This window comes from Mya arenaria, chromosome 9, assembly GCF_026914265.1.
Source record: "Mya arenaria isolate MELC-2E11 chromosome 9, ASM2691426v1".
NCBI classification, from domain to species: Eukaryota; Metazoa; Mollusca; class Bivalvia; order Myida; family Myidae; genus Mya; species Mya arenaria.
Genome location: NC_069130.1, coordinates 54,737,977 through 54,810,065, shown reverse-complemented (window position 1 = coordinate 54,810,065; position 72,089 = coordinate 54,737,977). Strand labels below are relative to the sequence as shown.

The 72,089-nt window shown below is 32.8% G+C and overlaps 3 protein-coding genes and 1 long non-coding RNA gene across 5 annotated transcripts in view; 3 read left to right on the top strand and 1 right to left on the bottom strand.

Annotated features, from left to right (window-relative positions):
• LOC128246192 (serine protease 42-like) overlaps positions 1–1,424 on the top strand; it is an 8,942-nt gene extending 7,518 nt beyond the window's left edge. The window contains exon 6 of the mRNA XM_052964381.1: positions 1,263–1,424. Within this exon, the coding sequence (XP_052820341.1) occupies positions 1,263–1,424 (162 nt within the window). The remainder of the gene's footprint in view (positions 1–1,262) is intronic.
• A 17,114-nt stretch (positions 1,425–18,538) lies between these two features.
• Positions 18,539–24,045, top strand: LOC128203274 (neuroglobin-like). 2 transcript variants are annotated; one of them, XM_052904611.1, is made up of 3 exons: positions 18,539–18,899; positions 20,357–20,582; positions 21,111–24,045. In XM_052904611.1, exons 1-3 carry the CDS (start codon positions 18,688–18,690, stop codon positions 21,243–21,245), a joined length of 573 nt encoding a protein of 190 aa, XP_052760571.1. In that variant the 5' UTR covers positions 18,539–18,687; the 3' UTR covers positions 21,246–24,045. The 2 variants fall into 2 exon arrangements, with proteins under 2 accessions (XP_052760571.1, XP_052760570.1); XM_052904610.1 differs by having other exon boundaries at positions 18,539–18,908.
• Positions 24,046–30,280: 6,235 nt separating this feature from the next.
• LOC128246191 (uncharacterized) lies at positions 30,281–32,208 on the top strand. Its single transcript, XM_052964380.1, has 3 exons — positions 30,281–30,435; positions 30,665–30,801; positions 32,144–32,208. The coding sequence occupies exons 1-3, from the start codon at positions 30,281–30,283 to the stop codon at positions 32,206–32,208; spliced, it is 357 nt and encodes a 118-aa protein (XP_052820340.1).
• Positions 32,209–33,722: 1,514 nt separating this feature from the next.
• LOC128203457 (uncharacterized) lies at positions 33,723–36,340 on the bottom strand. The gene is made up of 3 exons (XR_008255948.1): positions 36,239–36,340; positions 34,710–34,774; positions 33,723–34,483 (listed from the first exon to the last, which is right to left on the bottom strand). It is a non-coding gene; the product is annotated as an uncharacterized LOC128203457 (long non-coding RNA).
• Between the last annotated feature and the right edge of the window lie 35,749 nt (positions 36,341–72,089).

Sequence of the window (72,089 nt, the reverse complement as noted above, 5' to 3'; positions counted from 1 at the left end):
CCGTTAATCAATATCTCATTTAAGTTTGTATTTTGTCTAATACACATGCAATACACGTAAAGTGTAAGAAGATTCGAGACAATTGGACAACCTTTTCTTCTTTTATTTTCTTCCGAAAGATCAGTTCCCCAGAGTTTTTTTGTTTTTTTTTTGAGATGTATTATGCTTCCTAAACGCTATTAAGCTAGATACGTTTTGAGTTTAAACTTATTTGTTTTACAACGATTTGGAAACACATTGTTTCAACATTTTATCAATCACTTACTTTACGATATTACGCGAGAGTATACTATTGTGTTGTTGGGAAAACCGAAGTACCTGCAGCAGATCCACTTGTCCGGTGATTCAATTACTTTAAGAAGATATGCTGATGTAAGCATTAATAAAAAATGGCAGTGTTTGATACGTTAAAATAGTCCTGTACTTAAAATATAAACGAACAACAGTTGAAAACAAAGTTACTATTGAATATGCAAGGGAACCGTCGACTGCCAAATATTAATAATGTTTGCTCTTACCTTTGCTCCATTTCTGACATGGACGTGAGGTGAAAGACTGTGTACATTTATTAACCAGTAAGAGTAAATAAGACATTCAAATTTCTCAAAGAATTTTCGATTGGAGTTTGATTGGAAACTGATGTTATTAAGATGTATCAACAGAAGAGAGCATCAGTAATATTAAGGAACACAATTTGATATGAACGGCATTTCTAAGTTTTAATTAGATGTTGAAAATATTTTGATATGTATGTTAACATAGCTTTGGGTGTGGTAATTATTTTAATGGTGCAAAACGAATATCATTAACAAAACGAAAAGGCTCTTTTTCTGATGTGAACATTATGTTAACAGTAAAGCATAAGGCTATGAGACTCTTAATTCAAGACTCGATATGTTTTTGTACTATTATACATACAGGAAGTACAAATTTAACATATGCTCAGATTTACATATACACAAGAACGGCATAGGGTAAAACAAATGGAAATAGTTATAACAAAAGACGCATTATTCTTTAAAAAAATGGTCAGTTATAAAATATATAAACCATTTACGTAGAGCACCGAAGATGAACGATACTAGCTGAAAGCTGCGTTGTACCTCACCATTGTTTATTTAGTCCATATAATGTCGCTCTGAAATGCTAACTAGTATTGTATTTGCATGTATTTTTACTAGAGTTAACTCTGAATAAAGGTAAAAGTATAACACGATTTACTATTTATTTCACCTGTATTGATATACGTTGTCTAATTTCAGGGTGACTCTGGTGGTCCGTTGGTGTGTTTCCTAAATGACCAGCCGGTACAGATGGGTGTGGTATCATGGAGCGGTAGAAATTGTGCTAAATTTGGCTTTGGGGCGTACGTCAGGCCGCGATCCTACACTAATTGGATAATGAACAAAATTGCAACCCTTTAGAAGCATACGAACCAGCTATGAAAAATGTTTCCCTAAAATGAGACGAAGACAAATTCTATGAACCAATGCTATAACAAATATAACACGTATCTAATGAATGTGGCTTATACGTATGCTATGTACCCTTCATTAAAAGCAGAAGCAATGTATTGAAAAGTTATGTTGTATTTCCTTAAGTGTGTTACTGTCCTTCAAACTTCGTAACAGAAAAAAATTCACAAAGTAATATTACGATCATCGATACGTATTCGTCAATGCTATTTTAAACAAATATTGGACAATTACTCGAAATAATTCCAACAGTACATTTTATATCATTATTTTAAATCCTTTTTTTCTTAGTTAATTCCATAATTGCATATCCTATCAATTTGCCCGCACAATAATTTACTTTGTTACATTACAAACAACACGTACGAAGATCATGCCTTCGACAAAAATGACACAAAGCGAGAAATCACATTTTATTTTTCAACAATGTGACATTTGATTTTTTTCTGTTACACTAACATTAAGACAACTGTCCCGTTTAAAACATAAAAGATCATATGCAAAGACATGTTTCTCAATCGTTATATAACTAACTAGTAAATGATAAAGACTATTTATTGTCAAACGATGGTACATATATTTCTATACATAGTCCGATTTTAATGAAGAACTTGGCCAAAATGATAATGATTTCAATCGTGATACTATCACTGTACGCGAATGCGATTAATTATTATAACATACTTTCCATAGGAAAACAGACACGTGCATCAGTGACATATTCTGTGGGTTTTTTTTACTTAATTAGTTGAAAAAATGATGAATATTCTAAGTTAACAACACCCTAGCTTATGATAAACCAAATTTTACCGAGTATGCTAGTATGCAATGTAAACAATTAAAGATTTTGGGGTGCCTTATTGTCTCTATAATACCACTCGGCTCTTGAATTCTAGCAAAAAAACGGAATTGGAAAATGTATTCAGGTCATGAGCAATATATATTAACAGCATTAAAGAGCATTTTAACTCATTATCTATGAGACAGTTTTAAAAGTATTCATACATAAATTGAGAACACTAAATAAATGATCTCCTAAATTTAAAAACAGTCAAAATAACCACTTTAAAAAAAAGACGCCATGTATTGTCAGTGTTCCGTTCATGACAAAACATAAATATATGATCTTATCTTATTTATGTGCTGTTGTGAAAAAATTATTCCCAGAATGCATTATTGGGAGTATGCAATGTCGTTCAGTATGCCCGCTTCTTCGTCATCGTCTTGTGTATATTTTGTTGGTATTTTGCAAAGTCGTCCTTTTTAACATAGGAGGCTTACTCGAAAGATGGTAATACCAAATCCGATCATGATCAACTTTCCACTCTTATGTTTTTGAAGTTGAATTGATTTCCTTTGATAAAGGTCGCTGAACATGAAGTTCTACTTTATCTACTTTCAACACAATGTATAATGTATCCCTAAGTCTTATCTGGAACAATTTATAATACACATATAGTCGTTACGTTCAACCGATTTTATTTTTCTTATAACTAGTACCCTTACTACAAAGGTAAGTCTACCAATGGTATCGCCTTTATGTGGTCTTGTAGGTCGTAAAAATGTATTAATAAATATATAACCTACAAATCGATAATTCCACTACAGAATGTACAAATAAAATTTGGGCGAGTTCTCACCAGATAACACGATATAGGGCTATGTGGAAGCTCCTGTCCAATACAAGAGATAAGAAGACTGTGGAGCTCTAGGCTTAATATGCTTGCAAAGAGTGTTGTTTAACAGTGCTTTAGCCCGCTGTAAAATTTCAGGATATCCCTCTTGTAAATAATGTATTTTTATAACTGATCAGACGTTTTGAATTAAATCAGCTTTCATTATTATTTGATCAGAAATAAAACTTGAACCACTTAGTGGCAGTTTTAAGTATTTCAAATCCTTAAACAAAATCAACATAAACAATCGGCTTATAAAAAAGGTGCTCGACAAGTAATAGTATTAACCCAAAATTTACTTATCTATTCCTTAAATCACAATTATCCCGTGAGATTGTCTTAACAATAAGTATGTACTTTATAATAATAAGTAACGATAGTTATAAGTAAGCCCGTCCCTGCATTTTTATGAAAAAACTTTCGACGAGTCTTTCATACATACATGAACCTAAAACCAACTTTATCTAAAAGTACGTGTCAGGTTTTCGAGTTTCATTATGTATTTTTCGAAACACCTGTTCGTCTGTACTTTTAATGCGGTAAAGCCAATCAGGCCATTATTTGAGGTTTTTCAACTGAGCCTGGATTCAAAATAGCATTGTATGCATCCAGTGGTGCATTCATTCACATATTTACATACATTTCAACTTCTCACAGACATATTTTTATCGTATTTTGCCACTTTAGAAGCTCGAAGTAATGCAGATGAAAACAGGCTAATTGTTGCACCCAGGAAATGGCATGTTTGGTTAATCGGACAAGATAAAAGCATTTTATTGTGATAATATGCCAGACATAGTGAAAAAATCCGATCTTGCCACAATTGACACTCTTGAAGCAAAGTAGTTTGACCACCTTAGGTTATACACTATTTTTTTTTATTTCAATATACATTTTAATGCATACAGACAACACATCTGATTGGAAAAATGCTATTTCTAGGGTTTCATGACTATGGCAAACATACTAGTCCCTGAAATTCAATCCAAACTCAATTTATTTAAGCAATAAAACAGTTTTTTCTCACTGTAAAGTTTAGCACCGCTTATGTTTCAAGTAATCAATGTTGCATCAGGCCCGAAGGCAGCCAAGTAAGGCAAAAACGTAGTTATTTTCTATAGCATTTCAATACTAGTTATGTATCTTCTTCACTGATTCGGAGGCTGTAGGCTACTAAACCCGGTGGTTATGATTTGATTTTATATGAACCAGAAACATGCTATGATATACTCATTTCGTCTCAGATGTGTACAATTCATTATGATTTATTTTAGTACCTTGATGAACCAGTTACTCATTCCCGTTATAGAACTCACACATTGTTCTGTAGCGAAACCCCGAACGCATGCCTTTGACCTTCAAATAGGCTTCTAGGACACTGAAACGAAACATAGAACTATTTAAAAGAGAAATATCGGAAGTTATATTTTTACTCTTAAATCGTTTCCATTGAAACATGAACTTGTTGCTCCGTATATTTGTTTATGACTTGTATGTCGGTCAAAAGCATAAACTACCCACCTGTGCAAAGTGAATGGAAATAAACACAGTATGGTGATTTAGTAAGATTGACATTATATTCATTTCAAATTATTTGGAAGTCAATTATTCCCCTTTTCGTTAAAAGACAGTTTCATTTTCGTTCTATGATGTCTCCTAATTTGGTAAAGCATGTTATTTACTAAGTATCCCCGAATAAACATAACTCCCGCTGCCATTTAAAGACGAAATTGCATAAGGAGCAGTGATTGAACTATAAAAGCTGAGTCAGCACACCTGCGTGGATGTTAAAAACGGACTAATGTGTGCTAGCATGACTGTCATTGTAATCATTACTTAAATCATAAGGATGACAGCTCCTTCCCCATTTGGTTCAATTCCGGTCAATCCCATTGTATTTGTTACGGTTTAGACATAGCAATTAAAACCGACATATGATTGTTAAATCAAAGCTTTCGCGAGACATCACATACGACAAAAACATCAATTAACCGAAATCGGTTAACAGGGAAATAGGAAATCTTGGATTGATTAGCATTATATGTACAGTGTGGTTCTGTAAAATAAAGCTGATTGAAAGTCCACTTTTTATGTTTGAAATTCGTAAAGATTACCAGAAAATTAGATATGTTTCACCGTTATAGGACATATAAGTATAAGCTGATGTAAGCGTTATTGTCGAATAAAGAAACAAACATCACAAAGTGAAAAACAATTAATTAATATCGTATTGTGTGGACTATGTTGACATAGTGTAAACAATGTTGACAGATCAATTTGTTAATGCACAATTTCACGCTCGAGTTCAATTCTCCTAAATTTGGGATATAAATCAAGTTCCACCGGAGAAACATATAAATCGCTGCTATATCTAAACCAGATTGCCTACGCATTTATCGATCTAAATTTTGAAAGTTATATGGATATTTTTTGTTGAAAACTTTATTTGATTTATGTATATGTATCCTTTGGATAACCTTTTAATCATTGGTAAATTTAACTCTCCTGACATGGCACGCAAATGCCTGTTTAGTGTATATAATCTGTTTTGTTGTACGTTGTAGCGAAACAGTAGGGTTAACATTACAACCCATCAAGCATGAATCGCAACACAAAACTGCATTTAAAAGCAAACAGGTCGGTAAGTGCAATTATGATGCCTCAGTTATGACGAACACCCAGTGCGAGAACATATCGAAATAATGAGAATCCACTTCAGGTGTTTATCATAACAACATCAATATTTTGATGGAGGCAGTTAGTCGACTTACAGAATTTACTGTTTTTGCACCTTCGGTTTAGTGTATGTAACCTGTTAGTTTACATGAAACAAAATATATCTTAGTAATGCTCAAGCATTACAATTGGAATCAACAGCCGCCTTTCAGTCCATAGAGTTCATTTTCCTAATAACATCTTCATTTCATGAAATGCCTATTTTGTGTTATATTCAAAAATAGGGAAATGTTCATTATCTAATTACCCGAAGCGTTGAATTCTTTCATAGTCAACATCCTGTTTAAAGGAATTATCTGCAAAACTTATATATAACCAGGATTGTATGTTGTCTCAGATGATTGCCCAGTGGAGTTCTCGGATTTCCTTGTTAAGTGAACTATTAAGGATATGATTCAGACAGAAGAAAACAAAAGTGTACGTGATTCGATCTCCTGTAAATTTACCCTTGATCGGTTAAAAACACAGCTGTAAATTGAACTCAAAGCAACATACATTGAACAATGTTCAAGAGCACTGTGGTAACATCATCAAACTAGTGTCACATAATTACTATGCATTTCTTCATTGGCTCACCAGTTAATATGTTCCAATTTACTCTCTCCTTCATATTTATCTGTATTGTTTTTAAATACAAAAAATGAGAGATTGCATTTATTGCATTTATTGTCCAGACATTGGTAGCATGAATTCCTTTTAATGATCATTGAAAGAGTTAAACCTGGAGTCTGTAAGTTTGATACTATAGCAATGCTTATTGGAACACTTTGTAAATTTCCATTTACACGTACTAACTTTAATAGCTTCAGAAATGAACATTACAACAAAACGCATGTATATTAATTACGCATCAGTTGCAAAATAATACACACTTGATTATCGTGTCTTCACTACTATGAATAACAGCAACAATTATATTTCATCGGGTACTACGTCATAAATCCATCCACTACCAAATATGGAGATTTGATAAACATGATGATAATGATGAATCAACCTTAATTGCCCCAAAAGTGAAAGAGTTTTCATGATCATAGGTTATTTATTTCTTACACACATTTCGTTATTCGTTACAGTCATATCTGCACTGTTAACTGTGCAGTTTAAGCTGCTTACGGACATAACAGCCATAAAGAGTATCCTGAAAACAAGTGCAGATATATATTTACACTATACAAGTGCGGCCTACATTTCGCGACATCACTCTTTTAACGTATATTTGATTCAGTATTATTTTCGTTGTATACTATTTGAGGTACATAACGGAAACAGGTTGCTGGTTCTTAGAGGGACTAAATGTTTAATAGAAAATGTTTCAGTCAAAATAAAATGTCTTAAGTAAACGAGTAACAGCAACAGTCAAGATTATACAATACCTTTTTTAAACTATTAAACTTAATTAATATTGCTGTCAATATATACGGACAACATAAGAAAACATACCAAAGATACCAAATATCTTGAATTTTGGTTTCAGTAGCAAATCGTGTCTGAATCAATGACAAAAATTGAGAAAACTTGTATTACACTGAAAGACTTGATAAATATCCCAATCATCAAGTATCGTTTTTGATTGAACACTATGATGAACATCCATACAATGACTTTCCCATTGTATTATCACGACGTTTTTACGAACCAATCTAGTATAATGGCAATACAATATTTTATTGCGAAATCCCGCCTGTACTTGATATGACATTTTATGATAGATAAAAAGGCCTAGTAGGTGAAGTCATGCAATTATTACCGGGCTTATTTCACGTCTAAAATTCAAGGCGCATAAGGTACAATATAATTAAACATAACTTTTCTCAAGGTTATTTGAAGTGTATTTTATTTTTCATGCAATCTGTGTATGTTGTCTTGTGACGTTTAGTTTAATGGAATGGCAAAGATTTGAAAATAAAATTGGAATTTTGATAACATCCGTATGATTGTTTTATAAACATTTACTTTACATTAAATTTATGCATTGTAAAGTTCTTGTTATAAACATCTTCACGAATGTGTTCATTAATTAATCGTCATTTCGGTTTTCATGATGACCGATTTCGGGCTGTTATTTCACAATGCTGCAAACCGCTATGTGTATAACGCCTGACACCAAAAAGCAATACTCTAAACTGAATCGCGATTTCTGAACTTAAAATGTACCGGTAAACTAATCACTGTAAAATTACATAGTTTGAAAATTGAAATCGTATGTTGACGTTGCAAAACGTTCTGTGTCTAACACTTTACACCAAATCTGAATGCGCTTAAACTTCGATTTCGAAACTAATCACGAGCTTGCCACTTCTAGCTCCAACTTATAACAGAAAAAATATATTTCCCTTTCTTTGAAGTTGTTAATTTAACTAAAGTAAATCATGATTAGTTAAAGCGTTATGATATTAATCAAGAAAACCGGGACCGATATAACTTCCTTATAAAAACTTTAGAAAGATCACGAAGATCTTGAGGCATTATTATTACAAATTGCAGAATCATTTGAAATGTTTTCAGTAGCATATTGTTTATGCCATTTCTCACCAAAAGGCACAATTGTTCATATTTATAGAATTATTCAAGACGTCATTTGCGTCTTGCCATGATACAAGAAAATAAAAGATGCAATGGACTCTCTTTTCACTGAAGATACATTCAAGTTGCCTTTGAAAATAAAACTCAATCAATTTAATGGTAGAACTGAAACCCATCGCGCGAGTATAATAAACAAACAAATAAGAAAAGGCTTGTTTTGAGGAACTAATGTTTAAGGCATAACATACATTTAACGAGAGACACACACGTCCTGATACAATATATTCTGATGCATGACTTCTTAAATATATGTTTCTATAAACCGAGAGAAGAGCGATAGTTAATAGTAATGTCACACGCCATAATGTAAGGCATGAAAGTATCGGTGTAATAATTTCATGAGGAACACGTACTAGGATTGTAGTCTAAATTTCAAAGTCTTATCAAGTTAAGGCGTCATCACCCAATACACATATTTTCATGACAAAATACAATATCGTTGCATAAATACTTCGCGGGAATACATTGGGCGGGTCTTGTTAATTGATGTCTAAAATTAGTTTAAATTAAAGATGATATTATAACAAACGAAGTGTTGCAGTTCAATACACGTTTTTCAACTTTCACGTTTATCGCTTATTCAGAATCAATTTGTTAAAGTAAGCCTTTCATCATTATTAGAAATAATTGCTATTGGTAAAGTTAAATATTGATATACAGTTGCTATGGTATGCTCAATACTTAACAGCATGAGAATTGTCATTGGATTCAAACATGTAACATGTATCAATTGAGATACATGTCGCGAATTCACGTTTAAAATCAAGAAACCGTGCTACGTATTAATAACTCAATTCAGTGAACACACTCGTATGTTTGAAAGTATAACCATGTTCTATATTTTTTTATCTTATTTTGATATAAAGGTTTGTTTTGTATATGAGATTATCCATTTTCATCGTCACCGTCATATTTTGCTCTGGCTTAAGATACTCCGACTTTGATGTTGTTTCCGTTTTTGTCGGAAACATAAAAGTTTGTTTATTGACTGTCGCTGGAAATAAGACATTTGGAAATGATTTTAGCTGTTCATATATTATATCAAGTAAAATAATATTACCTATCTTGACGGACTAAAATTCTGACTTTAGAAGCTAAAATGATTTGGGTGGTAAATTCAACTGCACTCAAGTGAATCTCCATTAGCTTCTTCAACGACAAAACACAATTTTGAACAAGCCAAAATACTAAACGAACGGGTATGCAAATAAACTACCAAAAAAACGTGAATCTCTAGACCAACATACTCTTGCAAGAGCGCTGTTTAACAAAGCTACAGTAACTTGCTCAACCCGCTGTAATATCTCCGGAAATCCCCCTTGGAAATATTGTATTTTTTATAACTGATCAAACGTTTTGAATTAAATCAGCTTTTATTATTATTTCATCAGAAAGGAGGCTTCAACCCATTAGTGGCAATTCTAGGTATTTCAAATCTTAAAAAAATAATCAGCAAAATCAGTTGGCTTATAAAAAATGGTGCTCAACAAGTAATAATGTTCATTTACATTTCATTTATTTATCCCAGAAATTGCATTTATCCTGTTGGATTGTCTTAACAATAAATATGTTTCCTTTTTCTCATAATGTAACAAGAGTTATAAGTAATGCCGTCCCTGCATTTTTATCAAAAAACAAATTCGATGCGTTTTTTATACATAAATGCACCTAAAACGACTCTGTCTCTTAGAATGTGTCAGGTTTTTGTGTTTAAGTATATTTTTCCAAGCACCTATGCGTCTGTAGTTTTAAGGCAGTTAGGCCCATAGGGCCATTATATGAGGCTTTTTAACTGAACTGGAATTAGAAAGGGTATATCAAGCATCGAATGTGAACACATTTCAAGTTCTCGCAGACATAGTTCCACCTTATTGTGACACTTTGGATGCTCGAAGAAATGCAGACGACTCAATTTTGTTTTACTAAATTGGCAAAAGTTGTTAATTCCTGAAAATGGCATATTTTGTGTATCCGGACAAAATAAAAGCTTGCTATAGTGATAAAATACCAGACGCAGTAAATTACAATTCCTTTTTTGCCAAAATTGAGACTCTTGAAACAAAGCTGATTGGTCCCTTTCGGCAATACACTACTTTTTATGACCGTTTACATTTCAATGCAAACACACAACACTTCAGATTGAGAAAATGCAAATTCTAAAGTTTCTAGGCTAATGCCTTGAAATCCAGTTCAAACCAAATTCATTTAAACAATAAAAAAGTTTTCTCTCACTTTAAAGTTAAGCGCCGTTAATATTTCAAGAAATCCATGTTGCATCAGGCCGGAAGGCAGCCAAATTTAGCTAAAAAGCAGTTAATCTCTAGATGAGATATTTATGACTTATTTTACTCACTGATTGCAGGTCTTGGAGTGCATTTAAAGCATAACGATTATAAAGTATGTGCGTCACACATAATTAAACAAACTATCATTATTTCCCTTTTCGTTAAAGGACAATTTCATTTACGTACAGTATTATCTCCTACTTTGGTAATGGATGTTATTGATCAAGCTTCTCCGAAGAAACATATATCTCGCTGTCATTTATAGACAACATTGCGTTAGCAGCAGTCATTCAACTATTATAGCTATATAAGTAGGTCTGCATGCATGTTATAAACAGACTTAGGTGTGCTAGCATGACTAACATAATAATCATTATATAGATCATGAGGATGACAACTCCTTCCCTATTTGGTGCAATTCCGGTCAATCCCACAGTATTGGTTACGATTTAGACATGGCAATTAAAACTGACATAGGATTGTTATATAAAAGCTTTCCCGAAACATCACGAACGACAAAAACATCAGAGTCAATCAACCGAAATCGGTTAACAGGGCAATAGGAAAGATAAGAGGGATTAGCTTTATACGTCCAATGTGGTTCTGTAAAAATGAAGCTGATTAAAAATCCATTCTTTATGTTTGAAATTCGTTATGATTGTCAAAAAATTGGATATGTTTCACTGTGATACGACATAAGTATAAGCTGATGTAAGCGTTATTGTATTGATTGTGTAAACTATGTTGACAGAGTGTAAACAATGTTGACAGACACATTTGTAAATGCAACCTTTCACGCTTAATTTCAATTCTCCTAATTCTGTAATGGATGTATCAATCAAGTTCCACCGGAGAAACATGCTATATATAGACCACCTTGCGTATACATTTATCGAGCTATACTTGGAAAATTATATGGACATTTCTTCGGTTGAAAACTTTATTTATATATATATTTATTTTTATATATCCTTTTAATAACATTCTAGATTTATGTTGGCAAATTCAGCTCTCCTGACATCATAGCAACTATCAAATGCCTGTTCAATCAATTTATATAATCTCTTTTGGTATACGTTGTAACGAAATAATACGGTTGAAATAACCACCCAGCAAGCATGAATCGCAACAAAAATATAAACAAACAGGACGACGTAAAAAAAAAATCTTGAAATTCCTTTCTGGTATGTTGCAGTAGTATTTGTGATGTGCGGTAGATATTTAACATTGGATAATACAAATCAATTTTAGAAAATCGTATAAGTGTTGGAACATGTCATTTTGTTTCAAAAAAGAAGATATTCACCAACACGAATAAAAATCAGCAACGGAATAAAACATGTGAATGTTCTTATTATTACATTATCATTATGAGAACTTAAAAAAAAAAAGTATAAATAGTGTTCAGTTTAATGTAAGTTAAAATTATAACTGAGAAATACCATTATTTCTATTTCATTATATTGTGTACGATAAATGTATTAACAGTTGATATATAAAAGGAAGCATGTGTCATATGTAAACATTAATCGTTTAACTATTTTAGTCAAACGGCAAATAACTACAGGTGTTTATGAAAACATATCGGTAACGTTACCAAAGCAAGTTGTAGTAAATTTATTTACGATGATATATTTAGGAGCACAAACAACAGGGACAGTATGAAACCAGCACTGAAACTGTTTAATAACTGAATTTAGAGTGCCAAACATTAACTGCCAACTGAGACTGTTCAATAACGGTATTAAGAGTGCGTCATATTCAATGCCAACTGAGATTGTCTAATAACTTTAAGATTGAACTCCTAAAAATAATGCCTTGTCACTAATCCTTGTTTTAAGATAATACTAGAACAAACTATTATTCATTGATCAAAGGATATGATTGAAATATTGATATACACTAATCAGATTAGTACGACCATTAAGTTTCACTATGTCTGATATTCGACACCGAAGAGCAAGAATCACACTTACGATCCTTAAAGGATTAAGAAACGATGACTGGCATAGTTATTATAAGCAGCAAAACAATTAGACTAAATAACAGTTGACATAAGACTGAGACGTTAAGTTCCATGTTGGTTATACTTGCAAACAAGAGAATTGTAAAGTGTACTTATGAAGTTGATGAACAAAGGGAAGAGTTCTATTTAATAGAATTCCACGCGCAATAGTATACACTTCGTCATGACAGTAGATCCTTAGCATACATTCGTTTATAATTCATCGCGGTAATGAAATTGATAGCGATTTTTAAATGCTATCCGTTATTTGTGAACGGAAAAATACTATTCGTATTACACCTTTCAACTATCTATTTACAATTATTCCGTACGCACGTTTGTACATGTTCTAATGCGTTTTGTCATGCTAGTTCACGACATGATATTATATGTTTATTATAAATATGATGGATTATCCAAATAACGTAATCATTTTCGTTTTTACGTATGCATTTATTATTTCATTAAACAAACTTTATGTACGTATTTGCCATTCCTACACATCACCATGAGGTTTCATTTCAAGCAAAGTCATATAGTTTTTGTCAGGAAAACAATTCATTATATCAAACTATGTGCGTTTGAAAATACATTGAAAATAAAGCTTTTTTGCGAACTTGATCCACTTTTTATAAGGTTATTAACACAATATTGAACAAATATTTTGAAAGACAACGAAAACTTTTGCAATAGATAATCATTACCATCATCAACCACGGTACTTTCTTCCGTTACACTTCATACATACCATGGGACAAATGACTGGCAAAATATCGTTTTAATGAATATGCATGAGGCAGGAGAAACAACTTTTCTTCCAATGAATTAGCATGTTACACTCGAGTATTTGTTATTAACCTAATATTGTCATTAGCGTCCGTGGCCGTGTGGTCTTGACTGACTTCTTCCAACTATAGTTATAGTGAGAAAGCGGACTCGGTTCAACACCGGAAAACGACAGATTTATTTCCACCATAAGGCATCTGATACTTTGCGTAACCAATGGAACTGCCTTATTAGTTATTCATGAATACGAGATTGTCCTAGCCAAATTGCCCACGGTACACAGCGAAGCATAGCGTAGTGTGTATCAGGGGTATCCGACGATGACTCTTTATTATCAAGATATAGAACGATCCTTAATTATGAGAAAGTGCAATAATTATGCCTCAGGTATGACAAACACCCAGGGCGAGAGAAACTTGTAATAATGAAAATCTACCTCAGGTGTTCATCAAAAAAAACCATCGATATTTTGATGGAAGTTGTTAAACGAATCATAAAAAAGTCTGCTTTTGCACGAACGATGAATCTGTACATCATCCTTGGGTTAAGTGTCAGTAACCTGTTAGTTTACAGGAAACAAAATATTAAGTAAATATCGTATTGATGCTCAAGCATTACAACGGGAATCAACAGCCGCATATTGCTCCTCAGAGTTCATTTTCCCAATAATATCTTTATTCCATGAAAGTTCCTATTTAGTGTTTAAACTAAGGATTGAAAATCGGACCAAAGTCATAATCGATCATCGAAAATAACAAGACGAGCCGTTTCGATCAATCATCGATTATATAATCGAAACGGAACAAGTGAATATATTACAAATATATCAAAAACTATATTGGTTTACACATACATGTCTTTAAATGAATAAACATATTTCAATCAGTTATGTTTTATATGCTGTTTTGTTATACATTCAAGGTTACATTTGATAATTTAGTAAAATGATTTTAGGGGATGACTTAATTCTAAAATAATTGAGAATAAATTGTCGTATAACCCCGTATAAGACCGTACCGTTTCCCGTTTTAAAGAAAATCAGTACATACACGACACGGTGACTTCCCTTTGCCGTTCATTAGCGATTATCGATAATGGAATATGAAATCGATCATCGCCGACCTTGGACACAAATAATCGTTATTTGACAATACTCGATCATCGTTTTATCCCTAGTTAAACCGCATTTGGCGAACACGTTTTTGGCTGACTCGGAGTGTATTGGCATGTGACTTCATTTTCTTCAAATATTTTACATTTTCAAAACATTTAGTAGGAAAGATTAGCTAATACATGTCGCTTTTATTTTTAATAATGTTTTCCTTATTTGTTCCCAGTTTTAGTACAATGCTTTTTATTATGATACTCTATGATCACACAGTTTTATACCTTTTATATTATAAGGCAGACTGTGTGGGATGTTTATAGTATCAAACAATGACTGAATCGTTTCTCTGAAAAGTTTTTGTATAAGGTGCCCTGAATTGTATCCCTCCGTCTGCAGATATAGTTGGGATCTCTAATCATTGAAGTACTTGGGGTTTACCTATACGTTTATTATTATTTGTTTTATTGATAAGTTTCCTCAATTTAATGCATGATACAAGAAAATAAAAGGCGCAATGGAATCTCTTTTCACTGAATTTGCCTTTGAAAATGAAGCTCGATCAATTTAATGGCAGATCTGAAACACATCACGCGATTATAAGAGACAAACAAATAAGAAAAGGCTTGGTTTGAGGAACTAGATTCAAGGCATAACCTACATTTCAGGAGAGACACACAACGTCATAAAACAATATATTCAGATAGAATGAATTCTAAAATATAGGTTTCAATAAACCGAGAGAAGAGCTAGAGTTAATAGCAATCATTATGTATTATGTTTCCTAACACGCCATGATCTAAGACATGGTGTACGTGAAATGATTGCATGAAAACAGCTACTAGGAGTGTAGGTCATAAATCGTATCAAGTTAAGACGTCATCTCCCAATATACTTATATTCATGACACCGTACAATATCGTTGCATAAATACTCTGCGGGAATACAGTGGGCGGGACTTGTTAATTGATTTCTTAAAGTTTGAGTTTAAATCAAAGACGATATCATAACAAACCAAGTGTTCAATACACATTTTCAACTTTCACGTTTTCGCTTATCCAGAATTGATTTGTTAAGGTAAGCTTTTCATCGTTAAGAGAAATTATTGCTTCTGAAAAAGTTAAATATTGATATGCAGTTGATATGGTGTGCTCTATGCTTAACAAAACGATAAATGTCACTGGATTTAAACATGTAACATTTATATTATGATATATATTGTAATACCTCTAACTCCCTTTGATGAGGTTCAAATATTTTTCAAAAAAGTACGAGCTCACAACCTCGCCTGGCTAACAGGCTTCAAGTGAACAAAACACAGTATCAATTAAGATATATGTCGCGAAATACACGTTTAAAATCAAGATACCGTGCTACATATTAAAAACTCAATTTAATGAATATTCTCGTATGTTTAGAAGTATAACCATGTTCTATATTTTAACTAACATTTTTATAAAGGTTTGTTTTGTACATGAGATTATCCATTTTATTGATACCGGCATATTTTGCTCTTGCTTAAGATACTCTTACTATAATTTTGTTTCCGTTATTGTCGGAATCATTATTTTTTCTTTGAAACAATTGTATTCTTCTATATAATTCAAAAAGTAAGATACGTTAACTTTACATTCTGATTTTGGTTGTAAATCTCATGATTCAACTGCACTCATGTGGATATCCTCCATTAGCTTCTTCAACAACAAAACACAATTTTGAACAAGACAAAATACTCAATAACAGGTACGCGAATGAACTATTAAAAATCGTAAAACCTTTCATTCTGAAGAACGATTTACAGTAAAACCATACTATTATAAATTATTACAGACGATTTTTTTTCTCCGATATTCCAAGGAAAATGATGCTCTGTGTTTGTTTGTTGAAGTTTCTTTAGAATGTTAGACTTCATATCAATTTCAAAAGCAAAATATCAAATGTGAGCAGCAAATACATTATGTTAATTTGGCAAAAAATATTCGGGATGGCCGAATATTGACCTCTTAAGCTAATAACTGGTTGTAACTGCTATCATAGTTTCAAATAAAAACAATAACTAATTTCGCATTTCTCCGTAAATGTGACATTTGACAGACATGGCAATTTTGCTTGAGCAGAAATGTAACAGTAAGCGGAACTGGAAAGGGATGAAATGCTAATGTTACACAAATATTAAATGCCAAATGTACTCTTTAAACCACTCAAGTAATTTGTCAAATTGCATTCCTTGTAAACAAGAACCCCACGTATAATCCACAGGGTTTTCTTAAATCAGATTGCATAATGTAAAGACATGAACAGGATAGATATAGAAACAAGTGTCCAAGTTACCTTGCAATACGAACCAGATGAACCCTTTGCAACTAAAATCGAAAAATGATCTGGGAATAGTCACACGATGACGACAGATTGTTTGTTAGTAAAATTATTGGACAATTATATAGTAATTACGTGATTAGAAAAAAAAACAATCCCTAGTAATGTCTTATTGGCACATTACAAATAATATTTTGCTATACACAACTTGTTTGTATTGGTATTATTTATGTCATCGTAAATTTATTTACTATCCTTACTTTCTTGTCAAAGTGTAATTCGAAGAAAAATATACATTATTTAAAAAAAAAACTCGAAACCCCCTTTTAATCAAAATTATCATACAAAACATACAAAATTTCTATCTGAAACACATAAGCAATCTTTGGAGACCTATTTTCCCATGATATGTTTGATCAACCGTATTTGCATAGCTTGCGTACATTTACAAAGTTGATATAAACATTTCATAGCAATATAGCAGATCATTGAGGGTTAACTTGTCTAAACTATTTACAATTTAAAGGTTTTTGTAAAAGGAATGAAACAGTGCTAATTGGTTATTGTATTGGAATTACTTCCTGAAGTTGTTTTACGCTCGCTTGATCCTATGTGTAAATATTAACTCATCTTCTTAAATCTGTAATAAATTCGTTAGTTAATATCTGTTTCCGTTTGAGGTAAACATTATTTTTGTTTCCCATAATTAATACATTCATCATAATCAATTGAATTGATACCACTCACTGCGATGTGAATTGATAGCTTGGGGAGTTTTTTTAATGTATATACGACGCTGTAAACACTCACTCGAACTGTAATAAAATGGTCCGTAATTAGACTAATTTCCTCCACCCAACCGTTCAATATACTACATTTATCATGATTCATTTTGTTGGACCCTAGATATATTGACTACAATACTTAAAAAATATACAATTACTATTCCACAAGCACGATATCATCAAGATCGTACAAATAGAGTTCTCCGTTTGATTCGAACAGCACGGCATGTTCCTTTATGGGGAGGAGGAGACGAATTGATATTTCCTTCGGCGAAATAGAATGTTAAGCTGTAATTATATAAACGTCTGTTCAAAATACTTTACCTTTTACGTTTTTACTTTATTCAGGATTGTTGGGATAAGAGTGAGGATTTGTACACAAACTGATGTAAACCCCAAGTAAATTTACATTTTACTGACCGTTTCAAGGCGGTACCTAACAATCCTTGATAAACACACCTATTTGTGTATAAAGTATCTATGCACTGTGTTGATTGTGGAGTTTTGTGCTGTTGTTCCGTGTTTCTTGTTTGTGTTTTTGGTAATGTTATATGTCTTTGGCGTTTACCCTGTGCCATTAGTTGTTTCATAAAAATATTGAATCTGAAATAGATCAAACGTGTTTGTTTCTGTCGATTGGTGGGAAAACAGGAGATAGAAAACAGCGCAACAATACCGTTTTGATGTCACAGCCTCTGCGAAAACCAATAGTGATACAAACCCACGCGAGTGCAGTGAGTATATATTGGAAAATATTGAGAAACAGAATGAAAAGGATATAAGTCGACTTTATTTTGCTTTGGAAATGATACCGGTGTAATAGTGTTACAATAACGTGTTCCTCGACATTATTCATAAACAATAATTGGTATATTTCAAGTAATCAAAAAAGTTAAACTGTAAAGAATCAAACTTTGAATTGGGATAACAAAATGTATTTACTGAGACGCATTAAAACGTTGATCACTGAATCTTCCCAGAGAAGAGATTACAAAACTGCTGTGATAAGTAGTAATAATAACGAACTTTCTACCACTTTTGATCCTCAAAAACCGCCGCCTGAAATTAGTGAGCGTGAGAAGGAGATTCTTACAGAATGCTGGAAAATAGTTCAACAGGATGTTGCAAAAGTCGGAATAATAACGTTTGTAGGGTAGGTCATACTGTTAGCAAACTTAATTCTTTCGTTTGGTTGCAAATAAATTTAGTGTTCATATTCGTGTAGATATTAATTATTCGTACATTTCAATTCATGTACTATTGTTGTAAAATGATAAAAAACCTCTGAATGTAATAATAAACTAACTTTATTTATTATTAAATTGACACATCTATAACGTGTGTGTTAATAATAAATAATATAATTATTTATGTAATCATTTTTTTTATATAATTTGTTATAATATTAAAGAACAATTTAACTACAGTAACTATGCTCCACTGAAAACTAATACTTCGTAGTCTCGAACGATATTGTTTTCGTCATCTCAGTTTTAGAGTTAAGATCACTGAATACTTAGGGACTTCCACATAAAAAGAAATTTATTAAGACAACACTAACAAAATACCGATCAATCAGTGTGTGTATATCACGTCATGTAAGCTACGTCTGAAGGTAACATTTTGCTTAAAATGAAAACATAAACACTTACATAGCTTTTCTATTTCTTCACCATTTTAAATGAAATAAATGGCAGTCTGTGCCGCTCAAACAATCCGCGCCTTCGTTTTATTACCGGAGTTGGATAAGGTGATTGCTTTCCTCAGGGGCGTTAAAGACCGAAGACGGGGCCCCGTAAGCGGCGTAGACTGCGCTATGTTTCATTTTAAATGGTGAAAAAGTAGTCAAGTTATCTTTATTTAAAGTTTTCATTCAAAGCAAAATATTGCCTTCCAGAGTAACATTTATTACGCTATTTATCAGGTGGTATACAAACACTGTAAATATGTTAACAACGAACGCTGTACCTCAATTGTCTTTTTAAAATGGATGTTCAAAAGACTACTATGCGAGATGTGAAGCTGCTACAATATCCGTGCTGCGATAAACAAAGCTTTCATTGGAAATATTAGGTGTAAGCCTGAGACACATACGGCGCGTGTCATCGATTACACTATTGACCCCTTCATTAAGAATATCGCTTTTGATGAATAATTAATGATGTGAAACACGTCAGATGTGAAGTTGTTTACTATGGAATGACAACAGGGTTACGAATTACGAATTATTTCAATATAAATTGATCAGATTCTGTTTTGAATTGCGAGTACTGACTTTTGCTCTATCTGTTTGTAATTTTCATTATTGAAAGTTCGTCTTTTTTGTCTTGTTGGAGAACATGCCTTTGCAATTTCATTGAATAGTTTGTATTGAATTGTTACAAAGAAAGAGGCTTTATTTTAACTATTCCGTTCCATTTTCCTTCATGTTTGAAAACTAAAAGGCTTAAAAAGCAAGAAAAAATCAGTCTTATACAGACCTACCGTTTTGAATAAAGCAAGGGTTGAACAGTCAGTTATTCGTAACTCATTGGTTAGATGAACTCTTTTAAAGATATATCCTAACATTAAGTAATCTATTTATGTTTTGCCTATTTTCAGTCTATTTGAGACCCATCCGGAAGTTCACGAGGCTTTCATGTCATTCCGAGCAGAAAACACGTCCGAACTCGAATACAACGCAATTCTTCGTGCGCATGCGCTAAGAGTAATGGGAACAGTGGACAAGTGTATTTATAGACTCGACAACAGGGAAAAGTTACGCGATCTGATGACTGAATTGGGAATTCGCCACAAGAATTATTCCGTGAAAATAGAATTTATCGACGTAAGCGTTTATCGTATGAATATCAATTTCATTTTTGCCTTGCCAAGTCTAATAATATGTCCGTCAAACATATATGGAACTTTAATTAAAGATTCCCTTACCTTTTGTCATTCATTTATTTCATTAATTTAGCTTCCCATTAGCCCCAACAATCATTTATAAAGTAAAACGGCAAGCAAAGGTAATTTGTGATAGATATTGGTGTTACAGCCTTGGAACTGTCAGTGACATCCCATGAACTCATAACGGAATTCGTGTGTTTCCGTACCTGAATATCTCCTTTACTACTGAAGTATTGATGAAACGTGTCCTTTTATTTAGTGCCTACCCTACATCGCCTACACACATAAATACTTTCATTTGAACTTAAAAAAGAAAAAGCCAACTACTCGTTTCATGAAAGCGATATGAGGACATCTTGTGAGCATCTAATGTTCACTGTATAGATAATAATACTTAGTCACGTTGCATTTGCCCTTCTAGGGTTCTATATATACACTGACCATAACTGTTTGGACTGTTTTGTAGTTGATGGGTCCCCAATTCATCAGCTCAATCAAGCCTCATCTGGTAGCAATGTGGACAGACGAACACGAAAAGGCCTGGGAGAATTTGTTCAAGCTCATGAGTTACTACATTAGGAAGGGAATGTGTAGTATTTGATTAAAATGCTACGGTAGAAAGTAATGGGCAGTGTTTTGACACTTTTGACCTTGGGTCGATACACTTGTGTATAGGTATCTAGATGCTGACGAATTATTTCAGAACTGTTAATCTAACAGGTCTATAACAAGGCTGTATAAATTGCATTATAATTGCAAGCATTTGAAAAACAATAAATAGTGATAAAAGAAAGTAATGCATAAACAGCTCCGTCCACAACCCGTTTTGTTTAACTGCGAGGAACTTAATACTACAAGATGAGACAAATGTTCATTGTAATGTTGTATACATGTATATATATATATATATTAACACAGACTATACTAATTATGAAATTGAAAATGATCCTTTTCACGGCCACTTTTAAAATTTTAAATATTATTTTATAATGATATATACATTATTTACATTATTTACATAAAAAAATGTATTCTCAGCCGGGAGGAACGATATAAAGATATAAAGATAATACGCAACATCTGGTGAATTATTGAAACAGCATAGAAACAAACACCACGATGCCTTCCTCCCCGTAAATGTGAGGGGTTTAATGATAGAAAATGAAAATATAAAAAGGGTGAATGCTTGACTAATCAAATTTTACTCATTAGCAAGAGTGTGCCTATGTTTGCCTTGTTATTCACAATACAACAGATTAAAGAGCAATATTTTCTTAATTAAAATGATCAAAATTAAAATAATTGATTTCAAACCATTCTAGATGAAACACCTATAAATGTTCTTAAATCCGTGATATTTTCTCATATTTACACCAAACCAGCAACATATATAACTCAATTCATTTCAATGAAATACCATTTTTAATAAATACACAAGCATCTGTCTGTACGTACACATAAAGTTAACATTAAGTCTTGAAAAATATTTAATTTCAAAACTTTTTTTTCCTTCATTGTCTTTATGGTCAGCAACTCTCTTCTATTTCTATATTGTCAGCGAATTCGTCAGCACTTTACTACGTGCCTGTCAAAATGGCGCGCGTTTGTTATTCCCACGTGGGCTATCACGTGATGTTTTAAGCGGGGAAACTGTGCGATCACTGTGATCAATGAGATCATTGTGTCACGTGATGGAATGATGCGCTTAGAGTGGATAGTAATTCTTTGTTAACGTTTCGATGTTCATTCATTTTTGGGCGCAGGGATACTACTTTAATATTATCTTTATTTAAGTTCAAGAAATTAAATTATTAAAATAGATATTACGTTATAAATGCTTCTTGCTTTGTCAAATATAGCTCGGTTATTGGAAACATAGCTTGCAATTTATATAGTCCGCACTATCTCAAACTTTCTAGCACACCGGATAGGCATTTCCGGTGATTTCAGCCGTGCTGGAAAACTCCATCTGGCATCCCCCCATGCCAGATGAGTCACGCGCTGTGACGTAATACTTTAAATTTCTTTTATTAAACATTTAATGTAACCATAGTTATGAGATTTCAATAGATGAGTTCCATTGACATTAACTTTACAATAATATTCCTTAAAAACAAAACAAAATAACCCTTAAAAGACGTGATAGCGAAGGAACTTATTGACGTATGCAGTGAATACAAATTAATGCGCGTCATGACGTCAGTAAACATCATCGCACGCGCGTTTTGGTGAAATGTACAAAAACGCGCTTTCTTATGTATATTCTTCACAAAAAATGTAATTTAAGGTTTGCTTGAAAAAATATCTATCATGTGTGTCCGTTCCGGATAAAAAAATCCGACCCTCGGGCACGCTGCGTAGCTGGTTACTCGGCAAGCCTCGTTAACTGGCAACGCAGGTGCCCCCGGGTCATATTTTTCTATCCGGAACGAGAACAAATGACAAATATTATTAATATGTTTTTGTGGTAAAGAAGCAGACGTCACTTGTTACTATTAATAGGCATTTTATGTTGTGAGTTTCGAGTTTGTGGCTACACTGAACAGGGTTGAAAACAGCTCTGATGTTCGTATGTGCAAATGTACATTTGTAATATCTTGATTTTTTGTTTGAAAGTGTTCAAGACCAGAACTCTTTGGTGATTTTTATTACTCATTATTTGACCAATTTCATGATTTAAATAATCGGTGTATGCGTATCACATGACTCGATATATGTTTTCTTCTTGTGAAGGAGGGAATCAAACTAAATACAACATTCAATAGTTATAAGAGAATTAGTTGTTATAATTTATTGTAGAGTTGGAACCAAATAAATGTGTGAACTGTTGCTTTAATCAATACGGCATGGTTTCAGATTAACAGTAGAAAAGCCGCTGATAGTGACGTCGCATATCGTAGGTTAATTAACGTTGCGCTTAATCAAAGCGAGTTCAAAAGACTAGGTAATGATTGATATAGGAAAATGAATTAATGGGCGACATTTTTTTGTTCGAGATTGGTTGCCTTTGATTAAACAAATTGTGTTTTCCTTTCTAGTTTCTTTAATAATTGAACTGGTAACTGAAACCACACACAAACAAGTGTAACCGAATAACCGAGTTACGTTAATTGCAAACACTGAACATTTATATTTGTAAAAAATGGTTGTATTTTTGTTCCATGCTGTTTTAATGAGAACCTTGAATTATATTTACTGAGAAGACTTTTATTAATGAAATGTTTTCTCGCCTCGGTGTATGACGTAAGGTATCGTTTTCATTGTACATTCTGTTTAATATTGTTATCATTATCCTTTAAATGTCATGCTGCATTTAGAAGAAAACAGGTTCATTGTACTGAGCAAAATACATAAACGTAGAGAAACTGTCATGGAAAATATGATTGTTTTTAATAAAACCCCTAAACAGTAGAAATAAATTTAGCGCGTTGTTATTAACCCTTTCGTACGAAAATATTATTTATATTATTAATTTCTTGTTATGATCAACAATTTTATGAATCGGTAGTGACCAATTTACGACATGTATACTATACCGTGCTGGAAAATAGAAAAAATCAAAGTTGTCTAGGTATGATTTGAATTAAAATTCGAACGTTTTTCTTGCATATTTGAAATCGTTAGCCACTTTTTGTCCGAGGTGTGTCCAAAGCCTCTATACACATTGTAATAGGTTAAACGATGAAATCAAACGTCCAGGTAGGTGAAAGGAATGTAACATACTTTATATATGTAGTAAAAAGTGTGAGTTTATATGGCAATAAATCGTGTTTTAAGGTGCCTGATTGCAACCATCAAACCTTACAGAGAAAGAGAAACCAGCAACAAAACTTCAATAACATTAACAATTATTAACTAACAGTATTGCAAAAAGACATTTTAAATATGTAAAATGAATATATAAATAACACAATTGAAGACTATTGTCGATAATCCAAGATATTGAACACACTGTATCCGCACTTTCATAACCAATCACCAATTGCAGAATAATGTCCAAACAAGGTTGAAATGTAATACTCACAGATTAAATTAATTCAATCCAAGATTTTAGAATAATTTTATGACTGGTGTTGTCGTATTTGTCCTGATATTGTTTACTTGTTTCATGAAATTAATAAATGATTTTAAATCTGATTATTTATTGATGTATAGCAACACACGTATTTCTAACAACCTTTTATATTGTTCTACTGCTACTGTTTTGTTTACCGAAAAGCAAAAAGGTACAATAATAAAAAAGTCATTAACCTTGTTAAATTGAGTTTATTGCTATAAAACACATCTGTTATTGCGCTTGTGTTGCAACAAATTATTCCATTTACGTTATTGCCTGTTTATTATTTTTTAATAATTGATAATCAAACACAGGAAACATTTGGATCGTCTACAAAAACTGTGCGTGTCAACCGTGAAACCTTATATTAGCAATTATACAAAATCAGGTATTTTCTATACAAACGAATGCTCTCGGTTACAATTCTTTCAGAACAAATACTCAGTTGAAGAAGATACTGCTAATTATTAATCGTAAGGATAATTATTTAAAACGTATAATAAAACTATAAGTATTGGTCGCATCCTTTCTTGTGTTTATGTTGTATGATTGCAGTTAGGCAAGCAAGCAAGTGACCGAGAAGTGTTCAAGGAATTTGCTCGCGTGCAATACTATTTATTAGTATTTGAAAGTGAATACCATAAATTCCCGATGAAAAAAGAAATGCAAAAAAGTTAAACACATTTAATATAAAGTGCACCTCTTGAAATATGCATATCATTAGTTACACAAAGGTTTATCATATTTTTATTATATTAAAGATTAAAATAACCGTTGTTTTATAAATTGTGGTGTTTTATTGAGTGTCTCTCGGCGTGTACATGATGTAAATTGAAATAACCTAAATCGTTATGTTAATTAAACATGATTTGTATAGAATAATTAAATTCAAAACAACAATAGTTCTTGTATCGAATGGAAACTTTTGAAAGAGGCTAACTCTGCTAATAATGACAGCGTGTTGCTTAAACATTTATTGGCGGTGTGTGAAACGATCACATAACTTGCTAGGTATTCGGAAATACTATCCACGTTTTTTTTTTAAATTGGAAAACCATTATGCACTATAATTAAAACGGGAAACGCAGCTGAGAAAGCGAAATGATTTATGTGTTTATTATTCAAATTATGTAAAATGATGCCTTATCCTCCTCATACTAGCATGCATTGACAATTCTAGACTTGTTTTGAGGAAATATTGTATTTTGTCCTTTTCTGGGAACATCTGGTGTATAATCCCTTTAATACACTTTAATACAGTGTTCTCACTAAGAACAGGTTGCCGACTAAAATGGACAGGTCAATTGGCACTAGGGCCGGTTTGAATTTGGAAAAATAAATGAATATAAAATTAGAACAAGAGGAAGCAGGCCGGTTACTTTACTACTTGAGATTGATCAACCAAATCTCAATGAGAACCCTTTTATATTTACGGTGGCATAGACTGAGTTAACATACCCGCTACGTCATATTTTTCGTATCGCCTTATAACGAATTATGTATCTTGTTTAAACGACTTACGTTTTGTTTTGTTTTTAAATCGACTTACTAACTCGTTTAACCGACTGACGTATTGTACATAGGGGTTATAATGATTGTATTTTGTGATTTTTTTGTTCATATATTTATTATCTAATTCCTTAACATAACTTTGGTAAAAGGTGTGAGGAATGATGACGGACCAGCCAGCCCAACTTTACTCTGTGTTCGATATCATGCGCTTATTTTTTAGTTTTTCACAATCACATTACGGAAACGTATTGAAACTGAAGTATTGTGTGTAAGTTTGTTTCTTTAAGTAGATTTATTCTATTAGTTTTATTCATGATTGGTTTTGTTTCATGCCATTTTTGGTCGCGGCTTTGACATAATATTAATATCAATATCATAGAGTTGGTTCATATTATATATATATCTTAGTTCATATTACAAGCGTTCATGTGTAATCATTAAAATGCTTGATTAAACAATACTTTCAAAGCGTTGAAATTGAATTGGCGATTCGATGCCAACGCGAAGAGAGTCTTTCTAGAGTTGATTTAAACACTAAGTCCTATTCCAGGAATATCCAAATTCATAAAACAATACGGTTTGTTATACAACGTATGTAAGTCTATACGTTGGAACGCGAATAAATATAAAGTTTGGAGCCAAATAATCAAGCCAAGTTTTGGTGATATGTAGATAAAGCATCTAACGACTTACAGTAAGAACTGCATACATTGGTGTTTTGAAATAGTTCACCAGCGTCCATGATTTGCGTTAATTGCTGATCTAATGGGGAAAATGCAATACAATCATCACCATTTTATGGTATATCTGATAAATTACTTCTACAACAAGCAAGTATGTTTACATATGAAGATTTTACCAGATATGGTAAGGGCGGGTTGATTTTTTTTAAATGGCAGTAAATATAAATAACTAAATCTTAAACACACCTAGTCTGAATAGCGTCTTGGTTCAAAGGACAGCTTGACTATTAAGGCCAAATGATTTTATAGCAAATATATATTATTCAATAAAAATACAGAAGAGCAATAAACAAGTTGTGACCCTACCTTGACCTGGATAAGAACCAATTAAACTTCGATCTGCATATAACGTCGAAATAATCATGGTTCCCAACGTCAATCCCCAAACGAAGTGGAATGTGTTTATTAAATATATTAAGGCAAGCCATGCTTCATTTGTTTGCAGCTTCCTTGAATGCCGACTGACGAGAACATAATATTGTTACATACATACATACTATACACAATGGACATATACCGTTCAATTTAACACACATTTCGAAAAATGTATAGTACACTTTATGGAATGAAATCCACTAATAAAATTCTGACTAAATAAGTCCATTCACATGTCAAAAAAAGAATTCTTAGAAGGAAACAAAAATATTCATTAAATACAAATTTAAGAAATTCAAACTTCAACTTATTAACAGGTTTTACTTGCTTAAAGCGACCTTGGATACCGACTGAATTTATAGATCGGAATGGATTATCAGAACAATCAAAGAGCCAAATAACAAATCTGCATGAATATAGTGGTTATCAACTAAGCCATCTTGAAACAATAATTTTTGAAGTACAAAAAACGTAAAAAGACGAATTTACCGTACAGTTTGCCAAGGAAAATTAATTCGCCATGTTCACGGCCAGGCACAAAAGGTTCCGATTTGAACTATTATGATACAGCCACTAAGCGACTGGAAAATGCTGATTTCCTCCTTCTGTTGAAGGCGCTAGTGTATGCATTTCGTGTGCCGTCCGCTCTTGAATGAAAGAGTATTTCCGGCAGTAGGGTCATTGTCCACCAAGAACGTCCGGCAGCTTATCTATCTCCTCTTAATTTGACTTAAAAAATAAAAATGTAAGTACCTTTTAAGTAACATAAATCCAAACGACAATAAAAATATAATGTTTAAGAATCCTATTAAAATAGATATTTGATATAATTTATACGACTTGGTATTCTCGAAGCTGCTTAACCATTAAAAAGGTTTGCATTTAAAGCTATTGTAATTCTGATAGGTAAAACATTACATTTTTAAAACTGCTTTGTCGATCAGAACTGTTTTTCAGAGCTACCGAGCCAAACGATGCTAATCTCAGGGCTTCCAAGCTTATTCTTATAGATGCCAGGCCAAAACACATGCTCTTCTCAATGTTGTAAAGCCAAACAAACTATTCTCAGGGCTGACACGCCAAACATTGCTACTATTGTCAGGACTGCCAAGCCAAATAACGACATTCTCAGGGCTGCCAAGCCAACAAGTGTTATTCTCAATGCTGCTAATCTAGACAATCTATGGTCGAGGCTGACCGTCCACAGTCAAACGAAAATGTTAAAAAACTATTCTTTAACCAAACATTTCTATTAATTATTTTAAGTTGTATTAATTTTAATTGATATAATATGATTGTTAAATCAGGATCAATAGTTCGAGAATGGTAACGGAACTTTGTCCACATTATTTGTAAATATCTGATTCCTTTTGAACAATCCTGCTAACTGCCTGATTGTCTGTAAACCAAATCATCCTTCCTTTAAGCAAATGAACTCATGACTTCAGGACACTAGACCGCAGTTATTTTCGTCCAAGTAGAATAGAACAACATTTATTCAGGTCATTTCCCTCCAAGTATAGGAGCACAACATTTTTACAGGGTCTGCTGTGAGCTGTAATCTCTTCGTAGACATCAACACCATACGAACTAGCATCTGAATACACAACCCTCGTTCTAGAGGGCTGATCAAACAGGCATTTCATATTTAGACAATAACGTGCATTGACCCAGAAATTTATCTGAACTCTTCTTTATTTTGAGATTTTGATATAATAATCTCAGTGAGAGTTTTTTAAAATCAAGGGCAAAAACGTCATCATGAAGGCTTAGGGGTTTTTTTTGTCTTTAACCTTTGATTTTGCTATTTAGGGCGACGAACCTTTGCTTAAAACAAAAACACTAGAAAATAAACCAAACGATAATAATAAACACCTTTAGTATTTCGTTTTGCCTCTTTCACCAGGCAAAACAAAACGAAGAACGTTGTTGTGCTGTCGGAAAATTTCTACGAAATGATAAGCCTAGTGAATATCAAATGTTACCATCCAAAATCCTTATACAAAAAAACAAGGAATACTTTGATATTGTCGCATTTGCAATATATTTTTCTAAATTATTCGTTAACTGCTTCAAAATTTAGAAGTTAACGTATTTGCAGCTAGAACGGATAGAAACAGTTAGGATTAAAAAATCGTTAGCTTTAACCAACTTCCTATCTTTCTAGTCTTGCATTTATTTACTAAATCTGTGTTTTCTAAAGCAGATTTATTGTTGCGGAGACATTACAAATGTGGCATGAAATAAAGTGGGATTTTGTATCCGTTAGCAATCATATTCATGTATATGACAAAATTATTTGTATGTATGCATTTTTAAAAATCTAAAATCTTAAAGTTGTATCAATCAGCCCCTAACAATGATTTTTTTTCTGTCCAGACCATTATTTTTGCCCTGACCGCTTGAATTCCTGAGTTGGGATCAAAGTTGGGTTCACCGGAAGTAAAAGGACAGAAGCACCGGTAGTGAATGAAGGAACCGCAGAAGAAGCATGAGCCGTAGGCTGTTGATCGCATTGGTTGGTGGAATTAAAATCGAATGAACGCAGTGCCCCTAGGCTTGAAGGCCAGATAAAGCGGAAGCTGTACCTTTGTATCGAAAAGAAGAAGACAAAAACTAGGAAGTAGCAGTAGCTGTAGGAACCGTACGTGACGTCTGCAAACGTTTGACTGCTTTTGATTTGCGTCATTTGCGAGCTTTCGCAACTTAGATTTATAATCCAAATCAAAGGCTAGCGAATAAAATGTATAGCAGTTTAAAGTGTCCGAGCCGCACTCTGAGAAATAAGCTCACTTTATTACGCTTGCTTGCTTTTCAAAGCCAAGTCTAGTTTATTTGAAATTTCTTGCACATCACAATTAAAATTGTACTGTATTTTATTTCCCTTTATCGTCCATTAAAAAGCACATTTCGTACAAGCCTTACAGTGATAAACACTCTGAAGAAATAATGACGGCCGCCGGCCCTTTCTCTCTGACACATGACACCGCTACACAGAAATGCTGGTGTCGCAAGTCCTGGATGGGCATCAATAGGCTGTACAAGATAATGACAGAAAAGAAGGTTCATGCCCAAATTGAGCTCCCTCGCATAACACCACACAGGTCATATAATCATTATTGTTGTTTTATAACCTCTGATATTTTTTATAACATCTGGCAATAAGAAACTGTTTACTAACTAATTTGTTGAGTCAAAAAGCAGTATATTTTGTTAAAAATGAAGAAATTAAACGGTTTTTTTAAAAAAAAAGAGGTTTATTTTAATAGATTATATTATATAACAATAGGTGATAGAATTTCATGCGGCTTATATTTTTCTGTGGAAAAAGAGGCTCATTCAAATGTTGAGTGATGAGCATGTCTTGGTACATAAGATAATACAGATATCACGACATAAAAATGTAAACAGCATAAATAACTATCGCCACTTAAATAATGATCAATCAAATCTAACATACTTTCTTCAACGTACACTTCTTTTCAGTACTACCATGCTCTTCCTATGGCATCTTCCAGTACAAGTGCCGGATCTTTCAATTACACGAGGGTAATTTTCAGCCATTTTCACGGAAATGTAAATTTCCACTTTCAAATCACACTCGATTTGATTTCAATGGTATTCAATCCGAAGCAATCTACTGACGCTACAACGCCAACGGTTGAATACAGCCTTCCGTAGGTCCTTCTTTCAAAGAGATTAGACTTATATCCGTTAGTGGAAGTGGGTACGTCCTGCTCTAAAAACATTCTTCTTAATTTCTACTTAATTCAGTGTTTATTGCAGTTCATCGTTCCTTGTTGTTTTCAATTGTATTGCCATGTTCGGTACTTGTGTTGCCTCGATACTTTTTTAAGAGGAAGCGTATGCTGATCGGTGTGATCGATAAACTCACAAATATAAATGACGTCAAAAAAAACGGGAAAAAGCGATCTTGTGTTTTTGAAGTTACTACGCCGCTGTTTGTTGATTTAAAAAAAAAATACGATGTAATTTCTTTGAAGAAATAAAAGCAAATGCTTAATTTGGCATTATATTTAGGTGTCTTAGCGTGAAATTTATATATATTTGAATATTTGCGTTAAATATTGGCATTGTTTTGTTGACGCTACATTGAAACAACGTGTCGTTCATAGAAAAAGTCTGAGGGGCCTCCTCAACGAATCTATATACGTGTTCAGCATGTGTCTTCAGAGCTATGAACTGAAACAACCAGAATATGGAGTGGTACTTTATTGTCAGGTGTTCAACTTCCTTCAGTCCTGACAATAAAGGAGGTAAAGATACAAAGTGCCGCAGCAATGGCCGAAAATTTGTATTTGTCTCTTTAAACCTGTTTACTGCTGATCATTTCAAATGAGAGTGTGATAGTTGATATTTTAGTCATCTCCAAAACCATTGAAAATATTTAATATACAACATGATAGAATGCCATTACGGAAATGTTAAGAATCATCAAGATATGTTTAGTCAGAAGTCGCTGCATACACAGCTATTAAAGTTACTAAACTTTTGATACCTTTTTTTTCTTATTTGCTCCTTTGTTCGTAGGTGCAGAAACTGTCAATCATCGGTGATTTCAATGTGAAAGAGCAAGTGCAAGCAAAATAAAAGGTAAGTGTTTAGAATTTGATTTACGAACGTATTTGAAGATTCTAGTTCAAAACATGTGAATGATTGACAGAATCAATGTTCAAAATAATCAGACATTTTAAATATGCCATGACAAGTAATGTAATCAATTTACTTAATTTCCTTTTATGCCTTCTTTAATTCCCTTATGTTAATGTTTGCTTATGCTTTTTATTACAGCCAGTGCAATGACAATAGCGGACGGGTCTGCCATAGAGAAAAGCGTTAACATCACTGCGCCTTAAATGATGCTCCATTAGACGTGGTGGTGGAAAAGATCCCGTAGTAATACCTGATACATTCAACATGTAATGTTAATTGAGTCACGCTTAGTGCCAAATACTATTCAGCAGTGACAGTAAGATTATGATTATGCGGCGCTAATATCAAAACCTTGATATTTTATAATCTCAGCATATACATGTTTACCACATGACACATGATTTAATGAGTAGATTTCACAATAAGTGAGTGAAGTTTTAAAACTTTGGATTGAAGTAAAAGTAGAGACATGACGTTTCGTCCATATACGAGTTTTCAACCCTCCAATCCTTTATCTTCAAAGTTGACACTAAATTAAACCATTGCTTACAAAAAATAGTATGCACCATCTTAAATCATAATTCGAATAAACCATTTTATATACGACACTTAGTTGGATTCCCTTTCCTCCCTTAGTTTGACCCCCCCCCCCCAGAACAATTGAGTTCCCTGGTTAAAATAACTTTTGTAGAACATATAGGCTGTAGGGGCTGGATCATTTTAACAAACGTTTATCGAAGGGTAAATTTATCGTAATTAATACTTATCGCAGCTAAACCAGTGCATCGTATTCGTCATATGTACATTTTCTGTAAACGTTTATGTGCTTAGTCGAATCCATTCATGTGTATGTACTTTGCATCGATTATTAATGGAAAGTTGTTGAATATTCGTCTACAATGACTGCATTGCGATTCGGTTTCTTACGCGTAACCATTGTAAACAATCAACCAAAGTCAATAGCTCAACTGACGTCGGTGTCAAACGTCTGAACAACGTTGAGGCGATGCCAAATACTTGCTGGGACAGTTCCACATAATGTGATCGTTCCCAATGCGTCGAGTGGTGCTATTTGAATAAGTTAACAAATTCCCAACACTATGCAAATATGATGAAATTAAAAACTCATTGTAAAAATCGCACCGGCTTGATTTATGCATTGGTAGGTGAATACTGTTTCTGGAGTAGTCGTTGAGTACTTGAAGTTTATTAATAAGTTGATATTTACTTTAGACTTCACGCCATTGTTGAAACTGTCTCCGATGTGGCTTGATAGTTTAGTTTGCCCTTATTGATGAATGTTTGGGAAAGAAAGATGTTTGGCACCCGTTAACCGGCTTAAATCACCAATGAGTTCTTATTTAGTTAAACTGACATTGCCGATTACCACAATATGCACCAATGGTGCTATTTTAAAAGCTCTGTATTGTACTCTATACACGATCTTTAACATACTACGTTTCATCACTATGTACATTTTTAAACATTACAATATTACAGTTTTATCAAAGATATTGATCGGAAACCAAACATTTGTCATGCCTTTCCACCAGGAGGCCGTGTGCCTATCGACATCCACATTCCAATAACCACATTTTAGTTTAAAGACTGGTTATGTATTGACATGGATTGATAATTAGTTTTGAGAACACCAATCCAGTTACGTTCATTATTTGCAAAACAGATAAACAAAGAACAAATACAACAACACGTATAGTGCAAAGACGGATTATATTAGGATATTCGAAGAACAGGGATTGAATATACTACAATCATACAGAACAAGTCATGTTTTCAAGAAAGTAAAATATGAAATAATTGGCGATGTTGTCTTTGTACTCAACAATTTATAGGTCAATACTGTTTAAACTACAAGCCTAACGACGTTCGTTTGTCGGGGATTTTTTAAAAATACAAATGCATTTTGATAAGTCAGATTTTTGCCGAAATTAAGTTAAAGTATGGTAAAGTAAGAAACACTTCCTAAGGCGAATTAATAGCTTACCTTGATCTACAATGGCCTTTTAATGGTTTATTAAATTGCAAATACATCTTAGACGAGAAATATGTCGGAACCTCAAATTACGTGCAAACTATAGCAAATATTAAGATATATTTAAATCAATACAGAAACATGGCCAAATCACTTCATATCAAATGCCTTTGAGCAATGTTCGTTTAATTCATCGATGATTGACTCGCAGGTTGGATTGTCTTTCACATTATGAGGAATACTGGTCACGAATTTGCCGTCTCTGTAGACGGATATGTGGGGTCCTGTTTTTAGCGTGCAACCTCCTTTTTTGGCAAAATTGATAAGCCTTTTCGTGTGGCAATCTCCAGGGTATTCCAAAGGTCCCTGTTTGTCAACGTTAAAGTCCACTACCTCGTCATCGATCGATGGTTTATCATCGAAAGCAAGATCTCTTTCGTCAGTATCTTTGAAATAAAAAATGACAGCGTTCTTTTTGACGATCTCTGAAATACATTCAATATAATTTACATGTAACATTTGTGGAATATAAAAAGCCAAAGAGATATCTTTGAAATAAGTCATACACATTATAGCCTATGATAACTGAAAATGGATCACTATACATATATTTTAGCAATAATGTTCACTAAACTACGCGTGCACAGTAGATATTTAAAAACACACAATACGTTCATCCTATATTTGTACGATCAATAGAAAACCCCTTACCTCGGCTGGTACAAATGTGCAAGAATGCAAACGCAAGGAGGAAAACTATCATCATTTTGCTTGTCCTGAAAAAAAGAAAAATCGTCTGTATTACACGCTGCTACACTGAAAGGATATATTCTGTAAATATATGGTTGTAGCTCAGTTACCAAAATGATAATTTCTAAATCCCTATATTTGGATTATTTAATTGTATAAACATTGTTACAATATACATAATATACATTCAATACTTTCATACACAGACTATACTTTCATATTGATATCTTTATACTTAGCCTAAGGTATTCAGATATATTGAAATCAAAAGCATCTTACTTTGTATGGTGAGAGAGTGTAATTTTGGACTTACAAATACAATACAACACGTACAAAAACACATCCATAAATATTCTACATAATCATGTTTAAAAAAGCACATCTACGATAGCTGAATGGTTAAACGAAAAACATATACATATACAACCATATATATATTATTATATTCAAACGAAAAACGCACGCACGCACATACATAAACACACGCACACGCACACGCTCACACACACACATACACGCACGCTCGCACACACGCAGACAAGCACTTACGCACGCACGCACGCACAAACGCACGCACGCACGCACGCACACGCACACACACACACACACGCACACACACAAACACTTGCGCGTTTATAGAGAGAAAAAAAGAGATGCATGACCCTATATTATCTGACTCAATCTATAATTCTATGGTGGGATTTTGCTATTAGAGCCTGAATCTTGAATCGAACTTTTAAATAGTTCAGATATACATTGAAATGTGGTTTGTGTTAAATATTTCACCTTCATTCTTTCGTTTGACCATATTTTGTATTTATTCCAATTTTTGTTCGATCGACTGTGCCGAAAGCTGACAGCGTATTTTAATCACGCTAGAGCCTGTATCCTTGTAAGTAACCAGTATTGGTGTCCATTTTAAAAGGCTATGAAAAGATACCTCTAAAACCTCAACTTTTTGGGTGAGAAGTGGAAATCTATACCACTAGAGCACTTTCACTATAATTTGCTATTCGTAGTATCATTTAAGGTAAAACAGATTATCGAACCATGAGCGAAAACTCCTATAATGATTCCATACTTTTTTGTAAAACTTGAAACGACATTGCTTTATTAAAATGAATGAGTAAAATTGACTTCCGAAAATGCATTGCACATCGCGCTATATCATCTTATTATTTTATTATTTATTTCCTATTTAAATCAAATGCAAAATGTCATATTTATCTTTCTAAGCCGCAAAGGATATTGTTGTCAGTATAGAACGTATGATGAGATATTCATAAATTTACATAGCATGGAAGTTTATACAATTTATCTACACATTCAATGCTTTCAACCTTAAATCCCAAGATTCGTAAGTTATAATGAACGCATAAGTATTATTACTAATTATATGAAATGTATTAAACAATCGTTGTCGACGATTTTCAATCTCTAATAATCTAAATATCAATATAAAATACCAGTATATTTAAAATACGACTTACCTTGCTTTGGATACGAAACTGCTACGCCTTGTTACAAATGCGTAACCGTAATGTGTCCTTTATTCATACTTAAAATAAATCTTGTTATCAAGCATCATCCTGCGATACTATCGAAACTTAAGTATGAACACTTAATTGCGGAAATTTGTTAGACATTTCAACGATGGTGATTTGGCGTGTAATTCTCGAAATATCTTCCAGATAACCTTGGCCTAGAATATTTTAATTTGTATTATGTTATTAAGACGGCGATGGTAGAAATGACAAATTTAAGTCTTATTAGCCAGACACGTTAAGTTAAGCGATGGCATTGCTTTACTACAGTGCATAACTTGTAGTGTTGATGGCGGCACTTTCAACAGATATGTTGTGACAACGTTATAAACAAGCTGAGTGAATGTGGCTGAACATACAACAGAAGTCACGGATCCGACATTCTTAACCTTTGCGTTTTATGTTCTAGGTATAATTTAAAAATATGCACAACATTGGCAAACCTTCACGAAGAAGGCGTTAAGGACAAGTGTACAACATTAATAACATCCGCTTCAAGTCCAATTTGAAATCAATTTATAATTGCTCTTTAATTGTCATAATTATATTTCTGCACGATTGATTGTAGGATTAGTGAAACTATGATCGTACAATTGATTACTCAAGCGCGTCATCGGTTTGTATTAATGGGCTACTAGATATATATACTTGATCGAACAAAGATTGGAGCGAAAAAATACGAACCATTTTCACATCAAGTCAATAATCCAGCTTGGCTTGTATACGCCAATAATAAATGAGTATTGCTTATATATGTATAATTGTAAAACAATAATAACAATGCAGTCAAACTTCCAGTCGCGTACTGAAAGTATTGAATTCAGCAAGTATCAGGTTTCAAAATATGCATAAACTAGCATCAGGTAAAAACTTACGTTACTTAACAAATTTATGGTTACCAGAAAGGTTGTGTTGCAGCAAAGACAGACTCCCACATGTGACCTTGATTTGAATGCAACATACTTAAAATAGCATGTATCTCTTAGCATAACGGAACTAATAGTACCATGTTTCGCTTTCCACTATTGTTAACTATAAATTCTCGAAGGTTCTCATTCAATGACTTTTTTGTTCCGCTGCACCTGAGCCAAACGGAAGTCATCATTTACGCGAAATATACAATTAATACTACTTTTCAAATGTTCTGTCAGTGACAGTTTTTATTTTATTTTGCCGTGTAACTGGACCCATAGTATTGGATTACGCAATGTGTTTTTTTTTCAATCAACCAACATGTTAAACAACTTACTTGAACAACTTATTTGAACATAGTAAATAACTAAATATGTTTAAGTTAAATATATTGAAAGCATACAACACGGAGAGAATATAGAGGATAACTTAAAATATCATGTTCTTTCAACTTGTTATACCTGAACTTAAACCGACCTATTGTTTAAGTGTTGCAATTCAGGTAAATATATCATGTGTTCAAGGCTATAGTGACAAACGAGTTCAATTATTTAATCGACTTAGCCACATATAAAATTAACCAAAATGGAGTGCACACGAGCGTCGAGATATTGTCATTGCCTTGGTGCCGTTGTCATCTGTGCTGTTGTGCAAATAAACCCACGGCCAAAATTTATGAAACTTTCAACATATTCTATTTAAGCAGGACTTCAGGCTCTGACTAAATAAGTTGTAAGGTTATGCTCAATTTTCAACTTTAAAACAACAGAACATCGTTTGCGCTCCCTCCATTTTTTTGCAGCGATAAAAGTAATACTTTTTAATGTTATATTTTTGCTCTTAAGGTGAATATGACTTGACTTTATAAGGAGTTTATCTATTGAAGAGTTAACTCTTAGTCATTGAATACAAAATGTCATAGCACTCAAAGGATGTTGCAGTTGTCCTTTTAAACTGAGAATGAATATTTGATCCTGTTTTTTAAAGGTCATTTGGTTATTTAGAGTAAGATGGAGGTAAAATATTTACACCTCAATATCCATATGTATGTGAAAAACTACAGAAACAAGCTCAGTGGCAAAAAATTTAAACATAAACCCGGCACTGGGTACACGCCAACGACATATAACACAAAAACAAAAAAGAAACATAGAAGACCAGCACAAAACTCCACAAACAGCACAGTGCATACATACTATACATAAAAAGACTAGATATGTTTATCAAGAATTGTTAGGTACCACCTTGGACCGGTCAGTAAAATGTAAATTTACTGGGGGATTAAACCAGTTTATGTGCACAAACCTCACTCTTATCCCAACAATCCTTTATAAAGATAAAACGTAAAACTTAAGGTAAATCTTATCAAAGTATGCATTATCTTGAGTAAAGTTAATAATAAAACAAATAATGATACACTTATGGGTAAACCCCAAGTACTTCTATGATTAGAGATCCCAACTCTATCAGAAGACGGCGGAATACAATTCAGAGCACCTAATGCAAAAACTTTTCAAAGATACGATGCAGTCATTGTTTGAAACTATGCGCATCATACACGGTCTGCCTTATAATATAAACGGTTTAAAACTGTAAGATCATAGAGCTTTATAATAAAAAGCATCATTGTACTAAAAGTGGACGCCCCCCCCCCCAAAAAAAAAAAAAAAAACATTATTAAAAATAACAGCGACGTATATTAGATAACATTTTCTTCCAAATGATTACCTATGAAAAAATATTTGAAGAAAATGACGTCACATGCCAAATATTTCTTAAACGAGCTACCTTTCGGCAATTGCGAATATTTTCCGATGAACGCAACATCTTCGGTTATGTTCGGATCGCGAATCTTCGCATTACAGTATACATTTAAAGTAAAAATTGTTTATCTTGTTATCTTGAAAGGTTAATTTATGATTAATATGTTGAATGTATTGTTGTTATTAGTATTTACAATTTACGTTATTGTTGTTATTAGTGTTTAGAATTTACGTTAAAAATTATTTGAAGTGATTTTCCCGCGTTTTGTGACGTAATCTGATTTACTCGAGTCATTCTTATTTAATAATTTGTGAGTAGAAGTTACTGTTAGGTTTTCTTAAAATAATAAATATAAGTTATGAGTATAAATAAGTAGAAGTCTTTCTGACTACACACACTTTAACCAACCCAATTGCGTGCATACCCCGATAATGACATCAATCCCGCAATTCATTCCTTTGATAAGTACTAGGCAGCGAAATCATTGGGTATCTTGTTTATTGTTCATTTATAACAAATGAAACAAATTCATGAAAAGAGGGCAATAGCGACAGCTGGAATAGTAGTGTTGGTTCATTTTGCAATACAAAAACTAAAACTGGCTTATTATTGCTCTTAACTACGCAAGCACTGCATGAATCGATTCTAGAACGGACAATGAAATGTTCAATGTTATAGGTCTAACGAAAACAATAAACTAGTTGTTAACACTATACAGGCAAATTGCATGATACATAAACACTACGCAAAATTTGGAGTCAAGAAATCTCGCACGAGCCAAAGTAAAGCACATTATATACGGTTCAAAAGCGCATTTGATACAGAGAATTACATTAGTCGTAATCTTAGAAAGAATGAAAGATCACTGTTGTGTCAACTAGGAACGTGTATCTTACCACTGATGGCAAAACTGGACGTTATACAACAGAACAATTATATCAGAGAATGTGCAGATTGTATGAGCTAGACAAAAACAATTTCCTATTTGAATGCGATATATTTTATTATTTGAGGTTAATTTACTTATGATGAAATACCACCTGAAATTATTGGCAACTATTTATATATCAGTTATATTATTAAAGAAATTAGTTGTAGTTTTATGCACTTAACGATACCAGCAACATATGTTAGCGAAACTGACACTAAACTGTGAACAATACTGTTTATTCAAACATTCTAAAGGTTAGAGGTTGATAGAAAGGCAATAGTTCTTGGATTGGAATTCAATTTTTAAATTTGTCACTACATGTGATAAATATCAATAGTACACAACTAGCTAAGCAATATTGCCTGCTAAGTGTTGAATAATTGACTGGTTCGATTTCATAGACTGATTTTCTCAAAATGATAAGTCTAATGGGCAATTAACTAAGACTGATTAAAATGAAAGATAACACATGCAATTCACTTATCAACAGCTATCAGCACCATCACTACAAAATATAACAATCTGTGTATATTTATAGTAATAATCTGATTAATCCTAGATGTATGTGCTGATTTCCCAACGTTATTAGTTATTGCGCTTGCTTGTAGTTTTTTTCTGTTTGGCGGGCTCCCAATTAAGACTTCATCAACTAAATTATTGATACGCAATTAAAGATATTTAAAGTAACCACACAGTGAAACTGTTTTGTCTGTAAAGACAAACTTAAGTGGCCGGGACGTGGAAGCATTAAAACTTATAAACAGTTAACAATGCAAGGAAAAAAAGGAAGACATTCAGTGCTGTATCTGTATTAACAATACTGGTATAAATATATTAATGTTCACTTAAAACAATTTCAGCAGAAACATAAACATTTGATAAATAAACTGAGATTCAAGTATTCGCTTAAATCTTATTCTTCAAAAATATTGCTATTTTTATTATTAGAACGCTCTTCCCCAAATGGTTATTATCACAAACAGCCTTCCCGGAGGTGCATACCATTGTCAGGGACAGTAAATGCTTCATACGCATACTCTGATAGTGGTTTTATGGAACAAAATCTATAATTGCAGTGGTTTCAATAAAACTTTCCTGAAATATAAAGTACCACTATGCCCGGTGCTAATAGTCCAATACGGTGCATCTTCCACTGTAAGCGCTTCTCATGCAAGGTCCATAGTAGTAAATGATTTCATCTTATAATGTCGGACATTAAAAAAAAAATTGCCGTCTATCGCAACATATAAATTGAAACAGCAAAAGTCGTGAGTCAGGCTAAAATGGTAAAATCCTAAATTTGGATTACAAAGAAATAGGTTAGTGTCGTCCTTCTTGATAAATTGTATCCCCAGGGGTGTGGTATCTACGCGTTTGACCCAAATTAGATGAGAACAACACAAAATCTACAAGCATGCGCTGAGGTTGATCCAATCGATCCGGCTACGCAACAACAGGAAAGCGAATACGATGAATTAGTTGCACAACTGTTGATTCATTAAAGTCGCAGTAGTGTCATAAATATGTGCCCAAGATTTTATCGTTTCAATAAACGACCATGTGCTGTTAGACGTGAGTTTATTTTTGGTAGTGACAACGGAATACTAACACTTGAACAAACAGATGTGGCTACCATATCTTCACCGGAATTTTGAAATTAACCTTGTAGACATTACGTGTCCATAAAATCTAACTATGATGCTTGCGTCTACTATTGATATGCATAAAATATCTCCATTCATGATAACGACGTTCGTCTCCATTCAACCTAATACAGCAACCCTCGTCAGCCCGCCACTAATAGCTGATGTACTCCCGCCACCAACGTCTGTTTTCCGTCCGCCACCAACACCATCACCCACTTGTCAAGGCAGGAGTGTTTCCACACGACTTTGCAAATGGTCTAATTTTTCCTACGCTATCACAAAAATCGATGAATGGAACAGACTAGGACAATTGAAGACAGACACTCACATGTTCTGATGTATTGCCGGAGCTTAAAAAGAAGGAAAAATAAAATCACCAACTTTTGGAGGGAAAGAGAAACGTTAACAACGGAGAGTTGATGAACTTGTATAAACAGAAACCGAAAAGTTAAAAAGAAAGGCCGAAATTGAAAAACGTGACAACAATGCAACTTTCTATGTCGGCTAGAATAATCAATTTACGATATAATTATGTTTTGGTGTATGTTTCGTTATCCTTCTTGAATAAACACTGCTTTTTGCAGCTTCATAAATATTTTGATTATACGGTTTAATTTATAGGCTTGTATCATCACAACAGTTATTCAGAATTAAAATTGTAAACATTGTGGGAATACCATATGGCTTCTCTTAACAAAATTCTGCAGCATAATGTACGGATAATTAAACTATTAGCAATTTTGCATTCTAGTAAAGGAAAAAATGCAGCAATGTATTTTGTATGACTGTTGTTTGGGTTTTCGCAAATAGGGTATTTCATTTAGAGGTCTGAATTTGGACAGACGTTCCATCCAATTCAAAGCTTCCATAAGATCAAAATTAACTGTCTGTTTCATATCTTCGTCGGGTATAAACCGATACATTGTGATTTATATCTCAATTCGGACAGAACATGTTTATTTTGTTTTAAATGAATAACAATATCTAGGGTAAAAGCTATTACAGATGTTTCTAATCGTTTACTTGCAAGAAAAAGTCTTAATTGTCATGAACGCCTAACAAACCATTAAACTGTCGGTCGCACGACACACAGCAATACAACGCAACAAAAACAGGATGAATAATAGGTATAAGATTTTTTTATTTATTTTAAAAACTAGACTTTATTGGTTTCAAACTCTGCGGATTATTGTTTTCCGCCGAGAAATTGTTTTCACAACGGAGACCTTATACTTAAACCTGACATCGTTAACGTTGTACAATTTGAAATTTGTTCGTGTAATCAGATACTTATTTTGTGAAACGAGAGCTAGGTGTCATTTCTGCCTGTGTATATTTCTTCAGATGGAAGTCGTTTTTCTTGTTTTAAGTATTTGATAGACATTATCAAATGTAATGCGTTAATATTATTAGTGAGCGGGCAGAATATCGAGTATTGATAGTTTTTGTTTGGACAATTTTATTAAAAGTGTATTTTTAATATGTAAAAAATGTAGGTGAAGTATATGCTTTGTATGTGTGTGTTGTATAGTGTTTCTGTATTTGGTTTGTGTATTTCATTGATAATTGTGTATTTGAACATGTTCTAAATAAAATGCAAATAACTATAGTAACTGTGCATGTCCCTTAAATTTGATTAACTTTTATTGTTATATTATTTTAAACTGAAACTATCGTATGAATGTTTCATCTTTAATGAAAGCACTAAAACGTAAGCTTTGATATAAGGAAAGACAGCACAAGTACACACAGTGGTAATTTCTTACTTTGACTTAAAATGTTTTTCCGTCTACTGAAAGTGAAGAAGACCTTTGATTTCATCAAGGCCATTTGCGCCTGAATAAACTGCTGATTTTGCATAAATACGTGAAAAAACGTAAAGGAAAAAAAGAGTTATATTCATGTTAATGTTTAAACATCAGCAGTTTTTGTAAAAAGACAACAAGATAAGTTATCTACTGTCAAGTTTGGTTACTTCGATCACAAAACTCGACTTAATTGGTCAGCGGTTATACCTGAATGGCGTTCAAACAACAAGGACTACCCGCGTATACGTAATCGTAAAAGTTGCGTTTCTCAAATATTTAGGACTTCAACATTTAAATACACGTACACGCATTTTCAAGAGGTATACACGTGTGCTTGGGTTTGCTTCAGTTTGCTTAGGAGAAACGTCGGCTAATCTACACACACTTGCACGTTTAGATTTAATGGTCGAAATATCAGTTTCAGTTAACACTGTACCTTCCTTGTTGTCTCGTAATGGATCTATTCATGCTGCACATTATCCCATGTTTTTTGAGTAATTGTAAATCTTTTAGCGACATGAAGTGTAGACTGTGTTCTGTGCCATGCTTAAAGTAATATTCCTTTGTGACATTTGAATGTTTTTTATGTTGCCAAGTGCGATTTGCACGCTATTTCAATCTGGTGTAATCATGGACGCATTAACATTGAAACTCTAGATCCAATTAAACAAAGTCGAATATAATCATAATGATACTGTGGTCTTCGGAAATATCTTAGTTTGTTTGTGTGTATTTTTTATCTTAAAGCAGTCCATTTATGTAGGATAATATGTATAGTCAAGCCGTTAAAACAGTCTTTTTACCTATTCAGTCGAAAAAGTCCAAGTATGTATAGGTACACTGTATTCAATATATACACGGGTTCAGTGTACAATGTTCGAACACATACAAGAACAAGTGCTTACAACCAAACTTGTATTACTTTAGAACGATGATACCCTCGTTAAATGCAAAACACTTAAAAAATAATATACAATGTTACGATCAATCAATGATAACAACAAAGCTGACCTTAAATAAAGTATTTCCAAGATTGAAACACGAGAAATGTCACGTTTAAAAGCTGCGTATTGTAATCATATTTCTTAGATTCCATCAATAATGAAATTAGATTACTTGGTGGTATTTGCTCCTTTGAAAAGACTCTGCTTGTTCAAGTTATTTGATATCAAACGGCAGTACAAACGGCATGTTCGATATTATTCTTTAGGCCTAGATTGAGGACAGACTACAATAAATAAGGCACGGCTTGTCCCTGCAGTTTAATTGAATTTTTAGCGATGATATGTAGGTTGCTATAAATGTTTATATCTGAAACATCTCGACATGTTACTGCACGATTTCTCTTAGAAATTGGACATCAAAATCAACAATATGACTTACAGTTACTTCTAAAGTGTGTTAATGAGATGCATATTAGTGCATTATGGCTTATGGGTGACATTTACATACCAATTTGTGTTACAAACAACAAATCCTCGTGCGTTCACACATCAGGTATCAGTATGAGCTTTAAACTTTTTTTTAAATAATTGAAAACCTCCAAAACGTGCACCCAACCCCATTACGTTTTAAAATGTAAACCTCGGTTACACATATCCGAAAGTTCTCACTAAAAAATGATATCCGGAAGACTAAGGAAACATACTTCCGGAGATAGTCCTTTATATACCAATTACACCGAATAACCTTTTTTTATATTTGTCTATAGTTAAACAAATATTAACAATTACTTCATTATATTGAAACAACATATCATCCAATCAGCTTATCAAAATAAACATCTAAATTTCGTCGTTCCATCACTTGTCTGTTTACGTTTGAAGTTTGGTCGTATATATTGAAACAGTGGGTGAGTCAAGAAAACTATATATTTACATTGAACAGATTTTGAAATAACATTGAATTTAAACTATTTACGTTAGACTTTTTAATATAGCAAGTGATATTTTATACGTTTACGATTATAAATACATCGAATTTATCTACGGGACGTAAACGTGTGCCGATATATCATGAACTATGAGAAAAAAGATTTTATGGAATTAAATAACGAATAAAACTTATGTTGCTCGATGTTAAACAATTGCGTTATTGACAATAATGAATGAGTCAAGTAAATCAACAGTGCCAAGAACATTAATTGACTTCATACATTGGTTAAAATGCATTTTATAGCGAGAATAGTTAGTCCAGAGTTTTGTTTCAAAAACATCCTAATTAGATGAAACAGTACTCTTTACAGGTACATGATAGCATGATAACAACTGCCTACAACAACATCATATATTATTCATGGATCAATTTCTATCGGATAAATACAACTTTTCTATTTGCTGAGGTCAGAACTAAATCAACATGCACGTTTGAGTAATGTCTTAAGGCTGCTGCACTGTTTTTTCTTAGACAGGAAAACGGATCACCGACTGTACTGTACCGAGCCTGTAATGTATTGATTACAAAGTTCAAAGCATTGTTTGTGTTATATTTTCTTCCAACCCTAATGGGTGCAGCAGCTTTGCTAGTCAGTCAAAATGCATATTTGATGTCATTATTATTTTTACATCAGAGAATTTGTAATAGTCGGCGTGTACGCGAAGATCACCGTTTATGCACTGATGCGTGTAGTTGTGCATTGAACAGTATCAAACACAAAGAAGAAGATTTATGTTGGAAACAGCGAACCTTCAAGTACACGTTTTAACTGATATTGATCAATCAACCTCACTTATATCACGACTACTAGAATATATTATCAGGGATGCTTCATTTGTATTTGTTTATCGTTTGCTACAAGCATAAAAAATGAATTATTATGTAGGTATCCTTTTCAAATAATATGTTGTCTATGATATTTCAGAAAGAGATTTTCAGGAAGTTTTGTAGATGAAACAATACATCATCTAACAGACACAGTGGACAGCCCATTTTCCCACGCACTGCTTTATCCGATGTGGAGATGTATTATCGTGTCCTTCGGGGAACGTTAGATAAGACTTCCATGACAGTCATCCTTAACAGCATCACAGACTGAGTCGCCGAAGGAATTTCAAAGTGAACAACCTCTTGTAACATTATTGATAAAATAAGCTGTTGAATAGTTTGCAGAATTTATTTCGAGTTATTATTTGTTAGAATGTCAGGAACATTACTTGAGAAATATTGTTATATCTTGATACGTGTAATGCCTGTTGATATTTGCATATTTTATTTGCATGATTATGATATGATTAATCACTTCTGTTTACACAATTAACTTATTTTCTGCTGGTTTATATTCCAGTAAATCTTACTTAAATGATACATATATAATAGTTATATTGGATCTGATTCTATTTTTAGTCGGTTTGAGAATCATCCAGAAAGCCATGTGCATTCATGTCATTTCCAGCAGAACTGCGTTAAAATCGAATATCACATTTTCATATCAAGGGTTTCCTTAGATAAATTAGTGAAAATATTGTTAAGGTCATTAAGTTTAAAGGTGAAATAATCTGGTTTGGCCACAATCAATATCACAATTCATTTGATAGATTTTAGTTAGCAGTTGGTGATCAATAATTAAAGTCATACCCCAGAACTCATTAAAGAATATTGCAATATCAAAGTCACATTCTAAGGTAGTGAAATCGATGACTACAAGTTTTATGTGATCCTAAACTCCTTGAAAGGTACTAAGAATATTCGGAGTGCAAATCATTTTCCTTTAAAGCGACGTGAAAAGTATATTTTGTGGTGAATACGGTCAAAATCTGAATGTTGTATGATGGTTATCTTTAAATGAATTGATCGTTCCGCTAAGCACTCATGCTTCGGCTTGAGTAATTCGTTTACAAACGTTGTTGGTATTTGGAATATCAGTACTTGCATTATTTTATCAATTCCTATGCTATGTTTTGTTTTCAAGTTGATTGGTGCTCTGATGAGGCTTATATGCTTTAATTTTGTAATTATTTAGTAACTCCCCCTAGTGGAGTCCAGCTCATTCTTTTATCACTAACGGTTTCAAAGTGGTAATTCCAGCATTGATCAGTAAAGCAATTTTGATGATTGTGCGGTCTGTTTGTGGTGTTTGGTTTTAGTGAATGTGGTGTTTATATTATCGTGTCTCTAGTTCATTGTCGTTTTGGCTCTTACTTTGGCCCCTGGCACGGTTTATTTTTGGAGTTTCGACCACTTAGCTTGTACTTGGAGTTTTATGGAACTACATTATTGTCAGAAAATAATAAGAAATCAGTTATTCGTAATGGTATGATAAATATGAAATGCTTTTCTCAGTGTACTAAACTTAACGTGTCTAACATTCTACAAATTGGTCAGTACAAAAATGCTTCCAGATATGTCATATGGTACCCATTTCCATCAAATACGGTTTATCACTCGGTACTTTTTATTTGTGACATTTTAGGTATAATATAAAATAGATATGCAGATATGAAATATATATTTCTATGTTATATGTCAATAATATGTAACTGTATCGAATGTATTTTGGGCAAAAATGTTTGTTGGCACCTTATACAATAAGGGGGCAATTTATAATCACCTTTTAACTAGCGTTACCAGGCAAATTAAGATAGGTCCACTAAATCATACAGAGTTTCAATATTTTATAAGACACCTTCGATGACAATCATACATGTTAGAATCATTTCGAACAATATGTTTTGCCACTTTATTCAAATGACCATTGTTAAGTTAGCAATTGTTATTTATCTGCTATTCAATGTGAGTACGTAGTAATTATTTGCATTGCCTCATTTGTTTCCAAGGAAATGGTTGTACCACTTTACGTGCTTGTTATCACTGTCTTGATGCCACGCAAATGAACTAAGCAGGTGTTTTCTTTGTCAGTATTCCTTTTTTTGCGTTACATGAATATATGAACTGGTTGTAATACGTTTAATTTGCATGAATTGCAATAACTCTTACCCATTCCACTCCCAACTGATCAAATGATTAAATGTCAGATCAGGTTTGCCTGCCCCGTTTGAACCCAATCAAATCCATTATTTGTGTTTTACCAGTCTAGTTATGAATGTATTCATTAAGTTTTCCCCTAAGAATCATAATCATTGCTGTCACTTGTAATGACACTCCTGTAAATCACTATTTGATTAAAATATATTCGGATACAAATAGAAAATCATTATCTGAGTTGAATGATACGTTTATCTTTTGGAATGTTCAATTTTGTAAATGTAATTGTTGCTTTTGACACTAAGTATGCCTTTTGAAACATGTTCTATGCCAATTTACAATTTGATTGTCTGCAAAACACAAACAATAAAAATAATAGGGATAGGTCGAGTAGCATTAAATATATCCAAGATCAAGTTAAAGGAGAGATCAAATCCAAAATGACGCAATAACCCAACAACCTTTGCATAATTGTCAAAAAATGTCATTTTAATATGTTTATCTTTTGAAATATTCTTTTTAAAAATTAATTGCTCAACTTGACACTAATTATGCCATTTCGAACTATTCCAAACCCTTTCAAAGTATATCTCTCTATTCTCTAGGCTAAAAGAAAACAATGGTAAACACAGGGATAGCCAGTAGCTTGATAATTTTCCAAACTCTTATTAATATGTTAAACAAAAACCGAACGACAGTTGATGTATTTACAATTAAAACATTGCACAACAATCAAACTATTGTTTGTGATCAGTTTCTAAGTGATCAATCTTACACTTGTATCAGCCTTTACCACCATATCTAACGCTGAACATTTCTTGACATTCGTATCAAACAAATAGCTTACTTTTAGGAATCACTTACCTAATATGTGACAACTTAAACGCATTTATCTTTATCAACAGACGATTCAATACACCGTCAATAAAAAGGGAACATAAATGAATGCAATTAAAAGCTTTGTTGTACATTGAATACCTAAACTACAAACTAATACTCATTAAAAATGCAGTAGAAAAATCTAACCGGATACAGTTTATTGATAAAACGATACAACTGGTGCATTTAAAAGTTTAGTTGTACATTGAATACCTAAACTATAAACAAATACTTATAACAAATACTTTTAATACTATTTTTGCATATGTTTATCGTCGTAAATGTACACAGATTTGTCGTCTAGACGTTCATATGTTCGGGTAATTTAAATCGTTTTGGTAAAAAGCAGGAATTTGAAAGTGATCCGAAGAAAAAACAAACAATTTCATGTGCGCTACCAATAACAATAGCGAGTTCATATCGTATGCAAGATATGGTAACCATGTATGTATGGGGTTGTTGTGCAAAGTTCATAGTGTATATTTTGACACTGTTATTTTGTTTCAAAATTACATGAAATGAAATCCTTCCGTTTAGTTGTGATGACAAATATTTTGAATTGTTCAATTTCAGCTGAAATATTGTTGAATTATTGTGAAGATGAATCGAACATAAAAATTTATACTTTTAATAAAATCTGCATTTAAAGGGACTGTGTCACTGATTGGCACCAACCCATTTTTTTCTGTAGCGAATCTCAGGAAAATTATCTAATATAATGTGTTACGTTTCGATTTCATAATTGTAAACAAAGTACCAAAATTTAAAAATAAATTGTGTCGGTGGCCGGGTTCGAACCCTTGGTCATATTTCTTATACATGACGACGAAAAATAATTATGAAAATAATCTCTTTTTTTTTGTCTTTTTCTAACTAAGATCCGTTTTTCCTATGCCACATTAAAAGAACAACCCGTACTATAATCTTCTTTATGATATAATTGCAAACTTTTTATTTTCTCCACATTGAGAATCGTGACCACAGTCATATGTCCCTCCTTGACCAGATTCAACAAGGATACAGAAAAAAGAGTGCCAGTGTTAAAATATCAATATTATATAAACGTTGAATCAAACACAAGGAACCAGTGGTCTTTCTGCATATAGCGTAATTCGACAATGTGTTGCAAAAATGGAGGGTTTGCAGTGTAAGTAATGGAAAACCCATAGCAAGAAGAAGTTTGATAATTAATTGTTTTGCTTAATACCGAAAGTACCTTTTGGGTTAAGTAACTCTGCTCTATTTTGACAGCCGAGTCAACTTAATTTGCTGTCTTCTATTTTTCTACAGGTACGTTTTTCATATACAATTATTGCATTAAATTATGAAGTAAGGTCAATGAATGGCATGCTTTTGTAACTCCTAGTGTAAAAATGTACACATATGAAAAAAATGACGTTTATTTTGATCCAGAACATTCAAAAACAAGATAAATATTCCTGAAAAAGCATTTCGAACGGTTTCCAACGTTTTTGTACTTTCAGTTATAGTGTCAAAAGCAATAATTGTATTCAAGAATCTAAACACACTGGTGCAAAAAAAAAAAATCTGCAATAGTTGAATATTTGTTCACGGGCACTTATTGTTCATTAGCAACATTCAGTTTGATGCAATGTTGTGATTTTGTCATTAAGTTCCAAGAAACATTTTTTTAAATGTTTAGTTTTTAACATGATATCGCTTGGCCTTAAATATTGCAAATTGATTTAATAATTGTTAAATTACGGAGATGAAAATGCCTGATTGAAGAAATTTTTTGTACACGTCGAGAAAAAGCAAAGTAAATGTTGTTCTCGCTTTAAATTAAGTGTACAATACAAAGGTCAATTACTTGCTGACTTGATGACTTAATATAAAAAACTGGGACATGCCAAGTTGTCTCAAATTAAAATGACATAAGAGATCATACTAACCTTCCTAAGTGAATACTTTCAATCGTGTTGTGTGAATAAAATGGTATGTGTAAACTACGTGAATATCCAAGTGTATAGTAGCTTCAATATTTGATAGTGTAAATTATTACGAATCGTATGGCAAATTGTAATTGGGTATGCATTTGAGTAAGTAACAGAGAATAAACGTGTAACGGGATATGAAATGAAATAAATAAAAGGGTACGAGTAATTGAGAAAAAAAGAGAAATGGCAATTCAAGAAGTAGGTGGTAGATGCCAAGTCTGTTTATAAAAGGTAAATGATGAACTATTGAGCTTGTATTCGTGTCTTCTACAACTGACGACTGTTCAAGAGGGTGCTGTCAGTGCTGCACTTATCATTACGGTTTATCAATGAGAGTCTATCAATCAATTTGAGTCTTTTGTTATCATCATTGAATGTATTCCAAAAGATAACTTAAGTTCCATTATATTATTACCTTTCAATACATCACGCATTGAGTGGTGTTATCAACTGTCAGCATCGCTTTGTACTTCGTCCACCGGGTAGGGTTTGTCTACTTGAGTCCTTTGACATGTCTAAATGATTCATGGATACCAGCAATCAACACGCTTAGCCTTACCATGCGATTCCGGAAACCTCTTCTCCAAATTGTAATTGTTTAATGCAACAGTTGATTTTTGTACTCTGAAACGTTCCGTTTGCAATCTAATTTTACATTAAAGAACGTCGAAAATCATCGCACACTTTTTAGAAGGGTACAGGATAGCAAACATATTGAACAACACATGTGGGTGGCAGCACATCATTTGGCCTTTTCCTTTACCTATGAGACATTCAAACCTGTCCATATTTCAACTGATTTCGGCTCATCAGTACGCTAAAATCACGGTGCATCGGTAGGCTAATTCTCATACCAATCACACATTTAACTAGATGCTAGGTCGCAATACATGGGTACACTTATCCAAGTTCCATCATACATTTATCAAGGTACTTAGATGGCGGCACATCAGCACGCTTAACCTTATATCACCGGAAAGGTAATCCTCATACATATCACTCATTTAAGGAGATTTTATGGTCGCGGTCACCGGTACGCTTATCCTTATACTTTTAACAAATTAAACATTATACTAAAGTCGTGGTACATCAGTACGCTAGTCCCCATACCCATTACACAGACAACAACATACATGGATGGTTGTTCACTGGAAATTTAATCCTCATACCTATCACACTTTCAACTACATACATGGATGGAGGCAAATGTTTAATCTAATCATTATAACTATCAAACAAGTACACTGGTAGGAAAATCTTCATAGCTATAACATATTCAACTTGGTACTTAGGTGGCAGCACATATGTAGGCTAATCCACATACCTTTCACACTTTCAACTAGATACATGGTGCTGGTACATCGGTAAGCTTATATTCAAACCTATCACACATTTAACTTGAAACATGTATGGCGGCTAATCGGTAAGCTTAAACGCATAGCTATTGAACGGATTTAACTGGATACCTGGGTACATTTGTTTGCTTTTCCTAGATATTTATGTCGCGGTACCTCGGTAGGCTATTCCTAATATTTATCACAAATTCATCAATTTCACGTCACATGTTTTGTTCAGATACTTTCTATGTTATTTGGCTATGCTGTCATTACTGGTTGTTTTCATTGCGGGTTTTGAATGACAAACGAACGTTATGTATTATATAGCTTACTTGTAGGTCTTATTTTTGTCATACGCAAATCCATGTTTATTAGCAATCACTCTACCCTTATTTAATATCAGATTAGTTTCGCCTTTCACATTTGTACTGGTTTATTTTCATAAATTCCATCATTTAGATTGAGCAAAACAGACAACTATAAACTACCGACAGCGGATTTTTGTCCATATATAGTCGAGCTACTCATTTGTTGTATCAGAATGCAATACCTACAATACCTACAAAAAGCAAGAAGCATTTCTTTTCTGTCGATCCTATGAAGTTGAAAAATGAAGGCTTCAGTACAAATGATACACGAGGGTCAATAACAAATACGTAGAACTTCTGAATAATTTATTAAGTTGTTGAAGTAAAAACCAAACAGCACGATTATTGATTCTGGATTGTATCTATTTCTGTCTAAGAAAGACGAAAACTTCAAATGTTTTTATCATTTGTGTCCTTTTCACAATGTTCTGTGTTGTTTGTAGAGTTTTATGTTGTTGTTCCATGTTTCTTGTTTGTGATTGTTTGTTTTTGTGTTCTATGTATTTTGGTTGGCGTTTACCAAGTGCAATTCAATTGGATTTATGTTTAAAAAAAATGGCAACAGAGCTTATTTTTTTATTTTTTATATAAATATTCTTATAATATTTTATAATTATAAATAATTGATTTTCTTTAAAGATATTGCAAGAAAGGTACATTATATGTTACATATGTAGGTAAGCGCTGTTGGTCCTAAATATAAGGAAAACAATCCATTTTCTCTTGTTATAAGGTCGCATCTGTTTCTCATATAATACCTATTGAATTGAGGTTTACACTTTTTAATCAAAATGATCTTTATTATATGCAAAGAACCCATCAACATGTAATGAGCCAGAGATAATGACACCTAACACGTCGTCAAGAAAGCCGTAACAATATTATCACATTATTGTCATCGAACTATGAAATAAAGACTTGCTCAGCAATAGTGAAGTGAATTATCATTGACTAAATGTCTCCAGCAGGAAATCACCTCGATACCGTTCATTCAAATGGCAACACTTTTAAACACCATATTGTTATTTTAGATGTTTGTCTCAAATCTGGAACGTCATTAATTTTCGATAACGTATGGCTGCGATTGCCTTTTAAATCTCGTGCGTTTAAACAGCAGTGACATTTGAACATTATCTAAGAACAATAGTACTGCTTTGTAGATGTCAATAGTGTATCCATTTCAAAGCTTGCGACAGACGTAAACGGATTAGACTAAGCTCAATAGTTTTGTTCTGGTATGATTAGTGTATCATTTATGTTTTTATGACTTTGTGGACTTTAAAATGAAGTTATCTTAAAAATGATCACAATTAACACTTTATTGAAGATCAATTCACTTAAAAAGGCTTAATTAAATATGCTTCTAAAGCTTGTGATGCATATGAATGTTCGAGAAATTTGGGCAGGTTTTCACCAACGAGTCTCTTATTGCGACAGATACCCTTACTTAATTTCCCTACGGTTTACATATTGACTGTTTGTAACATAATATTCACACTAAACTAAATGTCTGAAAATTGTATTTGACAGATGGATTTGGAACAAGTTTTTCAAAAGTTGTTAAAATGAAACAAATGCTGAAACCATTTCAGGTTTTTGTCCCTATGAAGAAAGTAATAGCAATCGACATAATACAGAAAGAACTATCGTGCTATCTGAGTTTTACTACCAGAACTATGTTAATGTAAACAGGACAAAGAAATCATTGCAAATGAAAATTACCCATTTGTCATGAAACATAGGATACTTCTTCAGAGCAGCCGAAGCACTTGGTACTTGATACATTGTTATTTTGACCACAGAATAGTGTTTATTTTTTGTTTGTTTTAAAAGACTCCTTATGCCAACAAGCTCTATACGATAATCGTTGGCTTTTAATACCCTGCTTCAACACAATATAACGATCATATTTATATAAACATGGAATTATTTGTTATAATGGATGTTTTATTACATGTATACCTCTATGTATTCTGACTTAAATTTGCGCAAGCAGAAACAACATACAATGCATATAGAAGCATGTTCATACATTTCTTTACAAAAAAACAATATTCAACTATTTTTTACAAAAGTTGGAAAATCCTCTTTAGAATATTTATTCAAGAATATTAATCAATGATTTAAATACTTAAATTGCCAATCGTCAAAACTGTAGACTCGATGCCGATACGTTAAGAAAAAAGAAAATGTCATTGTTCGTATAAATGTACATTTCGGCAATTATACAGAAGCCAGCCTAAATGGAATATTTGGCTAATGAGTAAAACTGTTTTTCATAAATATAATGCATGTTCATGTTTCGCATTGTTGTTGTAAACTTTTTTTTAATTCTTTACCACGACATTATAGAGATGTATTGCATGTAAAATCGTTGTTTGACTAAACCTGGCTGATGGTTTCTTACAATACCATTACAGAGCACACAACTAGTAATAACCGGAACACTTTTTTTTAAATACATTTTAATTACTTTGGTTATTTCTTGATGAGCTAGGAGCTGTGGAAGTATGATGATTAAATCCATTCTGAGTTATATTTAAGTATTTTTAAGCTACCATACAGAAGGGTTGATGCATTTTTGCTCCAGCTTGAGTATGTTTTGGTGGTCAACTACCTTTTTATGAATTCAGCTATTTTGAATTATTTCACAAACTTAATATAATTCATTTAATCATATCTATTTAAAGACAAAACCAATACCAACAAACCTTTTACAGCTATAAAATTATCGTTGTTTTAAAGCAGTTCGTGGGTGAGAGAGCTTACACTTGTTTCAGTCCTTTCCACAAAATCTTCGAATCATATTTGCAAAACAAAGAAACAAATACAACAAATAAGCAAGAGCTATATTGATGAACATGTTGATACCAACTCGAAACAGCCAATGTGTTTTAAAATATTTGAAAAAATAATCTTATTTAGCCCTTGGGATATCGCGTTACGCGGTTAGATTGATATCCAAAATGTTTAAAGTCCCTAATCATAATCGAGTTTTGAGGCCGCCATCTAATTATACGTATGTGATTTTAATGCACCTTTTCATTTTTTCCCAAAAGAAAAGAGTAACATATTTTTACTGATGTTACCTCGGACAAGATGCCGGCTTGTACACTCGATTTCAAGCTTTTTTTATCTTATTTTTGTCGATTTAACTAATGCAACTTATGTAACCACGCAATGAAATGTATACTTGTTACTAATTGTAATAATTGTAACAGCACATTCTGATCAAATGCCGTTCTGGAAACTCAAGTTCTAAGAAATATCAAGTTGCCGATGATATTACTGTATCCGCGTAACTTGATATTCCACAGACCATAGGAAACACCCTATTTAACCATTGTTACATATTTGATATATTTAAACAAGATAGCTCTGATCAGACAGCGGCCTCAAAAATTGATTTTGTGTGGGCAATGTGATACATAATTCTGTGATGAACATGTTGTTGCATCTTTTCAATCAATGTACAAACTAATGTAATTGGTTGTCAAGAATAATTCATTCTCTGATGTTTTATTGTTTTAAAAAACAGTTTAAAATTTCGTTGACAAAGAAGCTCTTGTTTTTGCTATGAATCAGAAATTGTACATCATTTTATGAAATTGTACTGATTGTGTTTTACATTTGAGTTCCGTGTCATTTTTACTGGCTAAGGTCACAAATCCGAACACTTTTTGAGTTTTTTTTTTACAATTATCGTGGAGAATTTTTGTTGTAGTAACTAAAAAATTCGTATGAAACATCTTTGATTCATTTGAACACAGCTGTCAAAGTACCGATTCACGATCTCATCAATTTTATGTTGTAAATCGTTCATTTTATGGACAGTAAATCACCCTTAAAATTATGCTATGGTGGGCACAAATACCGAACACTTGAAAAGCGAAAATACATGGTCATACAAAAATAATTAAAAAGTATGCTATATTAAATAAACACTTAGCTGTAAAGTGATTTATTGTTTCCGATTTTTTTTTCCAAACATTCCCTTCCAATGTAAACCGTGATTTCTATTTATAAATATCTTGAATGTAGGTCAACATGACGGCCCAACAAAACTGCAAAACATAAAGATGCGCGTGCGCCCTCTGACGTCATTCCCCCGAGTGCTACATTTTGATCTTTAAGCGTATAAACATTGAATGGCATTTTTTAGAAAAATACTCAACAAAACAAGATAAAACAAGTGTGACCAAGGCAAGCCTTTGTATTGCTCTAGATCATCGAATAATCGATCACTGTAAACAAACGCGTGTTTGAACTGGTGTTCGGGATTTGTGCCCTGTTCGGAAATGTACCGTCAACCAGTATATATACTCTTGCCAATTGGTTTTAATTGATTTAAAATATATCAACTCTGTTATATTAATGACTCAAATACAAGTTATGTTTACTTTTACCGTTGTTGTAGTAAGTATGGCTTGTTAATCATTAAACTAGTTTTCCCAAGCATAGTGTTTAACATTATTCATTCACCATGATTATTTTTTTCCAACTTTATATACCAAATACACAAAGAGTAATGGATATCCAACGTTTGAAATATCGTCAAGGTAAACCATTCAATAAGTTTTCCACACCTAATACTTTACCTCATTGTATTAAAACGGAGCTTACGAGCTAGATGAGAAAAGTACAATTGCTATCCACAGAGTAAAATGTAGTCAAGGTCAACACAAAAACGTCTCTAGTTTTCACCTGGCAAAGACTTAGTTGTAATGAAACAGGCTTACGTGTTTGTTATAGAATTATAAAATGTGTGTACCAATAGCCTGTATAAATGTGTTTAATTCTGTGATTTGATCAAATGTTATGTATGAAGCAAGCACAGCAATGTATATTTGATATCACAGCAATCGCATACAAACCCATTTTGCTCTATGAATTTACAAAACAGCATGAGACTGACATTAGTCGTATTATTTTGGAAACTATAGCGACGAAATAATATTTCACTCTACACAAAGACGTGATCCTTGGCACTGTGCATAATTTGTTTATAGTCACATGAATATTAAATTGCAAACGTGGAAGTTTTATATGTTTAATGTGGCACTGCTAAATTTAGACTAATATATTAATACAACAAAACAAATTGAGTATGTCTTTTAATGAAACTAAATAATTTCAAACACAACTACGTTAGCCATCAATTTAAACAATGTAAAAGTACATGATTTGAAAATGTCCTGTCTATCACAAAGTATTGTACGATTTCTAGAAAACAGCAGTAAATAAGTCATTTCTCATACTCTAGCTTCCTCAACTCGATGCAGAATATCCAGTGAGCATTGCCCCATGAAACAGTAAGTAGCCTGTGTTTAACCAATCCAAACTTTTTTATCTCCACTTTCAAGAGTTGTTTGCTTGACCTGTACATTTAAGCTGCCGTTTAATTTTCAATTCAGAACTCGTTGTTCTGAGAGGGGGGGGGGGTAACTGCTTATAAAAATTTCACTACGTGCAGTACCTGTCAGCTGGTAGTGCCTATTTACTCGAGTAGAATGTATTGTCTTTGATTATTATTAGGCTGAGAATCTTTGTCCATATTGGAACTCGTCTCCTTTAACGGCCGTCAAACGTCGTTTGAATGACTAACATTTTAAATCTATTTCTATAAAAAGTCAATAATTATTATTGTTTCAGGTTCAATGTTCAGCAATCAAAATTCCGTTGCAACATGTAAATAAGGAGTTGAGATTTTTTTACGAAATAATTTTTATTCCACACAATTTTAATTTCCACACAATATGCATTTACATTTTCCGTAAATCTCTTAACACATTGACAAAATGAATATGTTTATGAGTCCAAATATTCAAAACTACCCAATCAACAATGTCTGAAGGCTTTTTGGTGATTGCAGCTATTTTTGTAACCAGGAAACGAATTTCATCCACTATTTGCCATTATTATTTTAGTTACTATCTTATTTATACTCTTAAGACATTGTTGATAAGGTAGTCGGGGTCATTTTGACACAAAACAAAATAATAATGACGACATAAATTTCCGAAAGAATGAGAATGCTTTTTGATCCAAAATCTGATGAGCGTTTTAGATATCAGAAAACGTGTTTTTTGTTTAGTACTATTATTACCCGAACAACAAATTATGCAATTAAACTATAACCATAACAAACACTTTGCTAGTTGAATCGCTAAGTTTATACTTATAATGTCCTGACCAAATAACACCAGTAGTCCATTGTTGTATGCGCTTCCGTTTGAATAGGGTATGTTTTACTAAGAATTTATTATGATGATTCGATATTTTGTGAACTGAATCAGGCGATTACCTTTTATATGTTTACTTTTGCGTGCGGAAAAATTGTAAATAGAACATTGTCCAGGATATAATGAAAGAAAATAGTTTGTCGTGAAGTTGTGTTTCTGTTAGATCGCATACGATGTTATGACCGAGATGTGCACATATCAAAATGACGAAAAGCTGGTATATAAAGTGTAAGGAGTTACAAAATAAAAAAAATAAAAAAAATTCATGAAATAATTGTTATACATTTAATGTTTATGCTATGTGGGTCATTACTGCAGCAAATCATATGTTAAGGTATCTGTTACACGATTATGGTATTTTGTGATGTCTAGGGACACTATACTATTTTGGCATCATTTTAAAGCGTCTGACGGGAAGAGGAAATATGTCAAGTAGTACGAACAAGAATTTATGCTGTTTAATGATTACAGTGGTAACATTTGTTTCAGCCTGATAATTAAATAAACTAAGCTTGACTCTCCTAGCTATACATGAATGTGTGAATTTGAAGTGAATATAAACAGTTTAAATAACCAAGCAATAACAACAAAGAATAATTATCCGAACAAAAGACAGGACACAACACTATCTACACCCAAATTTAGCTTTCTCTCACGAACTTTCAATTTACCAACGATAATAAGTGTCTGAAATTTGAGTACAGTTAAACGTATTTGATCAGAGTGAATTGTTAACAAATTACTGGGCTCGGCAGTTCTCCGCAAAATCTCGAAGTTTTCAAATCTGGGCAATAACAAACAAAGGATGAAAGGAATCCCACTCAAATTCGGATTTGTTAAGCAAACACTCAATGATCTTTCTCCTGACCGGGCAAAACCAAACGGATTAAGTTGATGATAGTGTAAACATGGCAGCTATTTATTTAATTATATTCAGCTGTATACATGTATGTTTTATGTTTAAAATAGAAATCTGCCCTTCACGTTGCATATATATTAAATGATCATTACAATAGTACAATGTAAACTACAGTAAATTTTAAAAACAAATCGCAAGGGAACATAAGGATTACAATTACAATTTCAGTTAAACATCGGACACATTAACTGCGAACTATTTCAAGGACGGCAACCTTATTAAATGTTAAACAACATCGTTTTCAATAAAAGTTACAAAGGTTTGACCTCAATATGCAACCTAAAAAATCAATTGCATTGTATCCACTGTGGCATTGACCAGTGAATCTCAGTAACTGGGGACTCTTGTCATTTATACTTTTTGATCAATGAAGTTTATTTACTGAAAAAGATAACGTACTTATTTGATCAGTCTATGATAGTATATAACTACAAACCAGTCCCAAGAATGCCCCTCTGTCAGCTCAGATCTTTTCAGGAAATACAAACAACAGTTTTTCTTTCCCCATTTAAACAGGATCAAATATAAAAAAAATCAACACATTTATGAATGTCATAAACATTACAATCCTAGCTGGAAAACAACTAATGAAACCAATACTTTTTCGTTCAGTTTATGTCATCTTTGCACCAAAATAGCAAAGGTATTTAAACCAAAACAACAAATGACAAAGACAACAATAATACAGATAAAGGATTTGTTGGAATGAGAGTTATTTCAAATACACTGTGCTTTAAAATTGCCTGTTGGTATAACAACGTTGCTCTTAGATTAAGTTCCCATCAATACTGTAATGGAAATCCCGATATTTGATTGTGTTATCAGATAGTTCATCAGAAGGGAAACTGCTTCATGTTTTATCCAATTAAGTCTTAAATAAACATTGTTAAGTTGTTAAGGTCTTCCTAGATTGATAAACTCAACAAAGTCAAGCGAATTTTAAACCTTGTTTCAACCGTCACGAGCACCAACCATAAATAGTATTGATTATAATTGCTAAAAGAAGTATTTATGAAATATTATACAATGTTTTAAATACTATTAAATGGAAGACCTAAATATGTTTTATATATTTATTTATGCTGTATTTTCATAATGGCTTGTTTAACATAATACATTATTCTCAATTCCCTTGTAAAACTATTGTATTTACCATGAGGCTTTTGTCATATCCAAAATGTTTTATTCTCCAGGTACCATCTGTTATTCTACCTTTTTAATGTTATCAAGGTATACCGAACATTCATTTCATAGAAACAGCATGAAAAAATTATTTATAAGACAATAGTGTGATCCTTCGGTAAGATTTTACGTACTTCAGTGATGTTTACCGAAAAGAAATGTACTAAGTACATAAACTTGTGGTTGGCTTTTTTTATCTGATTTTAAATAAATCTTTATTGGTGCAAATGTACTAAGATTATTTTACGTCTGTATATCTTATTGCATAATGCATTTAATGAGAGGTATAAACAGAAACGATACGATTTATTGGTTGTCTATTCACAGATTGTTTGAGACCCATCCAGAAGTCCATGATGCTTTCATGTCATTTCGAGCAGTTAACACGTCTGACCTCGAATACAACGCCATTTTTCGAAAACATGCGCTAAGAGTTATGGAGACTGTTGACAAGTGTATTAATAGACTTGTCAACAATTTTAAGTTACTAGGGCTCATGACGGAGTTGGGAATTCGGCACAAGAATTATTCAGTGAAAATTGAATTCATCGATGTAAGTTTATACCTTAGACTAGCACTATTACATTTATCCTGTTTCTTTAATACTAGGAAAACGTCAAAACAAGTATAATGAACAGATAATGTAAGAGAGCTCGTTCGTCCTTAATATTTGCCCTACCATCCACTCATCCACACATATTCCACATTATTTACTAATAAGGATAGAGACACAGATATACATACTGTTGCGGTATGATTAATTTCTACGAGTGCCGCCTTCGCACGATCAGTGAATTCTAGGAATTGAGATGTTAATGAGCGCTCAACCTTACACCTGCATTAATACAAATGTCGATATACTTTTTATACTTTCTGAATGCCAATGTCACATGTCACCATGTCAATGGTTAAACTCATATCAAACATAACTAAAAAGAAATTTCATTACACCTTAAAGATTATTTTCGCCAACTACTAAGTTGTGATGTCAGATATAGATAATCGAGCATAAAAAGATCAAAGGTAAGTTCATAATGCGTAGGACTTTTGCATGTACCATCTACATGTACTTATTGTAATTGATTTTCTATATTCTCTGCAGTTAATCGGCACCCAATTCATCAGCTCAATCAAGCCCCATTTGGAAACAATGTGGACAGACGAATATGAGAAAGCTTGGGAGAATTTATTCAACATCATGTGCTACTACATGAAGAAGGGAATGTGTAGTATATGATAAAGGTTTTACAGTTGAATTTGAGGGCAGCGCTTTGACCTTTTAGACCTTTGGTCATGAATGCACAAACGTGTTTGTGAATAGCATTTCAAGCACGTACACCATACTGAAGCTATCCCTTGTAAAGACAGTACAATTTCAAACAATTGAAATATACAGGAATGTTAATAAAATAAAATATTTTTTGATTGTGCCCAACTGAAGTCAAGTTTTGTCTAATACGAAAATAACTTTATTAATACCAGAAATCTTAATCCAAACTCTGAAACTACTTTGGATTCATTGTTTTCACATAGAACACAAAGTTTAATGATTTGCATTTGATAAAACGTGAAGATGTTGAAACAATTCCTACGTATTACATGTGCGTCAGAAATAAGCATTTCTTATTTAGTATAGCGATAAAACAGTTTAGGACAATTGCCCTAATTAACATATCAGTGTGCATAGTGCCTGTCAGTGAAGTAGTTATCATCGGATTATTGATTGACTATATACGCTGGAGCATAACTTTTGTGTAAACAATGCCATTGAAGCGTTTACTTGTATTTATTATGAAATATGATGGCAATTTCGTCAGAAAGACTACATAAGTGGATTTTATTCACCTATAGAGATGTGTCTCTAAAAACAAACATTTATGTGTTCAGACCTTCAATAGATGGAATTAAAGTTAATATTCAGGGCATTTATTTTGGATGTAGGTCAATCATTGACAGTATTATTAGTGTATATATATATTGAACAGTCAAGTTTGTATTTGTCAACTTTTGAAGTCAATTCACTGCGGCATTATACATATTTTTTATTTCATTACCATCAGTGTCCTACAGAAATCATGTCGTGCAAAGTTAACGATAAATAAACTGTACATATTGAATATTTTGCTATGTTTTCATTTGCGGTATTTTAAAGTTCAATATGTTACTTTTTATTGACACTCTTCGGACCTTACACCCTATACACCAATAATATTTGTAAAGTGAATATGCTTTTTATTAATTGAATGCATTTACTAAATTCAAAACGATGTTAAAAGGCATATATTCCAGACAAGATTCATTCTAACATGAAGTTATTACCTTATGTATTGCAGTTTGATAGGAAATATATAATATGTCAGAAGGATCGATTTAGTTAACATGAATAAAATACTGTAACATAATAATACATTCATTATTTGGGAGTAGTAAATATATACAAAACTGAACACATATTCTTTCGTGTATATGTATAACAACGTACTCAATCTGAGAAGTATTATTTATTCAAAACACAAAATAGTAGTTTTCAGAGAAATTGAGTCTGTACTAAATATGTTCTTCTAATGATTAATCGGATTGATATATTAAGCATGTTTTTTTTTTTCTGCTAAAACATTTTTAATGCAAACGCTACGGATTCCCATTAACATCAAGAGACTTCTCACACTGTTAAGTATACTTCAAGTCATGCAGTCTTTTGATTTCCACACGTACCCGTCATCCTAAATAATCGGCTGAAGATAGATTTGTAGAAATGCGTGATAAAATGTTGTTTATTTTAAACTAAATGTTTATGATAAAGATTAGCAGGCAATTGTGTAAACAAGTATTAATTATCTTGGGTTTATGTTTTGGCTAATTGAAAAACAAACTTATTTAATCGGTCAGAAGCAATAATTGAATTACTATTGATCATTCTATATACATTTTGGTTCACTTAAGCCAAACCAAATCATTAACATGTTTTAATAAAATTCCTGCTGGTTTTAATAATCATATTATCGCTGTTTGCTGAATGTGCCAAGTTTCCTTATTGGCTGATGGGCTTATACCTGTTATTCAATTTATATTAAACTAGGTGAATTATAAATGTACAAACATTATTACATTCAGAAGCTAAAACAACATAATATAAAAAAAGAGTATCGGTCTGATTTAGATTGTTTCAGCAAAAATACACACATTTCCTTCGGATTTTTTCAACTTGAAAATAGTATAAACTAAATAGGATAACTTGGCGACATAAAACATAGTATCGGGTAACAAGTCACTTACTATTATACTATATTGACTGCTATTATTGCTAAAGGTTTGGATAAAACTCAATTTATGAAGTGAGAAAACAATTTCGGTTGAATGTCACTATATCATAAATAGGCTTTTCTATACTGAAATTTAAAACAACATTTCTGTTTAATTCTGTACCTATCCCAGGCACACTAAAATCAAAGTGTAAACATGAAATATTATCTACAAATCATACAAAGAGTAATGCATCCTTTCATTTATTCTTGTGTTCATTTATTGATGAAATAAGTATGTACACTTTATTTGATAAACGTATAATAAATTTATTAATTCAACAAGTGATATTCTCTTAATTGAATTTCATAAATACTTCAAGATTTGCTCTTAGCAGTACACATGTGCCAGTATATCACAACTTATTGGCAAAAAAATTGAAGCCACATTAAAAGATTAATGAAATAAGTTTATAATAATATATTTATTTCTTTATGTAACAGCATTGAAATGTTGAAACCAAGTAATGAATATGAAATATTTATATCGCAAAGATTGTTAATCGACGGCGGTTGCGGGCTCAATTATATTTTATACAGAAATAATTCGTCCAGTGTTCTGTTTTAATACTACTCGATTTTAATCAGACATTACTCACTTAATGTAGTTGAACGACATCTCACGACTGCGTACAATAACTTCATCTTTAATGCATTGATCAATCGGAGAAAAGAAACGTTCCTACTGATAAGGTCAGTACTCGAACTGATTTATTGGACAGCGATACTGATTTATTTAGACAGCGATATCTAAGACGTCTTGTGTCTGAAACAATACATCTCCTAACATACACTTGGGACAGCCTATTTTCCACGCACTGCTTTGTATAATGCGGAGATTTATTATGTTGTCCTTCGATCATTAGATAAGACGTGATTTATGAAGGACTCGTAAATCCGTGACAGTGGACGTTAACAGTGTAAGAGTTTCCGAGTATTTGAAAGTAAATATTCTCTTACAACGATATTAGCAAATAAATAATTCACTAAATTACTTTGAAGTTATAATTTGACAAAATATTAATCAGTGTTTTGAAACGAGGGAAAAATACACAATTGCTTGGGAATAATGTAATATCTTGGTACGTGTTATGCTTTTTGCTAGTTGTATTTGTATTTTTATTTCTTTCTGTGTATAATCATGAGTATAAGCAATCAATTCGGTTTATATTTGTCAATAATTTAGTTTACCATTCTTGACTGATATTTAAAAAACAATTACGTTGAATCTTTGTTTATTTTAGGACCGTTTGTAACCATTCAGGATATCAATGATGCATTCATGTTATTCTGAGCAGTTGACACGTTCTACCTCGAATACAACGCATTCTTGGCGCGCATTACGAGAGCTCATACCGGAGTTGGGAAATCGTCCTTTAAAACTATTTCGTAAACGCATCTATTTCGGTCTTCTCTTAATTGAGAGCTACACATTTGGAACGCTGGTAAAAGCTACGAGTTGCCGAAATATGATCACGATTAACCAATAGATTGAAACACGATATAACAATATGCTGGACAATATATTATGTTCATTTATAGCTTAAGTCCCTCTTATGTTGTGTGAGTCAATATAATGATCTATATGAAGTTGCTCTTAAAGCTCTGATTGTATCCCATTGAGAATATATACAATAAATACCTAACATTTTTCTGACAATCTATCAATTGTAGTTGTAATAATTTACATTCCGCCAAAAATAGCCTTCATGGAGAAGTAAAATATTTACTTGATGCGAGCTGTTGGCAACATTCGTTTATGACAATATGATAATTCAGTGAGGTCTTCCTTATTATCTGGATATAGTATTTACCCTGAACGTGATACTAAGATAAGGAATGATATTTTTCTTCTTTAGCATGATTAAACGGCCAAGATGATATACACATTCTCGGTAATTCCATCAGAAGTCAAAGCAGATGTTTATTATGCCAGATAAGTAACGTGTTACAATGCGCCAATTCGTTATTTTATTGTAAGGCTTGTGAAATGCACACTATGTCATTTCTACACAGGGCATCTTAGTATGTAAGTACCTAAGACCTTAATATGTGACGTTAACAGTGATCTAGAATTATTGTGCGTCATGATGTCAGTAAACAACGAAGCACGAGCCTTTTGGTGCAATATACAAAAATCACTTTTTACGGCAATTTGTCCAGACAATTATAATTACAGGTTTGCAAGAACTCCTATCAATCATGTATTACCGGTTCGGATCCGGCACTTGTGTAAGCTGAGTGGCCAATAACTCGACAAGCCTTTTGGAAGGCCTTCCTTCGTGTCCTCAGGTCGGATTTATCAATCCGGACATGAAACACCTGATATATAGATTATCCTGTCACTTGCATTCAAATCGACCCAATAACAAGGTGCCGTGTAAATGATAGTTTATTAGGATGGTAGCCCTCGTGATGTTTATCTACAGTCAGTTGGTCATGTGACCGCGTACGGACTTCTTTTATATTCTGAGATTTCAGAGGAAACGTACACATTGTGTTTAAGTATCTTATCAATAGTCTACCTCACAGTCATTCGCCCAAAAGTTCTATTCCTCTGCATGATTATGAAACTGGCAAAGATAATCGGTCAGAAAAAATATGTGCATTTATCCCACCCACAAATGCTGAAAAATGTATAGCATTCAATGATAGTTAATTCTGTCTCTGTGGTAAATGACAAAATCTTACTCGCAACAGAAATGAACTATATATTTGCTGGTCATCCAACACGTTATTCTTTGATATAAACATAACTTAAGTCCATTAAACATGTGGCATTTTTTTAACAATCATGGTCATGAACCATTACCTGTGTAGTATGTGACTTGTGGAACAATTTGTACATCATAACATAATGTTTGGTGACCGATCAATTTTGAATTGATTTTGAAGTATAAAAATGCAATTACTTTCAATATTAACGTATTAAATAGATTTGAAAATTGAGAACTATTTTCGCGGAACAATTAAACATGGGTCAACAGGGAAAAACAGTTGTCTCCCTTTTTAAAATTTTAATAGAATGAATCGTCCTTTCCCGATAAATTATCCCCCCTTGCCAGATGAAATTTCTCTATCCACGGAAAAAACCTAGTAATCCTATTTTTACCTTACTAGTTAAATGAGCGTCAAATATATGTGATATAAAATGACTGATAGATTATATAGTGTTATATTAAGAACTTTTGACGCACCATGTTTCCATGTGTACAAGAAATCTTTTAATGTGAACGTAAAAGGTACTGAACGATGGATTTAAGATGAATATTTTCTTTTATGAATAATAATTTTGCTGTGAATATGTTTAATAAATGAAAGCGTAGAATAAATGTATGCATTTACGAATTAATAAAACTATATTTACACCTTAACTTCCATTCCTCAATCGATGAACGCAACATCTTCGGATATGTTCGGATCGCAATTCATCGCATAACAATATACATGAAAACTATCGATCTTGTTATTGTTGTATTGTGTCTGCAGGTCCCGTAAAATATAAATCAACATTTTAAAAGTACGAAGTAATTATATTTTAAACGTTTTGATGCCCAAAGTGTTTCAATTTTACGTTTAAAAGTAATTTCAAGTGGTTGATCTTTTCCCGCGTTATCGTGACGTCATTTGAAAAAAATATTCCGTTAACAGTCGGGTCGTCCTATTTACAGAATGGGTAAGAAAGGATTACTCAAAGGTAGTCCGAAATGAAATGAAGTATTTGTTAAACGTATCTTGAATAAAATAATGAACTATTGGTGTAAATATAAGGACTCCACACACTTTGACCAGCCCAATTGCGTTCATATCCCCGATAATGACATCAACCCCGCAATTCATTCCTTAAATGATTTTTTTTTTCGTTTCAAGCGTTATTATTTTATACAAATTATTTCAGTGTGCTTTAAAATAATTGCAGATTTGACAATGTTCTAGTCTAAAAAGTTATCTCCTTAAAATAAAAACACGCTACATAATGAAAACTACATGAACGAGCGATGTTTAACCCGAACTTATGCCAAAAACACTTTATTATTTACCCTTTGCAACATTCTGTGGAACTAGTTCATAGCAGATCTTAACAATCTCGTTTGAGGTTCAAACGTTGTAATTGTGGTATTATTGTTACAGTGCATCACATGATATTTCTAATCACTATATTGTGAAGATCCAGTCACAAACCTTTAAATATGGTTACTTAATTATTTATCTAAATTTACCAAACCCAATATTACCGAACATTTTACGATTTCTTCACTTGTTAATTACAATAATATAATAATGTGCCTGGTAATACGATACTTTATATTCCATCGTCATTTTACAAAACGTATTCTAGCACACCGTATAGGCATTTCCGGTGATTTCAGCCGTGCTGGAAAACTCCATCTGGCATACCCCATGCCAGATAAGTCACGCGCTGTGACGTAATACTTTCAATTTCTTTTATTAAACACTTAATGTAACCATAGTTATGAGATTTCAATAGATAAGTTCCTTTAACATTAACTTTACAAAAATATTCCTTAAAAACAGAACAAAATAACCCTTAAAAGACGTGATAGCGAAGGAACTTATTGACGTATGCAGTGAATACCAATTACTGCGCGTCATGACGTCAGTAAACATCATCGCACGCGCTTTTTGGTGAAATGTACAAAAATAGAAGGATAGAAGAATCGGACTCTCGGGCACGCTACGTAGCCGGTAACTCGGCAAGCCTCGTTACCTGGCAACACAGGTGCCATCGGGTCGGATTTTTCGATCCGGAACGGGAACACATGACAGATATTATTAATACAAGTCCGGCAATATCATTTAACACTAAAAATATCAGATTCATAATTAAGCTTTTAAATATTTTTCAATTTTATTTCCGGTTTTATATGAGCTTTTACCGATTTTGACACCGACGAGGGCTGCGACACAAAATTGGTTATAAGGTTAAATAATTAAAATATATTTATGATTCTATTTCATATAATGTATAACCTATGTTATACCATGTGATTGTTTATTTGTTATTAATTTGTGGTTAAGAAGATGATGTACTTTGTACTAGTCTAAATAAAATATGTGTTCTGTTCTGATTAAATAACACAGACACTTCGCAATTGCTTAACTATGTTGCACAATGGGACTGATACTAGGCGAACCTGATATGTTAGGTACGCTAAAAGGCGTTAAAAAGCATTATGGTATAAACAAACGTAACCTAATATGTTGAACGTTTAGGCTGAGGCAACGGCTGTGATATGTGAACAAACCACATAATTAGTGCAATAAATATTCCGGGAGTTATATATATGTAGGCGGCTAGACGAAATATAAGCAATGTATACAATTAAAACAAATAAGTCATACAGCAAATACTCTGATACAGATAATACTAGGATAATGCCATGGATAAAAAAAAATGTTTATTTGACAAGCGGGGAATTGATCGGGTGAGCCGATGAGTGACCCTTTAATTAACCATTACATTCAAAATAGGGGGACAACTGTTGGTTTGTTTTACCTTTTTGACGTAGGCACATTACTTATGCAGTGCTCAATTGTGCCAAATCAATAGTTCTGAAACTGTTCAAATGTATTTAATACGTTTATGGTAAAAGTAATTGCATTCAAATGATTCAATATCATTTCAAAGCAGAAAAGAATTGAAAAATACATACACGTATTACAGTCACCATGCAGTTATTTAATTTTCAAATAAAACATGTTTTGCAAATCGCGGGACGTGATTCAAAATCACGAGTATGTTATGCGACCTATTCAATGGTTTTAACTCTTGTTTATGTTAAAGGATAAAGTGGTGGAAATTCAGAACTGTACCGGCGAAAATATAATTAATGGAAATGACTGTCGATGAATTCTGTACATGATTCAGAATTTGCGGGTGGGATGCATGACGTTTTTTTCTGATTGTTTTTGTCAGTGTCACTATCTCGCAAAGTGATTTGAATTTCTAGTCGAGTGATTGTTGAGGTCGGTTCTTTCAGTACGTTTGATTTTGTGACACTATTTGTGATTTTCCTCTGACATTTAAGAATAGATAAAGTCCGTTCTCGCGGTTATATGACCAACTTACTGTATATAAAACAATACGTGGTCAACTATCCTAATAAAGCAAAATTTACACGGCACCATGTTATTGTATACAAGTGACAGTATACAAATCAACATGCAGCAGCTCGTTTCATGTACGTATATAAGATATAAAAAGTCAATATTTTAAAACAGAACATTATTGGTTAACAATTCAGTACTTTTGCACTAATTTATATTAATATGATCTAGCATCTGAATTAAACAAAAATAAATTTCTAATGCAGAGTTAAACCTTTATAAATTTTAATCTTTCCTCAATCTAGGCATACAAAATAGTATATAACATGCCTTTTATAGAGAATTTTGATGTCATAGTTCTTGAACAGAAATGAAACAAAACAAACGCATCCTAGTTATCGAATTGCATATTATAAGGATTTATAGAACTGTTATTTCAACACGTTACATTACAACTTATAAAACGTGTCGTATGTCGTGCTATTACGCATGAAATTGTGATCAATAGTTTGTGATCGTATGGGTAAGCAGTAAACAGTCATTTACTATCTTTGTTTGTTTTGGTCTAAAGTTTCAGCATCAATGCAATGGTAATTTTCTTAATCACTCAACTGTCACCTAGGTATATTATCTAACCTATAGCATAACACATGGTCTGCAGTCGATGACGACATTAAACAATTAACAGTAACTCAAGAATCCTAGGGAATATTCTACAATAAAAGAACCATTACGAGACAAAACGACCGATATTAAACCAATCTTGCAAACCTGCATTTGATATCACGACCATTTAATCAACATCTGCAAGAGTGAACGAATGTCGGCTAACCTTATTTATTGGAATCATGCAGCATCGCTCGTTTCAAACATACATACTTTTAAGACAATCATGAACGATGATTGTTTAAGTAAAAACACGCTTAATAAAATGTAGTTCATGGTTATGCATGCACAAATCTTTCGTCAGTCATTGGGTTCTTGATAATGGGCAATGCAAAATCCAAAGTCGGATTTGATAAAACAGAGCATCACGCTATTCGTTTCTGTGGACCAGGAAACTGCGTATGTACAATGCAATATGTTGGTAAAAGTGTACCAATACCAGCTTCTAGTAGTTGTTGAATTATATTTAACATTATAAATGTATACTAAATGTTAAAACAGAAATCTGATCTCCAGTTGCATGTTACTAAGATAATACTAATATTACAATGCAAAACAGACAAGACCAGTATTAAAAGAAATCAAAGAAAAAACACTTCTTAGGGAGACAAGGAAAGGGCTCTGGTGACAATGAATTAGATACCAAAACAAGGAGGGAATACAAAAGAGCGAGACGCAAAAACAATATTTCACTGGGACCTGAGTCTACTGGGGGTTAAACACTGCACTTATCTCAATATCAATACATGTCTTGGCAATTATATGAGTGTAAACATGGTCGAATAATACGCAAGTGTAAAATGAAATTTAAGATGATTTAACTAAGATTTACACATGTTTGTAAAATGGAATAGGTCTCGAATAATCGGGACAAATATTCACATAACAATCAAG

What these genes read in the sequence shown, in the direction of transcription:
- LOC128203274 (XM_052904610.1), top strand. Translation starts at nt 18,688, where the DNA reads ATGTATTTACTGAGACGCATTAAAACGTTGATCACTGAATCTTCCCAG. An exon ending in GGAATAATAACGTTTGTAGG is followed by an intron (nt 18,909 to 20,356) that starts GTAGGTCATACT and finishes GCCTATTTTCAG; the next exon opens with TCTATTTGAGACCCATCCGG. An exon ending in TGAAAATAGAATTTATCGAC is followed by an intron (nt 20,583 to 21,110) that starts GTAAGCGTTTAT and finishes ACTGTTTTGTAG; the next exon opens with TTGATGGGTCCCCAATTCAT.
- LOC128246191 (XM_052964380.1), top strand. Translation starts at nt 30,281, where the DNA reads ATGACGGCCGCCGGCCCTTTCTCTCTGACACATGACACCGCTACACAG. An exon ending in CCTCGCATAACACCACACAG is followed by an intron (nt 30,436 to 30,664) that starts GTCATATAATCA and finishes GTGGAAAAAGAG; the next exon opens with GCTCATTCAAATGTTGAGTG. An exon ending in TCTAACATACTTTCTTCAAC is followed by an intron (nt 30,802 to 32,143) that starts GTACACTTCTTT and finishes TTTTTATTACAG; the next exon opens with CCAGTGCAATGACAATAGCG.